Below are 68,578 nucleotides of genomic sequence, written 5' to 3'. Positions count from 1 at the left end.
ACCTAAATATCCCAGCCCCAGACTTCCATGGGGCAGAACCTACCCTGACCCTCCAGCCAAAAGCTCCGTCCCCAGAGGAAGGGAAGACAGAGGGATGTGCACAAGAGACAGGGATAAGGTCCTGTCAGGTCAGTGTGCCTGGCTGCAAGGATAATAATCAAAGCAACAGGAATCTCTGGAGGGAGGGAGCCCAGCAGGATCATCCCTTCTGCAGACACAGGCTGCAGGTAGTCACATCCCTGCCATGAGAACTGAACAAGCTCATCTGGCTTTTCCTCTGCTTCCCCCTGGGACCATCCTCTCCCTCCCCTCAAAAAAACCCAACAAAACCCCCCCAAAAAACCTAACAAAAGAGAGAACCAGAGGAGATTATACTTGATCTTGGGCAAGAAGAATAGGCTGGCCAGGAGACCAGCACATATCCTGCACTAATCACCCTCACCTAAGCAGTTCTGGATGTGTTCTCCAGTGTCTCGAGGCAGGGGTGCTGCTCAGACAACATCAGCACGTGCTGTGCTGTAAAGGCAGCTCAGGGTCCTCTTTCCAGCACCTTCTGGAGTTTATGTCTTCACAAAGCTGACAAGACAGCTGTTTCTGAATGGCCAGAGCACTGAGATAATTGTTGCTACAGACAGTGTGGACAGGTGAGGTGTGGGCTTGAGGGACTGTGCCCAGGGAAGGTCCAGAACAGCCCAGCTTTCCCCAGCCTGACACGATGGCCTGGGAACAGAAACATCCTCTCCGCCTGTACTGAGGCTTGGAAATGCTTATACTACTTGAAGAGCAACCCTTGCTGCTCTCCCAGCAGCAGTGACAGGTTCCAGTGCCCAGGTTCCAGCCCTGTGTGCTGCCCTGCAGGTTGCTGGGTGGAGAGAGGAGTCTGTGCTGTGCAGACAAGCTCAGGCTGGCCTGGGGAAGGGACATTGCTGGGACAGACTACAGCCCAGGCTATGGCTCATCCCAAAGCTTGGCCAGCCCAGTGAAAGCTGGAAAGAGCCCTGGCATGACAGAAGGAGCTCTCAACTCTTCCTCTGACTACAGCTTTTGTGAGTCAGGTTGTGTTTGCATAAACTGGACCTGGTTGCTAGCTGCAGGTTTTCCTGCCCATAACCACTGTGCCCTTAAAGACCTTCAGCTGTGCCATTATAGAAATTATTATGGTGACTCCATCTCTGCCTTACTGCAGACACATTCTGGATGGAGCAGTCAGAGTGTGGTAACACTAAGGGAATAAGATTATTTGGGCAATTTTTCTTCTTTTGACAGCTCTTGAACTATGAGAGATTCCATAGAGCAATTACTGGCAGAATGGACATGGAAAGGGTGATTTTTCTAAAGCAGATATTGGAGAAGGTGTTTGGAGTGAGGGATTGAGAAAGAAATTTGACCTGTGTCCCATCAGTGCAAGCAGTGCAGCTTTGTCACCACAGAGGTCCTGCAGTCCCCATCCTGGGGAGGGAAGGAGCTCAAGAACTCATTTTGAATAAACACACACTGTGCAGAAATCTGGGCTTTCTTCTCCAGCAGTGGGCAAGCAAAAAGGCAAAAGACTTCAGCAGCCCACAGGCTGACAGGTTTCTGCCCATTTTGACTGAGTGAAGGGAAGATATTGGCCAACACTCTCCAAACTGTGGGTGTGCCAGGATGTCCTCAAGCTCTGCCCACGTTCGCAGCCTGGCTCATCCTGCAGGAGCCTGTTGGGTGGAAAGTGCCCTGTCTGCAACCTCCATGGCTGGGCTGAGTGACAGGAGCCTTTGGGTAAGCCCTGGCAGGGACTTCATGGAAGAATCCTTCACCTTCAAAGCCGGCAGTTCGAGACAGAAAACCTCATTCCACCCTGCCTTACTCACATCTTTGACAGTGAAGGTCAGAAGATGTGCCATACTGACCCCCCTCCCCATCAGAGCTGCAGGACTTGCTTCAGGACATGCTGTGTCAGCTTCAGATTTTCTAACACAGCTCAGATTCACCTGCCACACCTTCCCTGGGACAAATGACAATCTCTCCAGAGCCCAGGAGTGGCTGGCACCACACCTGCTTACAATAGGAAAGCAAAACTGCCAGAGGACTGAGCACTGGGAAAGGCTGGACTGTCTTGGAGGGAAAAAAAATATAAAAGCCATGTTGGGCATTTATGGCTTTTGGAAAAGAAATGTCAGAGCAACAAAAGAAAATCCAGATGTGCTGCATTTGAATGGTAACAGGCTAACTGGAGGCAGCCCCACCTGAATTCTAGCAGCTTAGCATTTCTTTTGCAGTTTATTGACTCAGGATTTTCTCATTATTGGCTCGTCTTTAGGAGAAAATACTGTTCTTGCTTGGCACTCGATTTTCTTTCAGAAATACTGTTTTTATCACTATTCTTTCAGCAAGTTTTCCTAAGAAGAGACTGGAGATCTTCAAGCTGGGCTGGAGTTTTGCCATGGTCTTCTTCTCAATCTTGGTGTAACTTGTATCCTATCTAAAAAATCCTTTCTCCTGCCCTGCCGAGGTCCATCCAGCAGGACAGTTCCAGGCACTCTGCCTGCCCCCGGGGCGGTGTTATGTCTTTATACTAAAAACTACATGTACAATGTTTGCAATTACTTTCCAATACCCATCACCTATGTTAGACAGTGAGCTTCTACTCTAAACCAATCAGTAAGTGCCAACATCACAGCAGAAGATGGAGGCCAAGAAGAAGAAGGGGAAAGGCTGGACACACCCGGTTCCCTCCATCTTTCCTCCTGAACTCCCTATTCTAAAACCCCCAAAATCTACTTTTTCACCTTGTGATAAATTCACTATCATTACTTAATTTGTCATGGCTTGCAGATCTTTATCTATGGTTGGTAACTTGCTCCACGGGTCATAATCAAAACCACACAGGCATTTTGGGCTCTGTGCCAGGGTCTCTGAGCCCCCTGGCAGGGGTCCTGGCTGCTCAGGACAGACAGAGGGGTGTCCTGGGTGCTGACAGCCCTGGGCTGTCACACCAGGCAGGGCTTGGCCCCAAGGACACACCAGCCTGAGCTGAGCCACAGGCAGGCACATGCATGCCAAGCCTGGGATTGCTCCCATTCCTGAAGTTTGCTGTCCCCCACCAAGCATAACCCCAGCCCAGCTTCCTGCCCGAGCAAGGCTGAGGAAAGCTCATATCCAGCAGGACAAACCGGGAGTGGAGCGGGTTCCAGCAGCCCCAGCACAAGCTGAGGAAATGGAATGAATTTCAGACATTTCTGGAATTTCATCTGCTCCATCAGGCAGCTGTGGCCTGCCACAGGTGCTCAGGGCTGAGGGCTGGCAGGGAGGAAGCTGAGAGCTCAGCACAGGGAGAACACAGGTGGAAAGGCCAAGGGCAGGCTGGTCCCATCCCAGCGCCAGCTGCACTCCCGCCCATCTTACAGCCCCCAGGGCTCTGCCAGCTCCCTCTGAAACCCTGGAGGCACCAAGCAGGAAGAGACAAACTTTGCCCCTGGCTGATAACACAGCATTTCTCAGACACCTCCCCATAGCCAAGCTTTAAATTCTGCACTTGGGGCCACCTGAGCCCAAGGCAGGTGCTGGCTGAGACCCCCTGGCGCACTGTCCTGGGGCTGCAGCCACCTGTGTGTGACAGCAGGCACAAGAGCTTGGTGGCCCATCACAGGAGATATTTCTCTAAGGGGTGGAACAGGCTAAAAGAATTTAGATCAGTCCTCTTTGGGATTTTCAGTGGTGTAATAAAAGTCCCTGTGTCCTGGATGCCAGGGAGGTCTGGGGGAGGGGGAAGAGAGGGTGAAAGTGAATTAAATGGGCCTTTCAGAAGCAAAGAGAGCACTTAAATCTTCTCTAGCCCATTGAGTGCAGATGCTGCTGAAGCCTGCCTGCCATGATAGCCAGCAGAGCTCACCCATATTGTGTTTTGACAGTCCCAGGGGAGGGCTGAGCTGGCAGAGAGGAGCAGGGTGTGTGCTGGCTGCAGAAACAGGCTCCAGTTTATCCATGCAGGATGAAACCATGAGCACTGGGACAGCATGTTCCTCACCTGGGGATGAAACACAGAGTTTATTTCAGCTTCATCCTCCTGTGAGAGACATTATTTACAAGATGGGGTGCTGGGGAGAGCATGAAGTTGTGAATTGAAAGCATCTGAAAGTCACCCTCACATGTGCTCACCCATGATGCCAGAAGGGAACCAACATCTGGAAAGTGGAGCAGGGTACAACTGGGAAAAACAGGCAGATGTTCTGTCCCATGTTCAATAAAAACAGCACCAGAGGCAGCTCCAGCTTCCTGCAGACAGAGGACACAGGTGGGCAGAGCATCCCTCACCTGAGCCCTCACCTGAGCCCCTATCTCATCCCAGCACCAGGGCTCTGCAGGAACAGCCTCATCAGTGCCCCTTCCTTCTGTGTGAGATTTAGGTGACAGGGGAGGGAAGCGAATCTTTGTCAGGCTGCTGGTGTACAGCAGAACCTGTAGAGCCAGGGAACGTTGTCCTGAAGGAGATGAGGAGGGTAATAGGAATAACTAAAAATAAAAACCTTTTGGATTCTAAGAACTTAAAAGAAAGATAGTTTTTAAACACTTAGTAGCTGCAGCTGGGGGTCAGCAATGCTGCCTACCTGAGGCTGTGTGAACTAAGAACATTAATTGAGCCTCCTGGGTATGTAAGCCTCTTATCTACTTACACACAGTGCTTTATCTGGGCAGGAAAAAAATGAGATTATTAGCTAGTTTTAATGAACAGCAGTAGGATGTGCATGCACACTCTCTTTGCTGGAAGATCCTTTCCTCTCTCTCTCTGTTTTTCTTTATAACTATTAGCTTTCTAGCATATGAGCCAGGACTTCAAAAGGGGTGTAGGTGTCAGAGGAAGGGAGATGGCTCCTATTCATCTTTCCAGGGCTGAAGGTGTTCTCAAAGCTTCTGCTCTGCTCCTTAATCCTACAGGTGCTTCTCAGTTTCTCAGATCTGGTAACTCAAAGGTGTGGGGCTCTCCCTGCCTTGCTGAAGTGAGTCCCTGCTTGGCAGGGCAGCCTTTGAAGCTGCTGGCACCTCCTGGTGCACACCCAGGCACACTCAGGCACACTCGGGCACACTCAGACACACTCAGGCACGCCCAGGCACACTCAGACACACCCGGGCACACTCAGACACACTCGGGCACACCCGGGCACACTCAGACACACTCGGGCACACTCAGACACACCCGGGCACACTCTTGCACACCCGGGTGTGCTCTTGCACAACGCAGAGTTTCCCAAGGCAGACTGGCTGCAGCAGGGGCCTCCAGGGAGCCCTGCCTGTCCCCCTGCCCCTGCGGTGCCTCCTGGCACAGGGATCCCTGCTCTGGGTGTCCTTCTGATCTCAGGGTGACTTCCACCAGCTGCTGCCTTTTCTTTTAATGTCTCAGGGAACTGTGTTTGCTTTTCAGATTCCCTTTCCTGATTGTTTTGAAAGACAGATGCCCTCTGCTCCTGCTCCTGTTAAAAGCCATGGCTTTCCCTTTTTCTGGTGGGCTGTAAACATCTTTCCTGTTACAAACCTGCCCTTTCAGTTGCTCTCTGGCTCTAAGCAGTGCTGTTTTTTCCCTTTGTAAGCTGATTCTCATTTATTACCCTCTTATCCATAAGCTGCTAAGGCGGGCAAGCAGAGATGGGGTAATTTCCCCTCTTCTAAGCTCCCCTTCCTAACTAAATTACACCTGGATCTACCACTGACATTAAAGATGCTGTGCTTGAGACTGGATTCAGGCCAGGATGAGGGTTTGAGAGAGCTGCAGGGCTTTCTCCTGCCCTCTTGTTGTGTTTGTACCTGGGGCTATCGGGAACTTCAGCTGCGGGGAATCCACAGTGGTCTGTGGCTGAGCCCAAATGATTTCTCAGTAAGGCCAGGGTGAGAGGGAGGAGCAAAGCAGGTCCCAAAGCAGAGTTTTGTAACTCTCCCTCCTCATATCCAGACTGAATCCAGGGAGCTGGTTAGTCCCTTTCCCTGCAAGAGCCAAGCATGCCATAAAGATGGAGCTTGAGGCCAGGGCAGGCACCTTGCAGCTCTGATTCTTTGCCCTCATCCTGCCCTGAAAGGCTGATTCTCCTCCAAATGCTTCCACCAACTTCCAGCCCCATTCTCAGCTTGAGACTTCAAAACTGCCTCTCCCACTGCACGTGAGGGCTCATCTAACATCTTCCTTGCACATCTCACTTCTTGTCCCAGCTCAGCTACTGCTGCCCATAGGAAGGAGGGATAGGGGGGGAAAAAACCCTGTAATTGAGAACCTCAGAGTGGTTTGCAAAGCTCCTCTGTCCCCACTGTGATGCTGCTTGTTTTGGTGGTGGGAAAATGTGGGAATCTACAAAATGAGAAACTTTTGAGAAAGCTGCAAAAAGCAGGCCTCAGAGGCAGCAGAACTATGACTAGAGCTAAGCAGCAGCCATGAGATAGGTCAGGGAAAATTTATTTAAAAAGTAGAAAAGCAAGGACAAATAGAACAATGGTCTGTGTATTAACGCTTGTCTAGAATAACTCTCTAAGCTACAGAAAAGTTTGTCTAGCAAGATATTAAGAAGTTTGAAGCTTAATAATGGAGCTGTGTGCATTGTGTTTTAAGGCTTACAAGTAGGTATTGTATTCAAAATAAGCAAGCATTGCTTTAACCAAAGGTACCTCTGCTTATAGTGGTTGGATGGAACTACAGTCAATGTGCTTTTGCTTTGTGTGAATGGTCAAAAAACTTATAAAGTAAGTTATAACATTAAGTTCTTCATCTGCTGCCTGGGATGTGAGCTGGTGGCATCTTCCCATTGTCATAACCATGTAATGAGACTGATGCTGGAAAATAAACCAGCTCAAGGCACGTTCCACAGCAGCCCCATCCCGTTTGTGATTTATACAGAGACCCCAGCCAGCGACAGGAAAACTGAGCCAGGGATGGGGTCATGAGTGTTTCAGGCCTGGGAGCACCAGAGCAGAAGCAGTTTGCAGGACCCCCAGTGCACAGCCACTGCTCTGCTCAGCCCCTGCAGTACAAAACAGGCTGTGGCTGGCAGAGGTTGCTTTGTGCTGGAGTCCAGCAGTGCCAGCCCTGGGATGGTGACGATGGTTTGGGTGGGGGGGCCATGAATTGGAGAGGTGTGACCGTGTTCACAGGGGTCTGAGGATGAGGGAAGAGACAAGGATCTGACTCCATGTTTCAGAAAGCTTGATTTATTATTTTATTATATATCTTATATTAAAACTATACTAAAAGAATAGAAGAAAGGATTTCATCAGAAGGCTAGCTAAGAATAGAGAAAGAAGGAATGAGTAACAAAAGCTTGTGGCTTGGACTCTGTTGGAGCCAGCTGACTGTGATTGGCCATTAATTAGAAACAGCCACATGAGACCAATCACAGATGCACCTGTCGCATTCCACAGCAGCAGATAACCATTGTTTGCACTTTGTTCCTAAGCCCTCTCAGCTTCTCAGGAGGAAAAATCCTAAGGAAAGGATTTTTTTCATAAAATATCATGGCTACAGAGAGGGAACTTTTAAAACACTGCAGGGCTTGGCATGAGGCAAAGGAATACAGCAGGGAGAAGGCTCCCTTCCAAACTTATATATATTATTTAAAAAAAAAAAAAAGAGGAAAAAACCCCAAAAGCTGGAGCTAAAAAGGCAGCTTGAGGAACGGAGCTGCTGGAGTTTTCCGAGAAGGCTCCCAAGATGCACAATGGGAACATCTGTGCCTGGGCTGGCGCCTTGGAAGGGTCTCGGCCCGCAGAGCGGGGCTGGCGTCAGCCGGCTCAGCCCTGCCTCGGTGCCTCCCGTCCCCAGAGCCCTCCCCGGCTGCTCCCGCTGCCCTCCAGCCTCGCACCAGCCGTGAATCCCCGTTCCCACCTCCGCTCCTGCTCCGCCGCGCTGGGCTCTGCGGGCTCCGGGCAGCGCAGCATCCCGCAGCACGGGCAGGGATGCAGCAGGCTTGGCCCTGGAACAAGCGTGCTCTGTGCTGCCCGTGAAAGGCAGCTTCATACGGCTCCTCTCAAAACGTCCCCTTATTGGGACCTGCTCTGGGGACACAGGCACAGCCCAAGCCACGCAGGGCCTTGGCCTTGGCGGTGCTGTTCTGCTTTTGGGGCTCCCTGCAGGTCATTTCGGCTGCTGATGCTGAAGACAAACATCATTTCTTCTCCGTTATTTCCAGCTTGATCTATCCAAAGACCCCTAACCCCAAAAAACAACAATATAAAATTGTAATAAATGTAATGTATATATAATGTAATAATTGTATATGTAATGTATATGTAATGCAATATAATATAATATAATATAATATAATATAATATAATATAATATAATATAATATAATATAATATAATATAATATAACATAGAGATATAATAGATAGTATAATATATATATTATATATATATATATATATATATATATATATATATATATATATATATATATATATATATATATATATATAAAAATTATAAAATTGTAAAGTATAAAAGCTCCTGGCCTTTGTTGTCCCATCCCTGCATGGCTCTGCAGGACATGAAGCAGTGTGAGTCCCCGTGAATGGACAGCACACAGGGTTTGCCTGGGGCAGGACAGAGATGAACAGAGATGAGAAACCTTTTTTTTTGGAGAAAATTTTTCACCCTAAACTTCAGGTCAATGCCATCCTAAAATGACAACTGCTGCTCTGTGTAGCTCTGGCTTTGATGGTTTCCATCACTCTGCTGTTTTAGGAGACCAGAAGATTAACAGGGACTGCAGCATGTTCCACAGTGCCACCACAGAGTGGCCTTGTGTGCCTTGGCCCCTGCATGTTGCCACTCACAGCTGGGATCCCCATCTTATAAAGGCAGGAATGGTTTCCAATAAAAGGGAAAAAGGGGGTCTCCATCCTGGCCAGGTGAAGGCCAGATGCAACCAGACCCCAATGCTGCCCTGGAGCATCCCTGGCTGTCCCTGCCCTGGGTCCATGGATGCCCTGCATCCCTGTCCCAGCACATCCTCCTGCCCATGGCAGGGCTCTCTTCCCTGACAGACACAGCTAATGGTACTTTATGCCCCTGCTTTTACATTCCTAAATGAATTCCTACCCTCTGAGTAACACTAATGGGTGTCAGCTTGTCTTCCTCCTGTCTGGTGCTCAGGAACTACAGCTGAACATGTTTTTTGGTGACAGTTAATGGATGGTTAGTCGCTGTTTTACTCAAATGCATTCACGATGGAATTGCCTCTTTGTCCATTTCCTCCTCCTGTTTTGGGGCTGTCACCATAATAGCAGCAGAATTTTAAAATGCTAATGGATTCAGGAAGACCTGGACTATGGGAGAGAGGCCAGTGCTTGCAGAGTGTTATCAGACCTCAAAGACCCCAAAACATGCAAGGATTTAACTGAGTGATATAAGCGGCCTTCATGCTGCTTTTGTGCTTGTGAGCTTCCTAAATACATCCTGGGAACCCAGGGCAGAGCCGGATCCCATCCCATCCCAGCCTGTGAGGGGATAATTCAGGAACCAGCAGCCCGAGGGCACCATCTAGTGAACAGCCGGGACTGCAAAAACCTGAAATGGCCAGAAATTGAGTGAAAATTGGAGCTGGGGACTCGCCGGGGGTCAGTTCAGGGTATTGGGGAGTCATGCTTTGTGCTTTCCCCCTACTCCTGTTATTTTAATTTTATTTTTTTCCTTCAGGTTCCCCCAGAGAAGAGCGTTCACCACCCTGCACCCTTTGTGGCAGGGATATTGGAGCACACCGCACTTGCTCCTCTGCCCCGGCCAGTGGTGCTGGAAAGATGATGGCATTATGTTTTCTTGTTTGGTAGGGGAAAAAAAGGATTATTTCTAATGGTTTGTGAGGGGACACAGGTGTGCAGGAGTGGAGAGGAGGAGGCAGCTCTGTTGTGGGGCAGGTCTGAGCTGGAGGCATGGGCTGTTCTTTCACCCTTTAAGGTGAAAATTTAAAAAAGCTACAACATTGCCCCCCAAGGTGAGCTGAGAGGGCAAAATGAGAGGCTGAAACCCCACAGATTTGGTGCACAGCTTCAAGGTCCCTGAAATGATGCAGCAAACAGGAATGAAGGAATCACCACACCACTCCCCTGCTGTCCCCAGTGCCAGGGGGCTGAGCTGGTCCTCTCCCCACATTCCCTACACAAGGAATTGCAATTCCTTAGTGGGCATTGCACACCTTGCCAGGAGAAAGCTGTCCTATAACCTGCTGGAACCAAGGAAAATGGGTTTCTGCAGCCCAAGAGCAATTCCCTTCTTTGATGTCTATTGCCATTGTTGCCTGCAACGTGTCCCTGCTCCCTGATTCCAGCCAACCCCAGCGCCCCCATCCATAAGATCCGTGGTCATTTTGTGATCTGGCTTTCAGAGAGGCATGAGCTTATGCTCATGCATTCAAACTCCTTGGAGCTGCTGGAGGAGAGAATCCCAGGGCAGGAACAAGGAAAGGTGACATCCCCAAGCAAGACCACAGCAGTGACCAATTCCTCAGCTCCTCCCTTTCCTGGCAATGCTGGGGGACACCCCCCATTCCCCTCGTGCTGCACCCCACCAATCCCTCCTGATCTAAAGGTGGCACCTTCAGCAGCTTGTGGCCCCCATGTGTGACCGTGTTCACAGGGGTCCGAGGATGAGGGAAGAGACGAGGATCTGACTCCATGTTTCAGAAGGCTTGATTTATTATTTTATGATATATATTAAAACTGTACTAAAACAACAGAAGAAAAGATTTCATCAGAAGACTAGCTAAGAATAGAGAAAGAAGGAATGAATAACAAAGGTTTGTGGCTCAGACAGAGTCCGAGCCAGCTGACTGTGATTGGCCATTAATTAGAAACAAGCACATGAGACCAATCACAGACCCACCTGTTGCATTCCACAGCAGCAGATAATCAATGTTTACGTTTTGTTCCTGAGCCCTCTCAGCTTCTCAGGAGGAAAAATGTTAAGGAAAGGATTTTTCATAAAGGGTGTCTGTGACACCCATGAGCTGTTGGCATCCAGCCCCCAGGTGACCCCGTGAGTGCTGTGGGGTGCTTTGGTGGGCTGAGCCATTCTGTTGGGGCTGCTTGCACAGAGAATGGAGGGGGGTTATCCTTGGGAGTTTCTTTGTGTTTTGCTGCAGCAATCCTTGCCAAGCACCCTAGGGATTTGTGGAGCAGCACTGAGGGGTACAGGGGTGCTCACATCAGGCCACCCCACCTGTCCAGCTCACCCTTTGCAGCCCCCTTTGGGGCCAGCTCCCCGGGGAGGATGGAGCTGCTGGGAATGGTGCCTTTCCCTCCCGTATGCACACAGTCACGATGGTTAGTTAAGTGGCTTGTTTTTCATTAGGAAGAGACTGTTGCTAGGCCACCCTGCTCCCCGGCGTCGGTCGGGAAGGGGTTTCGCAGCCAATCCGGGCGGCTGTGCCGGGCTCTGCACACGCACACATCACGCACACCCCTCCTGCAGCCCAGGTGCTAAGCGGCTGCCAGATGTGCCTGCTCATTTCCACATCGCACCTATCCGCTTCTTCCGGCCAAGCCGCTTATTAAGGCTCCTGAGATTTTAATTTAGAGTTGGCCGCGAGTTTTCTGCCTTCTAATTTACCTCGGGAGTAGAGGGGTGGGTGGGGGTGCAGGGACATGGGTCCTCCCTCTGCTTTGGTCTCTGATAAAATACCCGAGTGAAGCCTCTGAAACAGGGTGACTCGTCCCTCTGTGTCCCCACAGCGAGGGGACACATTGCCCCAGCTTAGGGGCTTGCTCCAGGCTGTTATTAGGTACCAGCATTGCTCCACCCCAAGATATTAATGCTGTGGTTTTTGGGGATATCCTGTCCAACACCAGGTGTCGGTGAGCTCATTCCAACTCTGTGATTCTGTGATTTGGGCTTTACGTGGCGTTTCAGCCGTGTGTGCTGTGATGAGCAGAGCCAGCAGCAAAGCAGCCCAAGATATTCCTGCTGTGATTTTTGGGGATGTCCTGTCCAAAATCAGGTGTTGGTGAGATCATTCTAACTCTGTGATTCTGTGATTTGGGCTCTACGTGGCATTTCAGCTGTGTGTCCTGTGATGAGCAGAGCCAGCAGCAAAGCAAGCCAGGTGATTGATCGATCAGGGGATGCTGCTCCCAGCTGTGCTCCCCATGCAAACAGCCCCTGGCAGCTGGGAGAGGAGCTGGACTATGGTCAGGCACTGGGGATGCAGGGCAGGGGGGTCAGACACATCCCTGCCACAGCTGGAACAGCTGCTGCTCTGCCATGGTGCAGCTCCAAGCATCCTCTGGGTGTCCAGCACCCACCCAGCAGAATCGCTGGTGCATGGGCAAGGGAGGGAGCCAGCTGAGCCCAGGATATGAGCAGGGTGGAGCCTTTCACAGCTGCAAATCTCTCACCGTGGCAGGAAAGGAACGGACACCAAAACATGCAGGAAAAGGTGGACAATCCACTCAAGCCTCAGTTTTTGAGTGGCCCCCCATGAAAACCCCCATAGAGCAGGAGGAAAGCTCAATAAAAGCAGGAGAAAGCATTGAATTGTGCCTGCTGCTCAAGGAGAAGCTGTTGCTAGACAGAAGTAAAAGCTGTCGCCATCGGCTCCCATTGGCTCAGCCCCACTCCAATGACGGCCTTATCGGTTACCTGCACTCGCAGCTGCCTGGAAAAAGCTCATTTGACAATGTTTTCCCTCTGATAAAAAAGCCCAGTGCTGGATTCATGGGTTTGGGTTAATCATTGTTCAGGGCTTGTTGAGATAACAGCTGAGTTTTCTGCAGATTCTCCAATTATCACAAATTTTAGCGTAAATGGGGAGCCAGCCCAGCTCTGCCTCTCCCACCTAAAGATGCTCAGCCTCCCAACAGCAGCTCCAGCAGGCTGCCCATGAGATGAGCCCGAGCGTGTGATGAGCTGGAGTTTGCTCAGCCATGGCAACTGGAGCTGGCAGGGAGGTGAATATTCACAAACACCTGTGAAAATCCCCATTAGCTCTGAGAGGCTGGAAATGGGGCAAATGTCACCACTTAGATTATTCAGAGCAAACATTGTTGGCAGGGAGCAGATTGCCACCACATGTGTGAGGTCTGCTCAGCAGCAGCCCTATTTTGGGGGTCTGCAGTACACAGTGTTGGGGTTTTCCAAGCCCTTTAAGTCTGATGGAAATAGGGATTAACCCTCAAATTTGTTTCTCACCTTCCCCAAGAGGTGGAGATCATGGCGTAGAAGAAACGCTTGCAGACCATGACTGCACCAAAGGGCAGCTGCCTCCAAATTTGCCTCCAAAGCAGGGAGGGCTAAATCAGTGTATGGTCAATATTTTGGAAATGCTTTTTTTCCCTTAATTATGCCTTAGGCAGGCTGAGTCACAGGCTGGTAAAGCTTTCTCCAGGTTCACCCCAACACACCTGTGTCTCACATTGACCATCACAAGGTGTAGTGCAAGGCAGTGAGACAGGGGGCTGGAGGGGCAACAGGCTGGGGCTGAGGTGGAGAAGTAATTTGAGAGCCATGGAGTGTCCCATATAAGCTCATGTACACCCCAAAGGGATGTGGTTACACAGGCCAGGCTATGTGGCCATGAGCAAAGCTCTGCTCTGTCCTTCCTCCAGGTCTGCTTTTCCAGGAGCAAAGACAGCACCGCTGCATCACTTTTGGAATGCCACCATCTACTGACAGTGCGATGCAGAGCTTTCCTTTCCTGCAGCTTTGCCTCCCTCCTGCTGTCCTGGGGGAGGTGGGGATGGCAGGGAGGAGGAAACAGACCTGCGCCAGCTGTGCTCCTCTGTGTGCCCTGTGGGGTTTAGGTCCAGCTGACATTGCACAGCTCAGCTGAGCTGCACCCTGAGCTGGCACAGAGGGTGCTGCTGGCCCTGTTTTACACCCTGCTGCATCAGGAACACACCTGGGACAAACTGGAACAAGCAGGATTTAAAGGACCACATTTCCTTTCCTGTCAAGACCATGAGCTCACGGCAGAGCCCAGGTTATTATACCTGTTGAAGGATGGCTGTGTTTGGGCCGCTGTGAAGACAGAGATTTTTAGACGTGTCTGACACATTTCAAAGCATTTCTGAGCTGTTCCTGGCTCCCTCTGCCAGGCAGGGAGGAGTTAAGATGGGAAGTGCAAGATGTGTCTGGTAATGGCACTGATGTGTGTGTCAGGTGTGCCTGCGTCACCCGGCTGCCTTGGCCGCTTCCCAAGGCTGGGGCTCAGCTCTCCTTACCCTCCACTGTCTGCAGGGAAAAGCCTGGGATGGTCTAGCCTGGCTGGCAGGGTCATGGACTCCATGCCAGGGCTGGCTGTTGTAACCCCTGTGCTGCAGCAGGGTCCCCAAAGTCCCCAGGGTGCTGGCAGCCCTCCAGCCTGCTCTGCCACCTCCCTTTCACAGCCCAGGCACGGGGACTGTGCTCAGGGGATGTCCCCAAGGGCTGCCCTTAAGGCACATTGTGAAAAAAATATAAATTTTCTACAACCATGGCTGTTCAGTTCCCTGGTGAATCAGGTAATTCCCTGTGTCAAGCCCCAAACCCCTCCCTGGTGCTCACACACCCATCTGGGGCACATTTCTGCAGCCACAGATCATCTACATGTCACCTCCAGGCCGAGTCACTGCAGATGAGCAGTGCCCTGTCCCCACACTGACAGCAGCCCATGTCACAGCTCACAACATTCCCACTGTGATCTTGCTCCCAGACCCTGGCTGAGCCCATCCCTGCTCCTCCTGCTACACAGGGCTGTCCCCAGAGCAGAGGGGACAAGCCTGTAGCCCCAAGGAACTACCCACTCCAGCCTCTCAAAGCACCTCTTACAACTGCAGGTGGGTTTGAAGCCCTAAAACATGGGATGCTACTTGGGCACCTGTTTGCCAACCCCATCCCTGCCCTCTCACTCCTGGAGAACTGCCAGATCAAATAATGCAGAATATACACAAGGGGTTTAGCCAGAACAGTTTTTAATTCAGAATTGGACAATCATGTGAATAATTTATTTAAAATTAAGTGCATTCTGTGCTCTCTTCCAGGCTGGACATTGATTAGACCCAGACTTTCCTCTTGAACTTCATTGTGCAAGTGGATCCCTCTAAATCAATGGGGCCTGATGGGATTCATCCAAGAGCTGCTGATGTCATTACAGAGCTGCTCAACTATTTTTGAGCAGTCTTGGAATCCAGAGAGGTCCCAGCTGACTGAAAGGTGCCAAATGTTGCCCCAGTTTTGAAGGGCAAGGACACTGGAAGATACAGCCTGTCAGTCTCACTTCACTGACAGGTAAAAGGATGGGAAGTATTTTTCTGGGAGGATTTGAAAACCACCTGGAGCACAATGCAGTCATTGCTCACATCCAGCATGGCTTCACCAGGGCAAAGTCCTGCTCATGGAACCTGATTTCCTTCTAGAGCAGGCCTCCCACCTAGCTGATCAAGGGGCACCAGGTGATGAAATCTTTTTGGACTTCAGCAAAGCTTTTGATACCATACCACAGTATCCTTCTGGAGAAAATATTCAGCACACAGCTGGAGCTGAGCACTGAACAGGCTCCCCAGGGAAGTGCTCACAGCACTAAGCACGTCTAAGTTCAAGGAATGTTTGGATAAAGCTCTCAGGCACATTATGGGATTCTTTGGGTGTCCTGTGCAGGGCCAGGTGTTGGACTCAATGATCCTGATGGATCCCTTCCAACTCAGCATATTCTATGATTCTATGAAAGAAAGTGAGCAGCAAACTGGCTGTTTACTGGCCCAGAGGGTTCTCAGCCTTTGGACATCAGCAAAACACCTCAGTCCCTGCACAGGAAAGCTTGCCCCTTGTTTCTGGGAGGAGGACAACCCCATAGCAGGCATGGGGAGTGTTGGCAGCCCCCATTACACACCCACAGAGGCTCCTCCAGGCTGACACAGGACCCTGCTCATCCCCAAGTGACAGATGAACACAGCACAGTCTGTGTGACAGCTCAAGGCTGCAGACAGCATTTCTGGGAGATTGCTTGTGTCCAGGTGTCACCATGTCTCCATCCCTGAGCAGAGCAGTGCTGGGCACAAGCCCAGGGGAGGAGGCCAGCAGTCACCTCCACCTTCAACAGCTGAAGGCACCAGGATGGCCCAAACCACACAGAGGTGACTGTCCCCATCACAGGCTGCTTGCCATCAGCTCTGTGGGCCAGTACTGGTCATCCAGGTACTGGCTGCTGTCTGCACCAGGGTCTGTGATGGGGCTGGGGGGCCGGGGGGGCAGGCTGTGGGCCAGCTCCTTCTCCCACTGCACCTCCACCAGTCTGTACAGCTCCATGGCTGTCTGGGCGTCCTCCACCGATGAGTGTCCTTTGCGGCCCTCCTGAGAAAAGGGGAAAAAAGGAGAAAAGGGGGAAAAGCCTCATTAGCTAAAAGGGGCAGCAAAAATCTCAGAAGTCATGCCATCTGCTTGCTTGGAAGGACACAAGTGCTGTGGGTTTTGGACACAGCAAAAGTTTGATGTAGCCAAGGCCATACAGGTATCTCTTCCACCCTTTTTGGAGGGCACAGATCCTGTCCCCATTTTACTGAGATAATTAATGGTCAGCTTGGGAGGTCCTTGGCCCTCCCAGCTTATTTATAGTCAGGAGCACAGGGTGAACAATGTTCATCTCCACCTCACAGAGAACACACATGGAGGTGGGACAACCAAGCTGACCACAAAGGTCCAGAGCTAACCCAAGGCTGTTTCCCATCTCAGGGTTCCTGGTGCTTACCTGGATCTTTTTATGGAGCAGGTGCCTGGCCAAGTTCTTGAGGGAGACATTGGCTCTGATGGGCAGCCCTGCCCTCTTCTTCAGTGCAGGGCTCTGGCTGGTGTCTCGAGTCCTGTCTTTCGGGTGGAAGTACTTCAGGGCTTGGAAGTCATTGTGGATGGCGTGCCCTACCACAATCTTGTCTTTCAAGATCTTCAGGATCTGGAAGAGTCACAGAGGGTTAGACTGACACTGCAGTGAAAGAAATACCAAGCATAAAATAAGCCATTTTTTATTAAATTCAGCTCCTTAGCTTTTAGTTTTTAGGTTCCCAGAAGGAATAACAAGCAAGCAAACCAATCCACTGCACAGCTTGAGGCTCCCATTCCTATGCTGTGCCTCACAGCAGCCTAACACGGGCCACCAAGAATCCCAATTTATGCCTGACAGATAACACAGAAGCTTTTTTATTTTTTTAATTTTTTTTTTCCCCTGACCTCAGCCTGGGCAGCCTTGAAGGGAATCGCATTCTTCATGTGCTGCTTGGTGATGCCACTCCAGCGTGTCCGGTAGTCCACGATGGGGAGCTCGGGCCGGACGTACTTGTCATAGATGACATCCCCCTCGTAGTTCACCACAGAGCAGCGTGCCAGCTCGCTCAGCTTGCCCTGAGGGCCCGTGCCCACCATCTCACAGTCGATGGCCACGTACTTGCCCGGGCGCAGCACCAGGGAGGACGTCCTCACCCTCCCGGAGCTGCCGTTCCCCTGGGACAGCAGCACCGAGTGGTGCCTGGCTATGCTGTCTGGAGAGGCAGATGGAGACAGGGATGAGGACACGCTCTGCTTGGCCTTGGGGACCTTGTCACAGCTCTCGGTGAGTTCAGTGTGTGCCTCCAGCCCCGCCTCGGGGCTCTGACTGCCCGGGTGCCTGTGGGGGCTCAGCAGCCCCTTCTGCTCCAGCACTGCCCGGCGCGCCATGAACCGCTGGTGCCTTCGGCTCCTCTTCTTGCTGCGAGCCTGCGGTGAGCCGGGACCCCTCGGGGCCTGAGCGCAGCCCCCATGGGCGCCCTGCAGGGTGGGCACGGTGACCTTCGGGGCGGGCAGCAGCGGGGTCATCTGCCCTTTGCCTGGTGGCATTCCTGCGGGAGGGTGCACAGGGATCATGAGTGCCATGCAGACCCCTGTCAGAAAAGGACGCACAGAGCCCACGGCAAACCCACCCACAAACCCACATCGGGGACACCGGGGATGGCACAGGCAGGAGAAACGGGGCAGGGCGAGGGGAAGGAAGGGACACGGACACGCTGTCGCACCCTGTGACACACCACGCCTTTGCCCCCTCATTCCCGGTCCCCACCCCGCCCTATTCCCGGCCCCAGGGCCCTGCCCACCGCACTGTGCCCTCTGTCCCCCCGTTCCGTACTCCCCAAGGCCCTGTCTGCCCATTCCCGGCCCCAGGGCCCTGCCCACCGCACTGTCCCCTCTGTCCCCCCCGTTACCCTACTCCCTCAGGCCCTGTGTGCCCATTACCCGGGCCCTCTCCGCCTCGCTCCAGGCCCCAGCTCCCTGCCCGCCCCGTTACCCGTCCGCAGGCCGCTGCCGGCCCCCCTGGTGTCCCCTGTCCCCCCGGTGTCCCCTGTCCCCCCGGTGTCCCCGTACCCCCCGGTGTACCCCCGGCGTCCCGGTGCTGACCGCTCCCGGCGCCGCTCACACGTGTCCGGCCCGGAAGCCGCCCCGCGCACATGCCCGGGCAAGTCCCGCCGTGGCCACGCCTCCCTGCTTTCCCATTGGCTGCGCCCAAGGACTAATCTGCATACGGGGGCGGGGCTTCGTCCGCCCCCGGGGGCGGGGCCGTCGCGGTTTTGGGGCTTTTTTGGGGTTTTTTGGGGAGCTCCCATCCGGAGCTTCCAGCGCAGACTGGGTGATGCTCAGGCCCTCAAGCCTGTCCTCACCTCTGCCCCCGGTGGAGGGGACCTTCCGTGGGGCTGGGTTTGGGGTGGGATGCACACTGCGGTTCCTAGGAGTAAGCTAGTGATGAAGATTATATTTGCCTGGGTGTTCATTAGCAGGGGAAGGAGTTCGGGGTATGGGGCCCGATAGGTTGTTTAGCTGACCCTACTGGAAAGTATGGAGGGTTTTGATTCCTCTAGTGTAGGTTTGAGTCCTGCTTTTCTAAGTATTAGGAGATGAGAGGGCTGGTATTACCTCCATGTTCACTTTATCATAGTGACCCTTAGTGTTCGGGCACATTTCCAGTAGGGCCTTAGGTAAGGAGTAGGCCCGTGTAGCAAATTGACATGCTGGTATGTCAGAGGCACAGGGCTAGTGTGAGCGGCAGGAAGGTTTTTCATAGTAGGTGCATCAACTGGTCATATTGGAATAGTGGGTAAGAGGCATGAACTCATAGGAATCCTGCTGATAGGAGCAGGACTTCTGTGGCTAGTACAACAGGGAATAGTTCTTGAGGGAGGTTGACGAGGCTTGGGTTGAAGCCAAGTCCGTGCAGCCCCACACGGATACACGGCTGCGCTTTTCCCGTGTGTTCACTGTGTCCTGCAGCTGGGCTGGAGCACGGCAGCTTGGAGTGTGCATCCTCCAGGCTCTCCCTGGATGCTCCCTGGAGTTGTGGGGAGCAGCTCCGGCTGGGGCATGGTTGAAGGGGGGGCTTTCAGACCGGCCTCTCGTTGCTTCCCTCCCAAAGCTCACAAAAGCAATGTCCGAGGTGGTCAGAAGAGGAGAAGGGCAGCCCCAGCCAGTGGATTGTCCCCGTGCCTTCAGCATCGCTGCAGAGGCCATGTGCCCTAGGGCAGACTGTGACTTGTTGTGGTGGGATGAGCCATACAACAACAAAATCACTAGTCTTCCACAGGGAACCAGGCTCCGTGTCCATCCTCATCCCTCTGGGCCTTGCTGGGAGGGTTCCCTCTCCCTGCTACCGATGGGGCTCACAGGGATGCAGGACAAGTGTTTCACACTCCACTGTTCTCCCTTTCCACCACCCATTAGTTTCTGTAGCCTGGTAAGAAAGGAAAGATTTAGATTGCCCTCTGACTAATTTTTTCATATTTATTTTCTGTTCTTCTCTTGGTGAGTAAACCTCGTCCTTAAATCAGTTGCTCCATGCTTTGCATTTCTTGCTTCCATCCCTGCTGTTCAGCCAATTAATCTCCCTTTAATGAGAGCCATTCAAGTGTCTCTCAATATCTTGCGAGGGAATCCTGTCAGCTCTCTGTGTAGAAACTTACACTCTTTTCTGGTGTTTTTGGTGAAACTGTGCATTACAGCTCTTGGAGATAGTTCATTTCATATTCCTGGGCCTCTCCCTGGAGAGGTGTTTTTCCCCCTGTAAATGAGGTGTGAGCTCACTAACAGCATACAACTGGGAGTAAACTCAAGCCTTGCTGTGAGGGACATGGGCTTGCATTTCTCCTCCAGCTCTGGGTGGATAAGGAGGTGGTCACTGCCTGCTCTTCTTTCTCACACCCTGCATTACATGAAGAAAGACTCAAGTGCCTGGCTGAGAGTTTCTCCCTGGACACATTGGTGGGTCTGATCACTCTTGGCTTGTCCACAACAAACCCATCCATGTTCCTTCTGCTCTTCCCAGGATGTGTAGTTTGCATTCTCTTTGAGAGTGCAAAGTTTTAGCTGTACCCTCATGGCTGCAAAGAAACCTCAACAGAAGAAATTACGGCTGTGGGGAGGAAGGGAAAAGCTTTTCCCCATTTTGCTGGGTGACCAGGCTTAGGAAACCAGATAATCCAGAATGCAAGGGAACAGTGCTATCATTTTTTTCTCCCTACCCCATATACAAAGATGGAAGTGAAAAAAAGTCAAAATACCTTTGAAAGGTGAATCAAAATAACTTTGAAAATGTCCCGTGACCTCCTGTGATCCCACTGACCCCCAGATCCTCAGGAGATGTTCCCCCACAGTAGGAATTTCTCCCTTTGGTAAAAGCCTTGTGTTGAACAGGGATGCTACTCACCTCCCCAAGGTCCTGGGGCCATGCTGGGGGTGAAGGGTTGTGCACCAGATGGTAGAAATCACATTTCAGATGCGGCAGATGAGCTGAGATGAAGGCAGAGCGCGCCAGAGCCCAGGAGAGGTTTCTGCGGTGTTTGCACAATTTGAAATAATAACGAAATCTGTAAAACTCTGGGTAGAGCACGACTAGAATAACAGGCTAAATTTGTCAGATGAATAATTTACTAGAAGTGATTGGCTGTGCTCCAAGTGAGATGAGCACCAGGCTGGTTCCAGGCTGAGCAGCCTGGGTGTCTCTGTCCTCAGCTGGGAGCTGCTCCCTCTCCTGCTGCCTGGTCACTGCTCTGCCATCAAAGCTGGTCCCTAGACAGGATGCCTTTCCCCAGGTTATCCCCAGGGATTCCTGCAGAGCTCCTGGTGCCCTCCAGAAAGTGCCTGCTCTTTATTTTCAAGGTGCAGCTTTGCAGAGAGGAGGTGGGTGTCTGCCTCTGGCTCCAGGCTCGTGGATTCACCCATCCTCTGCCTCTCTTCCTCCTCCAGCCACTTCTCTGTCCTCAGCCGTGGTGCAGAGCGGATGGAAGAACAGACACATCTTGACATTTGGGGTGGGAAGGGAGCTGAAATCCCAGTGCTGAGAGGAGATGGTGACTGCAGCCTCAGCGAGCAATTAACGTGATCATGTTTATGAATGCGGATCAGTAATTCCAGGTAAACTCCCCAAGAGCGGTGCTGCAGGCAAACAAAGCCTCCTGCCCACCCAGGGGCCTGCCAGCAGGCCCTGCCAGTGCCAGCACATCCCTGCTGTGACTCTAAACTGCTTCATTTCCTCGTGCCAGCCTCAACATGCATCGTTTTGTCTCCTGTTACCTCGATGCCAGAGCTCCTCTTTGTGGTGTTGGTTGCACCATGTTCTCCTGGACTTCTCTGTTCCCTCCCTGCCAAGGGGGGTGATTGGTGGGAACGGGATAGGTTCACCCAGAGAAGGCAGCAAGCAGCAATCTTTGGCTCCAGGGGTGATAAGGGATCACTTCATCATCCTGGGCTCTGCAGGCTGCCTGGTGCCTCCCCATCACCCACCTGTGCTTGGGGAACCTCACCAGGGCTCCCTGAGCTGTTCCCATCACCCTGAGTAGGTTTGTGGCAGGGCTGGTTTGTGGCCAGCAGCATCCAGAAGATCAAACAGAAGCTGGGAAGCTCAGAAATAGGTTGGAGTAGTGACCAATTGATGGACCTTATTTCCTTTAGAGGAAGAAAGTCTCATCATGATGGAGCACCTCGAAATACCAGCACCATCCTCTGGTGCAAGGGACCAGCTGGGGAAGCCAGTGCTGTGTGGCTGAGCTGTCACCAGCTGAGGATGTCAGCACAGGCAGGCACCATGTCACCCCCTGGCCTTCGTTGTGATGGGATTTGGAGCACTGCAGCCCTCATGGTCCACAGCAGAGACCCAGAACAGGGATTCCTGCAGGACCCCTCCATTGCCATGCTGAGATCCCCATCCTGAGCCCACCTGTGCAGAACCTCCAGGAACTTAACCAGGAGACTCCCTCCTGGCTGAGGATGAGGATGGACTGTGTGTGAGAGCAGCTGCTCAGCCATGAAAACCATTCAGTGCTGGAAAGCTGTGCTTGGAAGGCAGAAATCCTTTCCCTCAGAGCACCAGAGTCTCCCTATTCCTCTGACACTCCTCCAACACTCCATGGGAATTGCCTGTATCCCTCCAGCATGGACAGATCTCTTCAGTCATGTTCAGGGGGGTGTCAGTGCTCCGGGGATGCTGCTGGGGATAAGGAGGGGTGGATGCTCCCAGAGCAGGAGGTGAGGGAGGATGATGCTGCCATCCATCTCCCCCCTCACTCCCCATTTTCTGGCTGGCCCCCAGGAGAGCAGTGAGCAATTATGGTCCGCGCGGAAGCTTCATTATTGCCCTGTCATGGCCTCGTTTGATGAGATGTTTTATTGCCAAACTTATTAAAAGTGAAACGTGCGCTTTCTGCGCAGCAATTTCCTGGCTGCAGCGATAAGCTGGGCTCTGCCTGCTGTGTAATAAACAGTTATTTTTATGTACAGCTCTGGCTGGGGTGACAAGGAAGGGAGAGGGCCTGGCTCGTGTTAATTGCGATGGTTAATGGGATCTGTGCTGGGAGCTGCATGTGAGGAGGTGCCTGCCCTTCCCCTGCCACAGTCTGTGACAGAGGTGCTCTGGGTGCTGGCAGTGGGGACTGGGCAGGATCTCCTTCCCACAGTGCGTGGGAACAAGAGGGATTAGTCTGAAAGCTCCTCACCTGCCTCCTCTCACTCCTTCATCACAGCCTGAGCAAATGAGGGACCTGCTCTGCACCCCCGTGGTGTGAGACTCCATCCCCTGCAAGGGCTGCCCCTCAGCTCCATTGATTGCACCCCTGCAGGAGGCTGGAGGGAGCTCCAAAACCTGGGAGCTTCACTTCATCTTCCCCAGATCCTGCCCAAAAACCTCTCTGTCTGCAGCAGTGTTTGCAGGTGATGCTGGTGGCCAAAGCATCACCATGGAGCATCCAGCATGTCACCTCCCTCTGTCCCTCCCTGGCAGCAGACAGGTGCTGGAGAGGAGACAGTAAATTCAACAGGCACACTAATGCCACAGAAAACATGTGTCACTGCTGAGCTTGGAGCAGCAAAACTCTGATAAATATCAGCAAAGCTGATAAATATCGTTCTATTTTGTCAGAAACAAAGTGTCCTCATTAGGTGTGAGGTCTGTTTTTTGGTTTAATTACATCTTTTAAATACATTTTGAAAGGAAGCAGCTTTTTAAAATGCAATGTGTCAGAACTGCATTTACAAAAATCCTGATTGCCTTTTTTTATTTTCCAGACCTGGCCAAAGCTATTAGTTCAACTCAAGCTGAAAGTGCATAACTTTCCCCAATAAACAATTTATCAGAAAAATTCCTCCTGGCTCTGGGAGATCTGCTTGTTATTTGTCAGCAGTCAAAACCCTATTGGGTATTTCCCATCTGACTTCTTTTCTTTATTGGTCTGGGAATTAACAGCTGAAGATGTGATACTTGCTATTCATTGCAGTCATCCCAAATGCCACTCATCCCATCAGGCCATGGCTCCACAAAGCAAAAACCCCTCTCCTTTTCTTCAATGCACCATTTCTGGGTAACCACGGGGCTTTTTATCCCAGATTTCCTCCCTTCATCCTCCTGATCCTGCAGTGTGCAATGGTATCCCCAGGCTTCGGCTCACATCCCTATCTCCCACATCCATCCCCATCCCTGCTGCCCACCTCAGCCTCTTGCTGGACAAACTGCCTGCACTGCCAGCTCAGCCCCTCATTAATTTGTATTGCAGCGTGTGTTGCGGGCTGACGTGTAATTAGAGCTCCTGAAGCCTGTCTCATGCTGTAATTGCCATGACAGGGGCCACAGCATATCCGCTTGTTAATTAGTAAACCACAATATCCCGGGGGCTCGTTGAGAGCCGCCTTAATTGTATTTCAGCTGGAACAGAGGGATAATTACCCTTTGCTAGCACTGCCACTTCTAAATTCTTAAAAAAAAAAAAAAAAAAAAAAAAAAAAAAAAAAAAAAAAAAAAAAAAAGAAAGAAAAGAAAGGAAAACCCAAATCGAGCTCCTCTGCTGCTTTCCCTCCTGCTTTCCCTCCTTTGGCTGCCCAGGGACCTGGTTTCATCCCCAGGCTGGAGGCGAAGGGCTATGGAGCTCAGCAGTGTGGGAACAGGATGCCAAGAGATTTGCTTGGGCACACACTCAAACTGGTGGTGACTGAGCTCTGAGGGCGTTTCTGTGTCCCTGCACTTAGGACTCTGCTGGGAACCCTATTTGTGGATGCAGGCTGGCTTGCTGGGCATCCTGTTTGATGGGAATCCCATCCTGGACAGTGAGCAGTGCCCTGGCATCACCACCAGGCACCTCCACTGGCTTCGAAGAACAGTGAGCCAAGGACTCTCTCCTAAAGTCCCATCAAACAGAGGGGGCTGGATTCCCCTTGGAATGGGAGTGGGAGTCTGTGGACCTTGCAGGGCTCAGTGTAACAAGTGCACATTGCTGCCAAGGGTGTGCTTGTATTCCACACCCCCAACACACTCAGGGTAGCAGCAGGACCTCAGCGTGCTCAGTGCTGGAAGTGTCTCCTCCTGCAAACCCTGCAGCAGTGTGGGATCAGCCTGCTTGGCTTTAATGGACCCCGGAGGTGAATAATCTCTCTTCTTGACTCCTTTCTTGTCAACTTCACCTCAGTGGGCAACTGGGAGGCTTCTGGGACCTGGTTAAAGCTTTCTGTTCCCCAGGAAGGATTTCCCTGCAAGGCACATGCGTGTCTGTGTCTCTTGTAGCAGTCATGGGGGGACCATGGAGCTCTGGTGAGAGATGGAGGAACTGAGGTGCAGCATCACCCTTCTGTGGGCACCACAGGGTCCAGAGCACCTCTTCAGAGGAGCTGTTGTCTGGTCAAAGACGTTTGGGGGAGGTTAACCTGGGCAGAGGGCCTGACCTGTGACATCCAGCACTTTTCCTGTGCTCCTCCCTGAACCGACACAAAGAGCTCAGCCACCATCAGCCCTGCTGGTGTTCCCTGCTGTTCCAAAAATCGTGTAATGGACAACTGGCCTTTGGTTTGTGAATTGGCATGAATAACAGTCCTGGCTCTCTCCTGGGAAACCGCATGGAGGTCAGCCTTGAAGAAAAGATCAGTGCAGCGGCTCCGAGCATTAGTAAAAAGACATAACCGAGGCAAAGAGCCTTGAACATAATTACAGCCTAAGAGCTGTGATGGGAACTCAATGACCTGGAGCCATCTCCTGGACTTGAGTGCAATCAACAGATTGACACTGCTGGGTCCTGAAGGCTGGTTTTTGGAAGCCATGCAGCAGGGTTGAATGCCAGAGCAGGCAGTGAAGCAGCACAGGTGCCCGTTCCAAAGAGCAGAGCTAGAAAAGGGTCTCAGATGCCATGGAAGAACCAGATGGAGGCAGCCACTGGAACGCTCTGCACGTAATTGAGGGCACCTTCAAGGGTGAGCACAGGGTGGCTGCCCACCTCCAGGATGCTCTCCACTGCTGCCATGCCAGTGACTGTCATTAGAGCTGGGCATGGAGTTTATAGTTGAGTAACCACAACAACTTTGCACAAATTAAACAACATACTATGGGTTAATTAGATTTCTTACCGCTGCTTCCATTAACCTAGCCCTGTCATCTGCTGTCAGAACCCCTTCAAAATTCATATTCCAGGCATTATCACTGGGAGATGTGGATGGCTAAGTCTCTCCCTGGGCAATCTTAGCAGTGTGAACATGGATGGCACATACCACCTTCTCTTCTTGGAAACCCCTTGGTGCAGCAGTTTGGACCAAGCAGCAGAGAGGTAGTTATCCTGCAGGAGTGCTGGATATCCCAGCTGCCATTTCCCACCTCAGATGATCCTTTAAGAAAAATAGGTGGTTTTGCAGCAGTCTGTCTCTTATTATCCACAGGGTGCCGTGTGAATGCAAATAAACAAATGAGACCCCTTCAACAACATCTGAGAATGTGGCTCCATATTTTTAAGCCAATTTCCTTAGACTGTGTCAGGGCCTGTTTTGTGTTTGCCAGACAATTATGTGGCTAATGAGGACAGGCACGGTTACATCAGGCAGGACTAGGAGGAATAAGGCATCAAATGTTGCAGTGCTTAAGACAACTGCTAACTAATGGGGGCTTGGAGGGCATGTCCTGTGGGCAGGTGGCTCCTCACAGGAACTCTGGTTCTGTTTGGAAGGAGGTGGAGCAGGCAGTGGGCAGGCTGGCTAGAAGGTGAGGAAGCTGCCTGGTCCCTGCAAGGTGGCTTGGGAAAGGAGAAAGTTGGAATATTTAGGGAAGTTAGGACCACACAGCTGACCCTCAGTTTGTCCCATATAGGCAGAGACAGATGTGAGTGTTCTGATGGAAAAGGAGGCATCAGCTAAGAACACCCCATAAGTGCAACAAAAGGAGATCAAAAGCAATGGGGAAGCTGAACCTCACCACTGAGATCACCTACAAATTGGTATTTTAGCTGAAACCTTTCCATCCTGACTTGCTGGTAATCAGCACAGGCTCTGTGCAGTATTTCTGCAGGGCTGTGGATGTATTGCACCCCTCTGAAGAGGATCAGGAAGGAAAGCAGGGATGATGCCTGGTGCTGCAGTGAGACCCCACTGTGAATGAGACCCCACTCTCTGAGTGACATGGGGACACGTGCACAGCCAGTTGTGGCTTTCAGGTGCCTCCTCCCAGCCACCTCTCTGCCAGCTCCTCTTCTGCCTGTCTGCCACCACAATCTCCCATCAATCCATGAACCAGATTTTCCCTTGAGTGCTGTCTGCCTGTGCCTCTGCTCCCAGCAGTGCCCTTAGTCATGTTCAGTGAATTCCTACAACTGCAGCACCCTGGGAGAGCAGCCAATGCTGCCCAAAGAGGTTTTGTTTATTCCTCTTTGGACCCTCCTCCCGCTGAACTTCCATCCCACATTTCAGCTGTGTTTTCTACAGAAACTTCTCAGCTGGAGTGGACACGGTCAGGCTCACTGCAGAGGGATGGATGCACAGCCACAACTGTGGCAGAGGTGCCTCCACACGTCCATCTGAAGACCTGAGCAGGAGACTGTCCAGACCCAGCAACCTCAAGATGTCAACCACCCTTGAGCCACATTTCTGTGCCAACCCTCTGTTGAATCCCATCACAGCACAGCACAGACCTGAGCACCTCATGCCCAGATTTGCCTCCTGCTCTTGTCAGAGACAACAGGGACCTCAGAGCCCTGTGGTCCACCAAGCCACCCTGAACTCCAGGGGCCTGGGAGAAGCACACACAGCTCATGGAGACACCATAAACCCTCTTGCTAACTGCTCCGTGGCCAGTCCCAAGCTGTTACCCCAAACTGCAGGCCCCAGCACCCCAAGGACCCTTTCCCTGTCCCCACCTGTGCTGCCACCTGCCTTCCTGGAAGAAGATGGCACATGTGCTCAAGAGCTTCCCTTGAGCACAGCCACTGGATTGCTCTCCAGGTGACTAATTTACACCCTAATTGGTATGGAAGCGAATGCCAGAAAGCGCTGGAATACCGAGAAGTGAAGTTCTCCATCTTGGTTTCCTTCAGGGAAATGGTCTTAATTAAGTGTCTAGCAAACAGAGATAATTCCCAGCTACGTGTTGGAACAGGAGCCAGGGTGGAGGGTGCAGATGAGACAGGCATCTTCTCCTTGCTGGGTCTGCTTGGCCATTGCAAAGCTGCGTGTTCCTCAGACCTCTGTGTCTCCTGGACCTGCAGGACATCTCCATGGCTTTTACACCTCCACTAGTGTCCCTTAGCCCCAAGAGCACCTTCCCATTTTACCAGCCCATCCTGTACTGACTCCAGGAGAGTTGACACCATCCCTATGATTTCCACCAGTATTTATATTATGATTGTTCAACCTTCATGTCTCTCATTAATCAGCCTTGAGCTTTCTGCTGGTCCTGATTCCATGTGAATTTACTCTGGACAGGCAATTCCATCCCCGCTCCCCATGGTGGGTGCTCCCAACCATCCCACACATCTGGCAGCCCTCCAAGCCCTGCCAATGGGAACATGCCAAGCAAACTGGAGTGGCCTGATGTTGCTTTGCTGGGCATGCTGGAGCCCATGGCAACGTGCCAGCACTATGGGAGACACCCAGCAAGCCCTGGCACAGGTGGGAAGGGGACCCTGGAGATGCAGTCTGCCATGGAGAGCTGCTGGACCTGGCACTGCTGCCTTCAGAGCATGGCTGGCATTGAGATGCCCCAGCCCCTTCCCCATGGCCTCGCTGTGCACAGCTGTTCCCTTAGAAATAGCTGTTGCCATGGTTTTCCCAAAGAAAACACATCTCCCCCCCTTCCCCACCACCACTCCCCACCGCCTTAACCTTGTGACAGCAGTGATGACGCGGCTCCCTAAGAAAGGCCACTTCACGTAGCTATGGTAACAATTAGCTTTCTCTTGGCTTTACCTCGGGGGTGACGCTGGGGAGAAGGGCCCAGAGCTGTTCCCCTGGAGCAGGTGCTTCCCCTGGCCTTGCACCCAGAGCCAGGGCTGGCAAGTGCCCGCTCTCTGCTGCAGCATCCCAGACAGGTGTGTCACTTGTAGGGGTGTCTGCAGCCTGCCTTTATCTCAGGTGCTGGGGACAATCCCCCTGAAGCTGGATGCACCTACAGAAGCCCTCAGCAAGGCTGTGCTGGCCTCCAGCAGTGGCTGGTGCAGGGAGATGCTGTGGAGCATCTCCCAAGGCACGGGGATGGTGGGAGCATCTGCATCGCCTGGGCTCACTCTGAAAGCGTGGGGGAAAGAAGAGTGGGAGGCAGCCGGTTGTGCTGGAGAAGGATTGGGAGCCAGCTGGGATTTTGGGGCTGGGAGCATGGCAGGGGCATCCACAGCCTGGATGGGAGGTCTGCAGTGGTGCCTGTGCTCCCGGCAGCGGGAGGGTAAACACGGTGCAAAGCCGCTCCTTAGGTACATACGAGTCACAGCTGTCGACTGCAGCAACTAAAATAAGCATTTTCCTGCTTTTTATTCCTCTGAGCCCAGCAGAGCCCACTCAGCACCAGGAGAGGAGCTGGAGTCTATTCTTAGCTCTGCAGGGAAGGCAGCAGGAGTCCCTGTACTGCTGTCATGCAGGGCTGGGGGCTGCCATGTCCCGTCCCCTCATGGTCCCCAGGTCCTGGCCTGACACCAGGGTGGCATCAAGGCAGGAAGGACCGCACCCCAACAGCGATAAAGTCCTACTTTTTTAGCCAAAGAGGAGTAGGGGAGGCAGTGGGAGGTAGGGAAGCCCCAGCACCTCCCTCAGCATCGCTGCAGGATTTGGCATCCCTGAAGGAGAGGCTGCAATGCAGGTGGCTCTGGAAGGAATCCCTGCACTTGCAAAGCTGCTCTTCTGCCTGGGCATGGGGAGAGTGGCAAGTCTCAGCTCCTGCTGCCTCCAGGGATGGGAGTTTGAGGGGAGTTGAGGAGTCTGAGCTGAGAGTCACCCATTGGCCTGTGCTGTGCCAAGGTCAGGCTTGCTTTGCCCAGCCCTAGCCATGAGATGCTGGCACTGCCCACCCCAACACTTCCCACCCCAATATTTCCCACTGTTTTCTGGCTGCAGATCATGGTGGCCAGGGGGTCAGGGAGCCTCTGGCCACCAGCAGTACACCATCCCCACATGGCACTGCAGGTCCTGCTTCAAAATGTGGGGAAATTTGGGGTTCCCTCCCAACAAACATGCAGGAGCAGCAGGCACAGGGCAGGGAGGAAATCCCCCATACTGTGGCCAGTGCAGCACTCAGCTCTGCCCTCCATCCAGCTCCATGAGGATCAGGGTGGGATGGGGGGCAGGCAGGGATCCAGCTGTGCATGGGGGGCCATGGGGAAGAAGCCCCAGCTCCATAGCAACAGGTACTCTCCACGTAATGGAGTCCTTTCCGCTCGGCCTCCGCAGCCGCCAGCCTTATTCACATGGCCATAAATAATTCAATTTTCTCATTCACACACATGAATGCTGCGGGCCGGGACTCCGGGTGTGCTCAGCCTCCATCTGTCTGGGGGGGAAGGGGGAGGCAGGGCCTGATAATAGACTCCAGCATTTGTTTAACATGGATGAGTGTGGCCAGATGGCCTGGGGACAGGAGGAGGGGATGGGGAGCTGGGAGGTGCTGCTGGCACCCTGGGCCTCCCCTGGATGAGAAGGGGAGGAGAGCAAGGGACTGTTGTGGGGATGAGCTGTGGCACCTCAAAATCAACTCTGGGACCTCCAAACCAGCCTTGGGTTTGTAGACTTTTGGGCTGAGAGTGGGTTAGGAAAGTCAGGCAGACCTTCCTCTCACTATGCCTTTGTTGCATTTCCAACAGGGAAGAAGGAATGGGAGATGCTCTGTGCTGTGCTGAGAATTGCCCTGATCCCTGGTGAGACTGGGAGCAGGGGCATCAACCCATGACTGAGATCATTTAGCTGAAGGGGAAGGGGCAAGGGATGCTGCCAGTCACCATCCTGTCCCACACTGCCAGACAAGGGCCAGCAGTCCCCAAAATAACAGCAGAGAATAAAGAACAACCCCAGTGATGGAGACACATGGCCGCTTGCTGGTGCAATTAGCAGGCTCCGGGCCATCCCCTGGCAGAGGGACAGCAGGCCTGGCAGGAGAACACAGGGGAATTAGCAGGGTTAAGAGGCTGTGCTGGAAAAGCCTCAGTGCCAAGGAGCCAGTGTCTGCTGCTGGCACAAGCTGAGCCAGGTTGGGAGGTGAGGGATGTTGGCGACTGTCTGGTGGCAGCAGCTCCTCACCTTTCCTCCCTGGGCTCGGGCAGAGTTCAGCCTAAAGCATGCCAAGGCTTTGATCAAAGCTGGCACCTTCATCCCCTCTCTGTGTTTGACCAGAGGGACACAGGCTGTGTTTGTCACTCTGGCACACAGCGACATCCTGAGCCTTGGGTGGGCTCAGACCGTGATGGGGAAACACAGACCAGCGAGAAACCTCGAGGCTGGAATTGGTCACTTCATCCCAACTCTCTCTCCCATGCCCAAAGGGCTGGGCTGAACAAGGTCCCAGCTTCATTCCCCACCCAGAGAAATCCCTGTTGGAGATCCCATCCTTGTTTAAGACCCTGGCAAACAGGCATTTAGCTCCAAGCTCCTGCACCATCTCCAGCTGAAGCTCACAGAGCTGGCAGAGGGGATTTGGGTGATGCCAGAAGGAGGGTCAGGAAAGGAGCCCGCGCTCCGGCAGCGATATCCATCAGCAGCAGCGTCGGAAGAGTTTTCCCCGAGGGGATGGGGGAGGTGGAAGCGCTTGCCGGGGGGGAGCTGGGAGCGTAACCAGCCCATGTGCTGGCATTCCCCGGCTCCGCGACGTATTGGGGTAGGACACGTGTGTGGATGTGTATATTTGGGTGCCCTCGCACACAGGCAAGGGTTCCCTGCCGGTTACACGCTGCTCTCGCAGGATTTGGAGGCAGTAAACGAACGATGGCTGCGCGGTACATCCCTGGATGATCGGGCACAGCCGGCAGCTACTCCACAACTCCTCCCGTGCATCGCACATCGTACAACCCCCGCCTGCTCCGTGTGATATCTGCACGAACCAGACCCCCACCCGAGCCTGTTCAGCTCTGCTTGCACCTTTTAGAGACACTGGAACAACAGGCAGCCCTCGCCGTACCCATCTGATATTAAATTAGCTCCAGCAGCCCCTGCCCTCACAACCTGCAGGGAGGGGGTGAGCCTGACCTTGGCAGCCAGCCCCCCAACAGCTCTCTGCTGCAGACCCTGCTCGGAGCATCCTCCGGGGACCTGCCCACAGAGCAGCAGCCTCGGGTTCCCCACAGCTCTCCAAAGGCAGGGGCTGCACCCGGGGCTGCCCTGGGCTGCTGAGCACAGACACAGCCCCCCAATTTCTCTGCTACACACCCTGCTCGGAGCATCTTCCAGGAGCTGCCCACAGAGCAGCAGCCTCAGCTCTCCAAAGGCAGGGGGTGCACCCAGGGCTGCCCAGCACAGTCACAGCTCCCCAGTTCTCTGGCTACACCCACAGCAGCAGGGGGGCCACAAGTGACAGAGCATCACAGGGGGCTGTGGGTGTCCCCCCAGATCTCCCAGGCCATGTGCCAAGGGGTCCAGGCTGTGTCCCTGCACTTCTGCTGCTGACAGGTGGGCAAATGCCAAGACCTCCCAGGCAGAAATTTCCACCTGTCAGACAATTCATATTTTGCTCCTTCCACCCAAAAACCAGGCCCAGCCCAAGCCCTCTGCATCTTTTGAGGGATGGATGGCAGAAACATGCTGCTGCTTAATCCTCCAGCTCCCAGCAGGAACAGGACACGGACAGCCCCAGCGAGATCCCAGGGGCAGCTGCATCTCTGGCTTTGCTCAGGTGCTCAAGGATGGACCACAGAGCCACTGGAGCATGGAGCACCTCCCCACCTGCCCCAGGCGCCCAGGAGGGTTGCAGAGGCAGCTGGCTGTGGGCTTTGTCCCGGTTGTTTTGCCACCCCTGTGGCACCACGGGCTCTGTGGCTGCTGGGGGTCCCTGCAGACTCCAGTGGATCTGGCTCTGCAGGCAGCTGTGGGCTCAGAGACACCTTCCAGGACTGCTTGGTGGGAGCTACCGAGGAGTTTGATGACTTGCACGGTCACCAGTGGAGCGTGTCTGGCGGGAAGGGACACAGCCTTCCCCTCACTGGGAATGCACACACCAATCCCTGCATGCACATCTCCACACTGCTCTTCTCCAAGCCTCTCACAGGTGCCAGACCCTTTTTCTACCTTGTTCACTGCCTGCACATCCAAGTGACACGGAACGGAGGCACTTACCTGCTGCGTGCCCCATTGGTGCTGGAAGGACAGTGGGATAAAGCCCTCAGGACAGGGCACAGCTGGTCCTTCTTCCCCCACCAGGTGAGGAGGGCAGCTCCTCTCCTCCTCTCACCTGCTCCCTCAGCATGCACCGTGGCTCCTGGCATCACCAGGGCTTGCCCATGGTGGGTTTGGGGCGCACGGCATGGCATCACTCTCAGGGTCCCCTCGATGAGGCAGGGACAAGGTTTATTCCAGGGAGCTGGCATAGAAGGCAGGCAGATACCCCGTGCTGGGCATATTCTGAGGTGGTCTGGGAATGCCAGGGATGAGGACGCTGCAGACCCCCACAGCTCCCCGGCAGGAGCATCCCAGCCCCTTCAGCAGGGAGGGACCCGCCACCTCCGGGGCTTTGCTGTCCCAGGGGCGGTTCTGCTGTTCTGCCCAAGCTGGGGGCACCCATCCAGGCTTTGCATTCCCAGGGGTCCCCTGAGGCTGCAGCCCTGCGTTTGCCCAGAGGCATTGGGGGCTGCAGCCCCCAGCGGGACGGGGGGCACGGAGCGCAGCCTTACCTTGGAGCAGGGAAGGGATAACGGGAGCCAGCTCGGGACCCCCGGCCCCGGGAGAGCTGCGGTGGTGGCGGCAGGGGATGCAGGGATGAGGTGACACGGACGGGATGGATGGATGGATGGATGGATGGATGGATGGATGGATGGATGGATGGATGGATGGATGGAGGGATGGATGGATGGTCTGGGGGCTGCAGGTTTCCCCGCTCTCAGGTGCGGAGACAATAGCCAGGGCTCCTGTTGCAGCTGCAGACTGTCTCTTTAAACCCCTCATCAGCCCACAGGTGGCCCTGTCACCACCGTGGTCATCCATGACGTCATCGGGAGGGAGGGAAGGGGAGGAGGAGGAGGAGGGGGGAGAAACGCGATCCCCCTCCACAGCAAAAGTCCCCGAGCGCCCATGGCAACAGATTGCAAATGTCACTGCGCATCAGCCGCGAGGAGCTGCCGGGCTGCCCCCCACGGGCGGCACGGGGGACACGGGGCTGTCACCCCCACGGGGGACACGGGGCACACGGGGCTGTCACCCCCATGGGGGGGACACGGGGCTGTCACCCCCAGGGATGGCACGGGGCACACGGGGCTGTCACCCCCACGAGTGGCACGGGGCACACGGGGCTGTCACGCCACGGGTGGCACGGGGCACACGGGGCTGTCACCCCCACGAGTGGCACGGGGCACACGGGGCTGTCACGCCACGGGTGGCACGGGGCACACGGGGCTGTCACCCCCACGGATGGCAAGGGGGACACAGGGCTGTCGCCCTCAGAGGTGGCACGGGGGTGGGCAGAGCCATCACCCTGTGCGGGGTGTGTTGTAGGGGACAGCGTTGTCACCCCACGGTGGCATGGGGGACATGGGACTGTCACCCCCAGGTATGGCACAGGGGACAGTGGTGGTGATTCCATCAACAGCCTCTAAAATTTGTCCAGTTCCACTCCAAAATGAGCCCCTGGCACCAGTTAAAACCAGAGCAAGGGATGTTTTGGTGACAAGGAAATATTTCCTTAGAGCTGTGAAGGTCCACCAGTGCTGCATCCTGCAAACTTGGCTTTGATGGAGCCTCATCCCAAAGAGACCTGCCCAGTGTGGGGAGAGGGGGCCTGGCTGTGCTGGATAGGACCTGTTCACCCCTCTATGATAATGTGTGAATGTGAACCTGAATCCCCCTGCAATGGGAGCCCCAAACTCTGCAAATGTGAATAAAGTCACTCCTCAGGATTGGGGAAGAATCAAATATTTCATTACACCCTTGTGTTTTTGGAGAGATGAGATACACCCAAGGACTCCCTCTGTTTCCTTTGGTCTTTTCTCACACCAACAAGGGTTTTTTCCCCCAGATGGTTTCTGTAATGACCTTTAGGATGCTTCACCCTAAAAAGGAACCCCATGGAAGCAGCCAGCTCCCACAGAACAGTCTCACTAATCCCTGCACACCCTGGGCTTTGGGGAGCACCTCAGGGCTGCAGCATTCCTTCCCCACACCAGGACCCTGTGCAAACTTCACCCTCTTATTTACCTATTAAGAAAAATAAAAAAATAGGGGCAATCTTCTTTTCCCCTGCCCTCAGCTTGATGAAGGAGTTGAAGCCACCAAGCTCAGTGGCCATGAGAGGGGCTTGGCTCAGGACCTGGAGGGTTTTCTTCCTCCACAAGCATCCCTGTGAGGAGATGGTCCAGGTTTTCCCCCAGGGATTTCATGCTGGGGGTTGTGTCTGGCTGGGCGCAGCCAGGATGGGAGCAGCCACCCCTGTGACCTGCCTAGAGCTGTTCTCCTCACACCCCCTCTCTAGGCCTGGGAAAGCAGACACGGGATCCAGGGATGGGAAGCTCTTGAGAAACAGCCAAAGCAACAACAGCAGAAGGGTCCTTGCTTGAGGAACAGGAAAAAACATCCAAAGCAGCCCAAATGAGCTGCATTATATTATTTTCTTTCTTTTTTTTTTTTTTTTTTTTTTTTTGGTTTAATTTTTAACCCATCTGCTGGCTCTGGATAAACCAGTTGGGGGTGGATGTGGCACTGGCAGGGTGCTGGTGATGCCACAAAGGCACGGAGCATCTCTTTCCTTGGCGCACAGTGACATCCAAAGCCAAGGACTCAGAGTGGCCCTGCAAGGCTGGAGGAGCCCTGCAGCCCCCTGGGCCAGCCAAGGACCCTCAAACCCCCAGGAGCATCCACACCAGCCCCAGGATCAGAGCTCTGGGTGTTAGCCTGGGCTTGCCCTGTTCTTCTGGCTGGGGATGTGCAAAGGGACTCCCCACCTGTGTGCCAGCACATAAGGACAGGGACAGGTGTGTGACCCCCATTGCTGGAGCCCAAAAGGTCCCACAAAATGCTGTGGGAGGTGGGAAATGTCCCAGGAGTCCTGAGCCCTCAGCAACCCCCTGGCTGGGGGTCTGGCACTATGACCCCACACCTGCTGCCTACCCTCATGCCGAGATAAACCAGGACTAACTTTGTCCCCAGCCTTGTGCCTGCTCTGGGATTTATTGCACAGGATCCCAATCCCTGCCACTGGCTGGAACGGGCCCATGGAGGGCTTCCAACCCCTTCCCAGAGCACAGAGGGGGCTGAGCTGTGAGCAGGCTGTGGGATGAAGTTCTCAGCTCTGGGAGCACCAATCGCTGCTGCATTAGCGGCTCTTTTGTCCGGCCAGGAGCTGCGGAGCTGCCCTTCGGTGGCGGTGCCGCTCGTTTTCCTGCCAGCTGCTGTGTGCTCGGATGTTCTGCGGTATTTAGCTTGATCCTATTACGGTGCATCTCAATTAATTAGGCAGGAGGCAGAGAGACAAAGAGGGAGGCCAGGGCCGTTCGTTGTAGCCTTGTCATCGTGCCCTGTGCCCCCGGCAGGGACAGGGACAGCAGGCAGGGACGGCTGAGGCTGCTGGGCACCAAACTGCTGTGGGATGGGAATGGGGCAGGCAGCTGGGGGGGCACTGGGGTCACCCCCCTGCTCAGGGGTGCCAGGCAGGCTGACATCCCACAGGAAGGCAGCTGGAGCCACTCAGCTCTTATCCAGTGGGGTGGTGGGGTCTGGCTCTGTCCCAGAGCTGCTGAGACCCTACAGCATCCCATAAACACACGGGGATCCAGCGGTGTGAGCTCTGCCCAGCACGGGCATCCCCCTTCCATGCAGGTGACACCGGCTGGGTGCTGCTGTCACAGCCCTGGGAGGGAGCACAGCCCTGGGATGCAGGGATGGGATCCTGTAGGAGCATAGTGGGGGGTAGGATGGAGACCAGAGATCTCTGAAGCCAGGTCGTGGGATTTGGGGTTCATTGCAAAGGGCCTGGGTGCAGGGCCCTGCTGGGATTTGGGGTTTATTGCCAAGGGCCTGGGTGCAGGGCCCTGCTGGGATTTGGGGTTCATTGCCAAGGGCCTGGGTGCAGGGCCCTGCTGGGATTTGGGGTTCATTGCAAAGGGCCTGGGTGCAGGGCCCTGCTGGGATTTGGGGTTCATTGCAAAGGGCCTGGGTGCAGGGCCCTGCTGGGATTTGGGGTTCATTGCACAGGGCCTGGGTGCAGGGCCCTGCTGGGATTTGGGGTTCATTGCAAAGGGCCTGGGTGCAGGGCCCTGCTGGGAGCTGCCAGCCACAGCTCAGAGCAGGCCTGAGAGAGGGAGAGAGGGGTACAGAGGATGAGAATGTAAGAGAGTAAGGGGGTAAAAGGGTAAGAGAGTAAGGTTCCCGTTACAAAATCTCCTTCTGTGCTGAATATTCTGATTCTCACTAACCAATCTAGTACAAGATACAAATCCTATAGCATTTCCATAGAGCCTATAAGAATCACTACATTACCATACTTGTTACATTTTAAACCCTAAAAACTCCTCTTTGGGCCCCTTCTGCCAAGCTGGCAGGGTCTGCTCTGACCTTTGGAGCTGTCTGCAAGCAGAGGGTGTTGTTCCATCAAAAGGAGATTACCTTCACTGGCCACACCATTGTTTTCCCTTTGTTCAGAAACTGAGGTATCTCAAAGCTTGCTTTCATTTCGATGTCGCTTACAGTTTCTATATTCTCAAAATCTTTTCCCAGGCAATCATATTTATAAGGATTTCCTGTTTCATCTTCCCGAACAAGGTCCCCTGGGCTCCCCAGCATCCCTGGGTCCAGCCACCCCACAGCAGAGGGAGCACAGCCCTGGGATGCAGGGATGGGATCCCCCCCAGGCTCCCCAGCCCCCCGGTCCGAGCACCCTGCCCCTCTCCAGCTCCCGCTCCCACGCCTGCCTCTGGAGTGGCTCTGAGAGCCTTGTGTGGGCTCAGCCCCGGCAAGAGGCCGGCAAATGGATCTCAAGGGCCGCCTGCTTGCCTGCCTTTGAAGGAGAAGAGCCCCTCAGAGCTGCCCTCGGCGCTAATGCACGGGGCGGAGGGGTGCTGCTAAAAGCCAAGGCAGGCAAAAGCTTTCAAACCCTTGGGGAGGCCTGAGAAGTGTCCGGGGGTGACCCCAGGCTCTGCTGTTGGTGTTGGGGTGTACCCCAAAATGCTGGAGGGAGGTGTGGTGGAGTCTCCTGTGGTGTCCCCATGCTGGGAGTGATGGGACTGTGCCAGACCCTTCCTGGGGATGGAGGAGATGCTCCAGGCATGGAGGGGTTCAGGGGGTTCAGGAGCAGGGAGGGGTGAAGGGCAATGTAGAGGACTTGGGGATGGTTGGATGGGGTTTGCAGAGTACTGGGATGAGGTGGCTGGGCTGGAGGAGGGTGCAGGATGGGTCTAGGGGAGTACAGGATGGCAGCAGAGGGGGCATGGTGGGTGCAGGATGGGTGAAGGCAGTGCTGGAGGTGCAGGGGGTGCAGTGTGGGTGCAGGGGAGGCAGGATGGGTTCTGGGGTGCAGAGGGATCAGGGTGGGTGCTGGGGCTCAGGAGAGATGCAGGATGGGTTCTGGGGTGGAAAATGGATGCTGGGGATCCAGGAGGGGTGCTGGGGTACAGAGTAGGTGCAGGATGGGTTCTGGGGTGCTGGGGTGGGAGGGTGGGTGGTGGGGGTTCAGGATGGGTTCAGGATGGGTGCAGGATGGGTTTTGGGGTGCTGTGGTCCAGGATGGGTTTTGAGATGCTGTGGCTCAGGGTGGACGCAGGATGGGTTTTGGGGTGCAGAGGGGTCAGGGTGGGTGCAGGATGGGTTTTGGGGTTCAGGATGGATGCAGGATGAGTTTTAGGGCGCTGTGGCTCAGGATAGGCGGCGGGTGCCCGGTGCAGGGTCCTCCCCGCCGCCAGGGGACGCTCCAGGCCGCTGGCGGCACTCTGGCCCGGCAGGCCCCCTCTCTCTGGTGCGGGGACCGGAAGCGGAAGTGCGGTGCCGCCCCCCGCTGCTGTGCCGTGGCGGAAAGATGGCGGCGGCCATGGCATGAACGGGACCCGGCGCGGCCCCAGCGGTGAGCGCGGCCGACACCTCTCCCCGGTCCCATACCGGCGCGGAGACCACCGCGGCCCCCAGTCCCCCGTGTCCCTTTACCCCTCGGGCCGGCGGGAGATCCCCAATACCCCTGGCGGGGGGGCCCTCAGCTGCCCCCGGGCTTCCCTGGAGCTCAGTCCCTCCTCAGCCCAGGGGACCGGAGCTCCTCGCTTCACTCTCGGCAGGTGGGCCCGGACACATCGCGGGTGATCCTTCCTGTGCCCCTTCGCCCCCAGCTTCCTCCGTTCTTCCCAAGCTGTGCCCTGTGCCTGCTGCTTGTCATGTCTGCATTTATCCCTGGCTTCCTGGTCTCCCTTCCCGGTGTATGGAGGCTCCCGCTATTCCTGTGGTGTCCAGCTGTGCCTGTGCCCTTTCCTGGCTCCCTCCTTGTTCCCCGTTGTGTCTGTTCAGCAGGCAGGACTGCCTTGGAGGCATCTCTGGACTGTTTTCCTGGTGCCTCGCACTGAGATCTTTCTCCCAGTCCCTCCCCTGCTCGCCGTGTCCCTCCTGTGTTATTCCCCCCGTCCCTCTGTCCTGTTTTACGAACCCCCTCTGTTGGGCGCTGTGGGTCCATGGGTTCCCCGTTCCCTGAATTCTATGCCGGTCCCAGGGCACGTGTGCTGTCCCCGCAGGATGAAGATGAAGATGAAGTAGAGCTCTGACCATGGACCATGAGGCGCCCACCATCAGGCCCCGGCGCATCCAGAACCAGAACGTCATCCACCGCCTGGAGCGGCGCCGCATCAGCTCGGGCAAGGCGGGCACCCACTGGCACCAGGTGCGCATCTTCCACCAGAACGTCTTCCCCAACTTCACCGTGGTCAACGTGGAGAAGCCGCCCTGCTTCCTGCGCAAGTTCTCCCCCGACGGCCGCTACTTCATCGCCTTCTCCTCGGACCAGACCTCGCTGGAGATCTACGAGTACCAGGGCTGCCAGGCGGCCGAGGACCTGCTGCAGGGCTACGAGGGGGAGATCCTGGCCAACGGCAACGACCAGAGGTCCGTCAACATCCGCGGGCGGCTCTTCGAGCGCTTCTTCGTGCTGCTGCACATCACCAACGTGGCCTCCAACGGGGAGCACCTGAACCGCGAGTGCAGCCTGTTCACGGACGACTGCCGCTACGTGATCGTGGGCTCGGCCGCCTACCTGCCCGAGGAGCCGCACCCGCCCTTCTTCGAGGTGTACCGCAACAGCGAGTCCGTGACGCCCAACCCGCGCTCCCCGCTCGAGGACTACTCCCTGCACATCATCGACCTGCACACGGGCCGGCTGTGCGACACGCGCGCCTTCAAGTGTGACAAGGTCATCCTGTCGCACAACCAGGGGCTCTACCTGTACAAGAACATCCTGGCCATCCTCTCCGTGCAGCAGCAGACCATCCACGTCTTCCAGGTGACGCCCGAGGGGACGTTCATCGACGTGAGGACCATCGGCCGCTTCTGCTACGAGGATGATCTGCTGACCCTGTCGGCCGTGTACCCCGAGGTGCAGCGGGACACGCAGACGGGAATGGCCAACCCCTACAAGGAGCCCTTCATCAACTCCCTGAAGCACAGGCTGCTGGTGTACCTGTGGAGAAGGGCCGAGCAGGATGGGAGTGCTATAGCAAAGAGAAGGTTCTTCCAGTACTTTGACCAGCTGAGGCAGCTCCGCATGTGGAAGATGCAGCTCTTGGATGAGAACCATCTGTTTATCAAATACACCAGTGAGGACGTGGTCACGCTGCGCGTGACAGATCCTTCCCAGGTACAGAATCACGCAGTGGTTTGGGGTTGGAAGGGGCCTTAAACATCATCTAATTCCCACTGCCTTGCTAGGGGTCCACTAGACCATGTGGCTCAGATACTGCCTCCCTCTTCGGGCTTCTCATTGCTTTGGGACAAGTGCTCAAGCATTACAATGCTGTGAGCTGTTCCTTAATGAGTCTGCAAATGTTATTTAGGATGCCTAGTACCTTTTTGAGTCTTTTTTGATGCCTCTGATATTGAATAACTTCTGTATCTTCTGTTTTCTTAATTTCTGCCTCCCTCTTCAGGCTGCTCTTTGCTTTGGGACAAGTGCTCAAGCATTACAATGCTGTGAGCTGTTCCTTAATGAGCCTGCAAAGGTTATTTAGGATCCCTAGTACCTGAGTCTTTTTTAATGCCTCTGGTGTTGAATAACTTCTGTATCTTCTGTTTTCTTAATTTCTTTGCTTCCTTCCTTCTCACCTGCAAAATGAGAAAGATCTGATGTGTTACCAAGTTCCTTTCTCCAAGGATTGTTCCCATGCTCACAGATGCTCAATCCTCTTTCCTTCCCCAAATCCCCAAATGAATTTAATTTTAGGTGATATTTTATATACTCCATTTATATTGTAGAGGTAGTCTCTCCTTTTTCTCATGTATCTTCAAGCATGTTTTTCAAATATAATAGTCTTCATTTTCCCTGGTACAATTACCATTTCTGTTCTGCCTACGTACTTAGTCTTTCAAGCTCCAGTAAGAGGTAGTATTTATGATCTCTCCAAATTGGAGTAGCAGCTTTTAGATCAGGCTAATGGGCCAATTGCTTCTCTTTTCAATTTATTACTAAAGAAGTGGAATTAGAGCAAATGTAGCTCAGTCAGTGCTGGGTCCCTCCAGATGTTTCACAACCCTGCATGTTGATCATCTCTTTTTACTGCTTTTAGAGTGGTTGGTCACGTTTTGAGCCCTGTGAAACTAAGGGATTTTATTTAGCTAATTTTTATTCCTTTAATCAGCTTGGTTTTATTCTGTTGAAAGTATTTAGCAAGAATTTGTGATAAATCTCCAATGCAGCATGAGGTCTGGTTGTTCCCCAGAGGTTTGTTTTCTCTCATACATTTCTCTTCCCCACATCTTTGCCAGGACTTCGGTCCTAGAAGAAATAAACAGTAGCTCTTCGTGTGTTGCCTTTGTCTGGTTATTCCTGGGAGATGTCTCTGTTTTGTTTTGTTTTATTTTCCTTTTCTGTGGTGTTTGTTTGGGGGAGTTGCTTTGGGTAAGGCTTTATCTAATCCATGTTGCCCATTGGTGTAAAGCTGAATGTCTGTCTCAGAAATACGAAGGCTCTGTGGAAGTGCCCTGCAGGGTTCTGCTCGTTGCTGGTGTCTGGAATGAGCTCCTGGCCCTGATGTAAATGTTTGTGGCTGACTCAGCTCTGCACTCTGCTGTGGTTAGTAGGGTTTAGTGCCTGGTTTGCTGCAGGGAGCTCTCCACTCTCTTCACCCCAGGGTTACTTTAAGATGCAGTTTGTGGTTTGTTTGCAGTGTGCCTCAGGCGCTGGGTTTGGTGCTGGGGGAAGAAAAGTGCCTCATTTCTCACTTCTTTCAGAGATAATTCCAGATGTGGAGCAGTCTCCACAGACCTGTCTGAAGGTAGGCATTGTGTTAGGGCTTCCTGAGTAAAACTTGGCTCACAAAATAACTACAGCTCCCATTTTTCTTCAGTCTGTCAGACAAGGAGCACAAGGTTTCATCCAATTTCAGGATCCTTTCTCCCCTCTGGCTTCTCTGCCAAGAAGGTTGAGGAGTTGCTGTTCATGGTTGTGGGTTGTGTGGTTTTTGTCTGGGTCTGCACTGTCCTTTGAGATCTTTAAGAGTGTGCTCTGCATAGGTAGCTTGGGGGTTTGTTGCTGTTGTAGGCTTGTGTTGGTAGGCTTGTCAGCATTGCTGTGTGGTTTTTGTGGCACTCAGCTGCTGCCTCCCATGCTGTGATGATGTTTTGGTGGTGTTACAGGTGCTGCAAAAGCAGTGAGGGTTTCCCTGCTCAGGGACATCCTGTAGATGTGTCTCTATGTTAACCTGGCAAAGAAACTTTAAATAAAAAAGTTGGAGGATACTCCCTGCAGTCTTTAGTGATTAAAATAGTTTTTCCTTCTGCTGTCTTCTCTTATTTTCTCTCTGCTCCAACCCTTTATTTCAGAAGGGCTTCCCTTTCCTCAGGCAGTAGTCTAGTGAGTAACCTCATCCTGTGTGTTTCGTTTGGACATGTGGAGGCTGGATTGTATTATCATAGTTTATTTTGGGGCTGTAAAACAAACAAACCTTGAGATATTTGCAGGTGGGTGGGGTGGGCAGAGTGCCTGCCATCATCCCTGAGCATTGTTTGGGAGCAGGAGGTGAAGCATTTAGGAATTGCCTCTATTGACAGAAGATTTTATCAGATGCCATGGGAATTAGTTCCCTTTGAAGTGGGGACAGGTTCTTACTTTGGGGTGCCAGCACTTTTGTCTCTAATGAAAGCTACTTTTAATGACCAAGAATTAAATATGCCCTTTCCCAATGGAATGGGAATGTCATCTCCCTTTGCTGTAGCTGTACTGACACAATATCACCTTTTTTCCCAATTTCTTGCTCATTCATGCCAGGATTCATTGCCATTGCCAGTCCACAGCATGGTACAAGGGCCATCTTGCAGGAGAATGTCAGCATTAAGAAATCATCAATATCTTTCAGATTTTCATTTCTGTGTTGGCAGGGTATCTGGAGGGCAGAGCTTTTTTTGGACAGTGATGTAGTGCACAGTAGATAAAAAGGCTCATCTCTGTGTGATGCAGATATTAAGAAGGGGAAGAAACTAATATATCTATGCAGAGGTAAAAATAATTTAAGGTCAGCTAGCATTGGATCTGAAGTAATTTTTTCAGCAGGAATGAAGATTAAATTTGGCACTTGAGTAAGTGTTTTGGGTTTGGTGGAGGACAGAGAAGTAGAGAAAACAATATGGTTTCATCTAGTTCGAGTTGAAAAATTGGAAGCCCATTAAGTTTTCTTAAATAATCACAGCTGAGAGGTGGATAATGGGGTACATGTTGAGGCATTCCAGGAGGAGAATGGATTAGTGTGAGGATGTAGGATTCTCCTGTGCTGTGGAGAAATTTGGATAGGGTCTGTGGTGTGATGTGGGGAGAAGGAAGGGACAGCTTCCCCAGCTGTGCTCTCCTGGATAACCTCTGCCTCTCTCGCCAGCCCTCGTTCTTCGTCGTGTACAACATGGTGACCACGGAGGTCATTGCCGTGTTTGAGAACACATCTGATGAGCTGCTGGAGCTGTTTGAGAACTTCTGTGACCTCTTCAGGAATGCCACCCTGCACAGTGAGGCTGTCCAGTTCCCCTGCTCAGCTTCCAGCAACAACTTTGCGAGGCAGATCCAGCGCCGGTGAGCCATTCGGAGCATGCTTTATTCCGTATAGACACTCGCTCAGCCCCGTCTGCTGAAGGCCAGTATCAAATACCAACCCTGAGAAAACCAGTTCCTTTGGCCCCCTTTGCCAGGTGGACTATACATGGTTCATTCTTGCAGCCTAATGCATCTGATTTTATATTCCACAGCATTTACCTTGTTAGGGGAAGGAGCAAAGCAGTTGCAAACTACTGCTTAGAAGAAAGGAAGGGAATTTTGAGAGAAAGATGTTTCTGTCTCTCCTTGAGCAGTAACTCTTTTGGAGGTTATTAAAGTGTTACTGCCCAGTAACTTTGGTCCCTGAAGATAGGATTTGTCAAGATGCTGGCATGATCCAGTTGTGTGTATTTTGCCAAGTGACATTCTCTGAATTTAGCATGTACCAAACTGTTTTCTGTAGCATTTCCTCAACATCAGTCACCAGCTCGTGGTTATCATCACTGTACTAGGAGAAGGGAAACTCATCTGCTTAGATCTGTTGTGAAAGCTGAACAAAATACCAAAATAACCTGGGTTTCTAGAATATGCCTTAACAGTCAGATGTGGTTTTAATGAGGCAGAGTGTGTTATTTCTCTAGGAAAATTTTGTTGTGACTCAGGTGTTTTTTTCTTCCAGTGGCTTGTTTCTCATAATCCAAAGTACTTGCCATCCACTTATGGGCATCAAGCTTCTGTTGACTTTAGGCTGATGTCACATAAGTATGACGAAATTGACTATGTCTGTAACTTTCTTGAGAAACCTGTCAGGAAATCCATAATGCTTAATGTGAGAGACAATGAGAGGACTCACTGAAGACTCACGAAGAACAACTTCAGCCTTTTGTTAGAGTAGATAGGAGAGTATTTTCCGCCCGTTGCTACAAGGGCCTGTAACAGGAGTGTTGTAAATTCTACAGCAAAGTACCATAGAGCATAGTCCACAGTGAGCTGGCTTCTGGCTGTTTACCCTCCTTATTGTCCCTGCAGATGATCTGACTGTTTTTGTACATGTAAAGTTTCAAATTTTTCTTGGAAAGAGAAATCCAGCCTGTGTTAATTTCTCCACCAGGAAGAACTTTCAGCTCACTGTAGTTTCTGGAGAGCTTTATGCTCCTCATCAAGGTTCTTCTTCATCTAAGGTTTCTCCCTTTATGCATTTAGAACAATGGGTGGAGAGAGGAGGATTGTCAAGTCAACATTAAGGGCTCAACTGTTACTGTGAAAGCCCCCTGGCTTTTGCTCATGCTGTTTCCAGGCTTTGTGGTAAAACTTGGATTGACTGATCAGCTGCTAATCCATCTCTCCCTGTTTCTGATCCTGTTCATTTCCTGTACTGCAGAGCAGCTGGGTCCAGACGTTGTGGGTAGGCACATTCTTCTCCTTCTGTCACTCTGGACATTGTGAGTGAGACAGTAGTGATAAGGGAGGATGAAAAGGTAAGCAGAACTGGTTGATGTTTGAATCACGGTGATACATCTTTGGAAACGAGCCGCTTTAGTTCCTACACCGCAGCTGTTTTCTCTCCCTGGCAGTTTTCCTGCTTGGTTTGTTTAAGATGTGCTGTTCAGCTGTGGCCTTTGTGAAAAGGAGGTGTCTCTTGCTTTGCTGCAGGTTCAAGGACACGATTGTGAACGCCAAGTACGGAGGGCACACGGAGGCCGTGCGGCGCCTGCTGGGGCAGCTCCCCATCAGCGCCCAGTCCTACAGCGGCAGCCCCTACCTCGACCTGTCCCTCTTCAGCTATGATGACAAGTGGGTGTCAGTCATGGAGCGGCCCAAGACCTGTGGTGATCACCCCATAAGGTAGGGGGAGCTGTATGTGAGGAGAGAGTCACTGTAAATCACGTCTGCCTTGTGGCATCAAGTGTGCAGAATAGGGAATAGATGGAAGCCTTTCTCTTAGGAAATCCTTTCACCAGGGGATTTATTTCACAAAACTTGGCCTCTCTCCTTTACAGAAATGGGGATGTGTGGGAGGGCTCTTCATGTTTCCTTGCTGAGCTGCTCTGCTCTGGGGAGGGTTTGGGTGGTGAAGTCTCAGCCTTTTCCATATGAATGGTCTTGTTCCTCCTCCTCTTCTTGCAGTGCTGCCGTTGTGTTTGGGTTGCAGAGTGATACAGCTCTGATGTTTGCTTTCCTATGCTGGAAAGATCCTCTCTGAGCATGTGGGTTTAGTTGGCAAGGATTGTCTGGTTTGTCCTGTGAATAAAATAGTATCTGGGCTAGGTGTTACTCAGAAAGCCTGTGGTATTGATTGAGCTGTTTTCAGACTTCCCTTGTTTACTGTTCTCACCATGGGAGCTGTACTCCTTGTCATACTCCCTTCTCTCCGTGATCTGTAGGGAATTTCTGTCTGTAGTAGGAATTTTAGCCAGGTGCCAGGGCCATTCTGTGCCTCTTCTGTCTGAGTCTCCAATGCTGGCAGAGGGAGTAAGTCTGAGCTTGAAAATAAGGAGGTTTGCAATGCTTCTTAAAGAAATATCAGGACTATTTATTTCTTTTTGTTGGCTGCAGCCATGGCTGCAAGAGGAAGTGGTTAAAAAATCCAACGTCTCCTGCTTGACAGGCTCAAAGAGCCTGAGTTACCCAGGCAGAATAGTATTTCTGCTCCTAGTACTGCAGAAGCAAACCTATGCTCTGAAAACAAAGAGAGCCTTCAGTGCCTGAGTGCTTTGTTTAGTGACTGCACACATGTTGGGGGCTCAGGCAGCCTAGGGAGATCATTCTGGACTGCTTCCCAACTTTATTTTCATCAATGCATTCTCAAAAAGTGGTTTCATATCTCCCCTGGCCCTGACTCAGGTGGCGGGGAACTTCTGATTATTCCTGCGCTCTCAATTCCCAAATTATGTATATTTAATTGATTCTTCTGCCTGTATGATTTGGTTTGATCTCCAGCTTCCATGTTATCTGCAAAGAAAGCCTGCCCTTTTCCCCCTTGTCATGCTTGATGTTGGGAAGACTTGCAGGGTGGCAGTTGTCTGCCAGCGCCAACCTGCGCAGGGCTCCCGCGGACAAAAGGCAGCAGAACCGCAGTCATGTGCTGCGGTGGAGTCTTTGTAGTAAACAAAGCCAAGTGCCACCTTCCCTCCCTCCCCTGAGCAAACCAGCGTTTCAGAGCCAGAGCTTTTAAAGCTCAAAGCTGTGCAGAGTCAATTAGGACTTGAATAGAGCCTCGGAGCAGTGGGGCTCCTGGTTTTTTGGAAAGTAAGCAGAAGATGAGGCGCTAACTTTAACCATTCAGTAGCTGAAATAGTGCTGCTGTGGTTCTCACGTGCAAAACAAAGGGATTAATAAAATAATGCCAGCTGCCTGTTGGGGTTAGAGGGCTTGGAAATGAGGGACCACAGGATTTGTAATGTAAGTCCTGTAATTGTCTGGAATGGAAAACCCTTCAGTAGCTAAGGTTGTTATAATCTGTGTGCAGTTTCCTGGCACGATGTGTGAGCTAGGAAAGCTTCCAGACCTTTTCCACATCAATTCAATATTTCTGTGCACTGCGTTCTTTTTTTAGTGCTTGTCTGCATCCCAGAAGGTTCAGTTCTGCCTCCTTAAGGGACCAGTGGTTGTTTGCTGTTAGGTGGGAAGGACTTTAGGTTCCCCATCACCACCGTCTTCCAGTCTCTTTTCAGGAGGCCTTAAGAGATATTCAATGGGTGAAATGATGGCACTTGAGGGAAGAGGCTCTAACACAGCTCTACCTATAGCAGGGGGTCCTTAAAATCCATCTAGATGGCTAATAAGGAGCCATTTAACCAAAGAATTGGTCTGCAGATAAATCTTCCATTTTCCTACAGTTTGAAAAGGCTGGTCTTGCTGTTTCTGTTGACATACAATTTTATATTGCAGTGCCTAATTTATCCCCAGAATGAGAGCCCATGGAAATGGCCTCTGATTGCAGAGCGCTTTTAAAAATACATTTAAAAATACCAAACTGAGCACATCTTTTAAGATTACAGGGAGCTTCATCTTGAGTAGTAAATTGTTGTGAATTGGGGGAGAGAGGAACAGATGGGGGACTGTGCTTTATTTAAAGAATGACCCTCTGCATACCCAGCCTTGTGTAGGAGGAAAAGGGCTTTTTGAAAAGCCAAATACCAAGATTGTGACTCTCTTACTGGGTTCTTGTGTGCAATTTTCAGGCAGGGCTGGCTGGCACTTTGATTCAGAGGAAGGGAGAGGAGAGTGGCCCTCCAGGAAGAACATGAGGTTCTCAATAGGCTGTGTTGTTAAAATGTGGAGTATGTCTGCTCCTGAAACAGCATCGCTGGTATCTGTCATCATCCATTCTTCCAGGCTGAGAGCTGAGTGCATCGTGTTGCTGGTGGGGGGGAGATGTGCTCAGACATTAAAAGCATTCTTGGAGTTAAAATCGGAGGAAAATGCAAAATACCCGCATGCACTAAGTGTTGGTGGAAAAGAAAACAGCTGGGAGGCATAATGGCAATTCTGTGCCTGAAGTTGGAAGAGGTCTAATGAAAATGGTGTGACAAACAGAGACCTTCAGGGGAAGGACTTGAGTTAGAGCCCAGCTACTTGGTGAAGGTACCACATCCAGCATCCTCCACCACTACATCCCAGAAGCCTTCTCCAAAATCTTGGGGAGGGTTGGATCCCCACAGAGAGTCCTGTGTTCTGACAGCAGCAGTGGACAGTGGTGTTATCTGGGCTTATGTCAGTTACACAGAGTGTGCAGGGGAGGGTCAAGAAGCAAAGACTCTGGATTCACCTGTCTTTTCAGAGCTGTTTGTCTCATCCCCCTGAAAATGTTCCCTCTGTGCTGGAGCTGTGTTCCAGAGCTCACCTGGAGAGCATATGTGCTTGACCCACAGGCAGGAGATGCATATGTGCTTGATCCACAGGCAGGTGTGTGGGTGACAGCAGCAGGTCATAAAGTTTTCCTTGACCTCTGTCCTTGCAGTAGTTATTGAATCCGATTCATCAGGTCCCTCCTGCACAGCCTGTCTCATTAATGCTTTATTGGTGGCAATCTAAAAGGAATTGCAAAACCTTGCTTGAGCTATACACTACAACATGGCACCCTTGAGCAGGATTGCAGCGACTTCCTTCACTGAACAGGCACAAGGACAGCAGTGTAAAGCCTTCACTGGCAGTACCACGGGGAGGAAAGGGTGGTCTGACACTCTGAAGGGCATTGCTAAGGGAAGGGAGTTCAGTTCTGTACAGTGTATCTGCCTGGGGGATCAAGGGAGCAGCTTGCATTAAGAGAGGATGGAGAGCCAGCACAGGTGGGGCCCGAACCAAACTGACTCCCTCTTGTGAAGTCAGCTTTGTCCACCAAAGTGACAGGCAGAGTTCTCTCATTGCTAATAATAAATCAGAAGTGATGTTTTTCTAGACAGTGGAAAACAACTGCCCTGAGAGGGACTTCCCTGCGAAGCCAAGAGCCAGGCACCCAGCTAAGGACCTTCTGCTCCTCAGGGAGCACCAGCGCTCCGACTTGTCTCTGCATGCAAAGAGCCCAGATGGCAAAGTCAATAGCGGGGAACAGCCCTAATTGACTTTCTCTTGCTTTCAGATTTTACGCCCGTGACTCTGGCCTGCTGAAGTTCGAGATCCAGGCGGGGCTCCTGGGGCGCCCCATCAATCACACGGTGCGGCGCCTGGTGGCCTTCACCTTCCACCCCTTCGAGCCCTTTGCCATCTCGGTGCAGCGCACCAACGCCGAGTACGTGGTCAACTTCCACATGAGGCACAGCTGCACCTAGAGGGACTCAGGGTGCTCTCCTTGCTGCTGGGCCTCTGCCACTGGTGCACCAAAGGCAGGCACTCACACCTTCTGGGAAACCAAACCATCGCTCATGGAAAGAAACCTCAACTGGGAGCTCCCACCAGGGCTCTCAGCCGTGGATCAGCTGATGCACCCCAGTTATGGGAGTGGGGGGGCTTCTTCTGACCCTCTTTGTGCTGCAGAGATCCCCCCGCTGTCCTTCCCTGCTCCTGTTGATGAACAAAGTGTAGCTGAGGTTCCTTTCCTCTATTTTCTGTCCTGCTGTGGGTCTTATGATGGCAGAGATGGAGCTTTGCATCACACTTGTGGAGCGCTCCCTTCTGCACTGGTGCTCTCCTATCGTGTTGGACAGGTGACCTGTCACAGAGGGAAGGGATGGGAGCCATGGGGAGGGCTTGGATACAGCTACCCCTGTTTGTATCTTCAGAATTGCTTGGGAAATGAGATCCTGCTCTCATCCACACAATCTGCTCATGTCATTTTAATATGCAAGAGGTCAGGAAAAAAAAGGTGTGAGAAATCACTACAGTTGAAAGACATGAGGTGTGTTCCTGACCCTTATACAAGTCACTTAATCTTTGTGCCTTAGTAAAAGCTCCTAAGTGAGAGATAGTGTTACACCAGCAGGCCAGGGCAGCTGGTTCTGTCTGCAAAGCATGAGAAAGTGGGTGCAAGAGGAAGATGGGTGTCTGGGAAGGGTGTGGGGAGCAACAGCAGCTCCTTGGTCATGTCAGAAGGACTCTTCTGCAGCATGGGGGTTAATCCTCATGGCCATCTGCAAGTTCTGCTGCTGAGAAGAGGGACACCCAGCTGCTGGCACCATCCTGTGTGTTGGGAGTACCAGCATAGAAAATGAGTGGGGTTTTCCCAGGAAGAAGGATGGAGGCCTGAATTCATGTTCACTGCTGTGGGTGGGCAGTGTGGAGATTAACTTGTTGACTTAAGGTTGCTTACCTCTGTCTGGTTGATACACTGTTCTCTGTGAGAATCCAGATGCTGTTTCCAGGCTTCAGAGCACAGCTGGCCAGTGTGGCAGTGTTGGCTGGACCATGGCAGTGTTTGTGCTGCTGATAAATTAGGCTCCTGTGTGTAATTACTTGCCACTGTGGGCTGGTGAGGATGCTGGCCTACCCTTGTCTCTTAAAAATGGAGTTTTTGGTTGTAGGCCAGCATTTGGGGGGTTTTTACATGAGGGTTGGTTTATGACTGCTGCCAGGCAGCACAACCATCCCAGCATCACCATGTGCTCCATCAGAAGCTGGAGCCTGTTCTTGTCCCATTCCTTTAGGAGGTACAGTGGGGACAATAGAAAATTGGTGCTAATACACAGGAGACCCTCTCCGTTAAAGGACCCTGTGGGTGTCTCAATTGGACCAAAATGAGCTGTGGGCGATGTGTTGTGGCCACATGCCTGTGAAGAGGAGTGTTGGAGTCATGCATTAATTTTTGCTGGTGATGCACTGGAGAAGAGCTGTGTGGGTGCCCGCTCATGGTATAAGTGGTGGGCCTCAAAGTTAAGGGTGTCCCGAGGTCCTTGAATCAGCCTTCGCTCTCTGCCTCTCACTGTACTTCTCTCCTGGCCTTGCTAAACATTATTTCTAGGCAAGACATTGCATTTCACTGCTCTTTTCCTGGTGTTTGCACTGTTGGTGTCTCAGGTCTGTCAGGAGTGCCGGCGGGTCAGGAGACTGCTAACAGAGGAGGTGTCAGTGCTTTAGCTGCAGGTTCCTCTCATCTAATGACACTATTTGTCAAGGTTTTAGGGTTTTATCCTGTGATCTATTTCTCAAACATTCAATTAAAGCTCCAAGTGGAGAATGGTTTGCACACTGTAGATCATGGATTTGCCTCCCTCTGCACCACTCTCACAGCTGTTCGCACTTCAGTGTGAGACTTTTTTCCCCCCTAAGCTTCCAGCTGCTCCATCTGAGACTCTGTTTACTCCTTGGTGTCACAGCCTCAGGAAGTCAGTGCTTACTAAATCACCTGTCAGATCTCCATTGAGACTCTTTTTTCAGTGGCAAAAAATATAAACTTCAGCATTTCTGTAGTAGGGGCTTTTGCCAAATGCAGGCTTCCCTGTGTGAAGCAGAGAGTGTGGCATGGATTGTTGGACTTGGGGCTGAGAAAGAGATCTGTTCTTAGCTCTGCTATTAAATTCTGAGGCTGGGGGCAAATCTCTTCCTTCTCCAGCTGGTGTTTTCTTCTCCGTAAATGAGGCCAAAAACATATTTTCAGCTTTTATAAAACACTTAGAGATTCATGGATAAAAAGTGCTGGATAAGTGCTAAGTATTTTCTTATTATGTTTGCAGACAAACTGATCATACTGGGTACTAATTGCCTTGGAGTAGCATAGCAGATCCTGTGGTCTTGGCTGCTGCATTTTATATCAACAACAGAGTTAATTTTGTTACATAAATGTATGGAAAGAAAAGTCTCTCATGCTTGAAATTTTGATGCTTTTATTTAAGAAACAAAAAGTGTGTGTGGTGGGGAGGGTGGGAGAAAAGGGGAGATATTTTCTATCTGATATTTTTCCTAGGTTAGGGCAAAGATTTGTTAGCAACACAAGACAAAACCAGAATAAACAGAATTTGCTTTAAAAGTCTGATTTATTGTCTTTGTCTTCCAAAAATTAGAATGATATAGATGGGAATTCCTTTGCTAAGAAGAGATGGCAGGGCCTTGGACTGTGCAGACATATCCCATGGGAGCTTGCTGCCTCTTCCTGGCACTTAGAGTACAAGTTTCCTTAAGAATGTTCCCCCCTGAGGCATTTCTGTAGTTCCTGCAGATTTCTCAAATTCTTGTCTACATGAACTAATGCTGGGAGAGGAATTCTTGGTTACATTTTTCCCTTTGCATATTATTACTAGCCCAGCTGGTACTCAGGGACTCTCCCTTTATTCCATTTTCAGCATTTATCTAATCTTTTGGACATTTTCTGCATGATCAAGGGATGAAAGCTTGTTGTGGTTTAACCCCAGCTGGCAGCTCAGCCCCACAGAGCCACTTGCTCACTCCCTCAATGGTGAGAAAAGTGAGAAGACTTGTGGGTTGAGATAAACACTGATTAATGGGTAAAGCAAAAGCCACATGCAAGCAAAGCAAAACAAGGAATAAATTCCCACTTTACATGGTCTGGCAGGTGTTTAGCCAAGTCCAGGAAAGCAGGGCTCCATCCTCTGTAGCTGTCCCAGCCAAACCAGCACAAAGCTGAACACACCTTGCTTGGCAGAACAGCCTGGCCGCTGCTTTTGGATTGTGCTGAGGCACTCCGATTTTGGTGTGCTGCTCCCTGCCTCTTTGCAATCTGGCTGAGAACTCTGCAGCATCCCTGTTTGTGTTAGTTCTCCTAACCATCTGCATCTTGAGCATGAAAGTGATTTTCCTTTGAACCTTTCCTCCATTTCTCCGATGCTTTCCTGTGCAGACCTTGAGCACACCAGAAAGCTCTTGAGCCTGTGGCTTTTCAGATAGGCACTAAGTGAGGAGGAGATGCTTGAGCTGGAAACTGTGTTTGACCGGCAGCAAAATCCCATCTTTTGTTACTACTTCTGCTGCCTTTGCTTTAAGAAAATAAAAGTAGTGAAAGCAGGACAGCTGCATTATTTCTTGTATAAAATACATTAGACAGCAAGGCACAGAAATCCCATTAGAATCAAATGTATGGGTAGGTTTAAGATGTGTCCCTACTAAAGACTCCTATCAATTAACCTTCCACTGCTTATGGCCCTGATTTAGCTGCCTGTGTGTACTGAAAGGACCTTCCTTTTGCTCAGGTGCTGCATCTATTAAGCTCTTCCCTTGGTCATTTTGACCCAGCTAGAAGAATCAGATTTCTGATGCTTTAAGAAATCCCTTTGTTTTTCTTCTTTATGATCTGTCTTGCTGCTTTTCTGCCAGCTTTTCCTGCAAGGATCTCTCAGGGCTGTGGGCAGAGAGATGGTGAAGGCATAGCAATGAGATATGTGGCTCTCTCACAGCTGTTGTCCTTCTGGGAGCCTTTATCAGATAGGTACTGATGCTGCAGAGAAAATGGATGTCCTATGGACAATTGAACAGGATTTTTTGGGTTTGCTTCATCCTTGCTATGCAAGTTTCAGAGCCTGTGTCCTTGATGTGCCTGAATCTTGTGCTTTCTTGAATTATTACATGGTTATAAAATAATCCATAAAAAATGGATTATTTTACCAGAAAAAAAATAGTTTTAAACTAGCAATGTGGAAACTGGTATTTCATGGCCAACTGCTGTGTTCTTGTATGTGAGGAGAACTGGAAAGTGACACATTGTCCTTGGTTCCTGCTACTCAGGGCTGTGCTGCAGCATCTGGGTAACATGTGGGTCCTCACTTGACTAATGAGTTTAAGACAGTTATGGAGGAGTGTGCTGGGATGCCTCATGGATGCCCAGGGCCCTTAGATAACACTACCAGTGCCCTAGCATTTGCTGCATTCTTCTTTGTCCAGGTATGAATTGGACAACTCCTCCTTTGGAAGAGTTTATTTTTTGTGGATGACAAAACTAGTTTGAGTTCCATCTTTTTAAAGCCAGGAACATGCTATTTCTACTTTCCATGGCTGTCTTCTTCCCTTCTACCCAGCAGCTTTGCAAAATGCCAAATGTAGTCCAGAGCAGCCCTGGCTTTGCCCGGAGGACTCCCTAAGCCCCTTTTTGGCAGTGAATTGTCCCTCTGAAAGCTACTCTCGCACAAGTTCATCCTTCCTTCTGCCAGTATCCTTCCTCTATTCAGGTGTGTTGCAACAGCATCAGGTATGGAGGCAGAAGGGTAGAGAGAGAGTTGGGTGGCTGAGCACTGTCACTGTCCCAGTGTCTGACTGGTGACCCTGGATGGGGCAGCTGAGGGTGCACTGGCAATGCTGACATCAGCCCTGGGGCTGCTGGAGCTGGGATGTGTGGGACCACTTGCTCAAGGGGCTTGGAGGGGTGAGAACCAGGCAGGTGGCAGGGAAGCCCTGCCAGGGCCATCCGGCTGCTGTTGGATGTGATTTTCGGGTGTTTTTAATCGCGGTGTGCAGCATCCCTGCGGGTGCCTGCTCGCTGCGCTGAGCTGGTCATTTGATACCTCCCCGGTGCTCCTGGGAGGCCTAAAATGGAGCAGCGCCGGATTAGATGTACCCAGTGCCCTTGGTGAGCTCCGCCGAGATACGATCCTCGATCCTCGCCCTCCCGCCTCCGACCTGCTGGCGCCCAGCGCCGTCGCCACAGCAACGGGGAGCAGCAGCCCATCCGCATGGAAACGGCCTTGCCGTGCCCGCCAGCGCTGGGGGACAGCGCTTCCAACGCCAGATCCGAAAGGTGAGGGGCACCAGCACCTCTGTGCCGAGCAGCAGGCAGCCTTGGCCCGAGCTGCAGGGCTGAGCACACATCCTGTGTGTTACTGCAGTGCTGGCACTGTCCCTGTGCGTGGGACTTCATCCCTAAGCGCTGGCACTGCCCCACGTGCTCTGTTGGCTCAGCCCGTGCTGGATAATTTTCATTGCTGCTGCCCTATTTTTATGGGGCTGGTCCTGAAGTCAGGGTAAGGTCCAGATTATCTGTGCTGATACCTGCAGCAGCGTAGGTAGGTCACTGGTTCACCCCTGACTGGTTAGTACTTAATGCTTGTAAAATCCCTCTTTGTAAGGAAAAAGGAGCAACTGGCAGCTAAGCAGGGTCTCCTGTAACATAGGACAGACAAATGTCATCTCGACAGCACGATTGTGCAGTGCAGCCTGTCTGGCTTTGGGCAGCAAAGTCTGAGTTAATCTCTCCTCATCCTGCCTCCTACCCCTTAAATCCCCCCTCGGCTGCTTCTCCAGAGAGGGCTCAGGTTTGAAGGTGATGTTGGTGCTGATCTGCTGGCTCTGATAAGGGCTGGGGAGAGCAGCTCTGCTGTGCAGCTGCTTGTGGCCAAGCAGGGTTTGTTCCAGTTTTACACTGGCCCTTTGGTGACTGTGTCTCTTGGCTGCAGGATCACTTGGAAAGGGATCTCCCCAGGCAGCATCACTTCTTTGGATGGATTTTGGTAAACAGGGTGGTTTTACAGCCATGTCCAGGGACAGATTGTCCCAGAGCATCTCCCAGTGCTGGAGAAAGCTGCTTTCCAGCCATCAGCCTTACTAAGAAGTCCACAGGGCTGACCAGTCTTCAGTAATTTGCATTTCTTGGTCAGTTTGACCCTGGCAGATCAGGAAATTACTATTTCTGTGGATTTGGCAGGAGTGAAATGAAAGGCAGCACCCAGATCTTGCCAAGGGTCTGTGTGAGAGCCTGGCTAGCAATTAGGAGAGCAAGGTCTGTGCCTGCAGGCTGGTGCATGAAGAGATAAGTCTTACTTCCCCTCATCTTGGGACCTGCAGAGGGGGCAGAGGATGGGAGACTGGTGGGTGAAATATGTAATTCTGCCTGGGACCCCAAGTTTTATTTGCTACCTGGAGCCCTGTGTGCGTGGGAAGCCAGTCCTGCTGCTGTGCAGAGGAGCCCCTTGTGCCCAATCCTTTCTCCCTTCTGCTTACTTTTTTTCAGAAAAACAAGCAGTGAGGCTGCTGCTGGAAGCAGCTTTCCCAAACAATGGCTGTTGGGGCTCCAGAGCTGCAGAGATGTTTGGGTCCAGGTGCACAGCCTCCATTCTCTGTAGATGTGGGCACAGGAGGAGGGTTATGGACTCTGGAGAAATTAAGGACCCTGCACTAGTGCCACTTGGCAGGGAAGCTTGGAGAACTCAGCAGAGGAGGTGTGAGTGGTTTCAAACAAACAAATATCATCGAGGCTTGGCTCCCCTCTACATCTCCCCAAGAGGACTCTGCAGTTCCGCTTCACCTTCCTGTGGGGGCTTGGATGCTCTTATGCTGTTCATTAGTAAAACCTCTGAGCAGTTCCTACTGCCATGAGTACCCATTAATGCCTCTTCAGGGAGAGGAGAACATTGGGAAAGCAGAAATCCAATCCGAGGGCCCTTTATCTCCTTCTGGTCTGAGAGGTCATGGGCTGAGGTTGGAGGGGAAGAGGGGCCAGGTGGGGATGCTAGGCATGAAAGTAGCACCGTGAGTATCTGCTGAAGTCTGAGTGCAAAAACATAACCTGATTTGAACTGTTACTTCTTCAAAACTCCCAGGGGTGCTTTAGGGTTATGAACACCTACTCAGTGACCTTCTTTGTGCACATCTCGAGCCAGGTATTCCCACAGCAGAGGGAAAGCCAGCAAAACCTGCACAGATGTCTCTAGCAGCTGTAGCCAGGCTGCCTTAAGCCACCCCTGCTGCTACAGTTTATTAGCACTGCAGGGTCTGTCCCCTTCTCCCCCTTCTCCTTGCCTGCTTGTGTGTACAGTCAGCTGTTAAAGGACACTGACATCACTTTATGGTTTAATTGAATCTCACAAAGGGATCCAAATTGGCTGCCTGAATCTTGTCACTGAGATGCTCATGGAAGAAATAGTAAATCACCAATTCAGCAGATAAAGCTGCAGCTCTGGGCAGAAGGTCCTTGTTGCTGGGGATAGGGAAGTAATTCCTCTTTGCAGAATAATACACTATTAGGGAGATGGCTGAGGGCTATTTTTCCAGGCCACCAGGTGCCATCCCAGGTCCAAAGGAAGGGTAACTAAGTTAGACTAACTCCCCAAGGTGGTGTGGCACTCAATAAGGGGTAAACAGACCTGAGGCAGACCTGTAAGTCAGGAGAGCGTTCTGTGTTTTACACAGGGATTTACAGGGATACAACACAGAGAGGTCCATGTGACTGTTTATTTAGAACGGAAGGCAGAATCCCAGGAAAGGCCAGGGATGAACCAGGATGAAGCTTTGCGCTCAGCAGCAATTTCTGAGATTGTTTCTCAGAAAAACGTAATCTTTGAATGTAGGGAATCAAAAGTTAGGAGGGAATGGAGAGCAAAATGTCCAAAAGCAACAGGGAAGCCCAGAGGGAGAGGATATGACCCTAATGAGAGTGCTAATGCTGTGGCCATGCTACTGACAAATAAAGTAATTGCTGCTCAGGAGGAATGTGAGCCAGTAGAAAACAGCTTTCCACCCAGATGCCAAGAAAAGCAATTAGAACTCGTAAACACCAGTGGCTGACTAAAACCAGGCTCTTAATTAATAGTTTCACTTGAAGGGTAAGGAAATCGTTAAGCACTATCGGTGTCTATTAATTCCCTGCAACACAAACCACAATGGAGTTTTAAGCCTTCTTCCACTGTACAGTGTGCAGGAAGGAGCATCCAGCCTTTGCTTTGTGCAGCTGTGCTCCCTCACCTCACTGACTGCCCCAGAGCCCCAGGATGTGTTGAGGATAAACAGCTGAGACTGTGCACTAAGTTAGGACATGGTTTTGGGAGTGCTCCATCAGGGCAGGAGAGAAGGTGGATGGGAAATGTGATTTCAGTAAAAAGCTGTACCAAGTACAGGGAGCTGGGGGTCTGGAAGATTTGCATCATATTGTACAGATCCCAACCATGAGCCATGGAGAACAGCATCAGCCTCTTCTGTCCAGCACAGAGGGTGCTATGGGACTGTCAGTCGAAATAGGCAGGGCAGGGAGGGACATAAAGCTTCCCACTCTATAAGCAGTGATGATGCACTGGCAGACCTCCTAAAACCTTCACAAACACCCAGAAACCAAGTGTCCAGGAGTGGCCTTTACAGAGGACACAGCCTTGATTTCAAGTGTGGGTAAGATTTTAAGATATGAAGATCTATTTTTGTTGTTTTCTGACTCTCAATTCACTTTTTTCACATACTCTTTCCTGAATTCCAGGAGGACCACAGATCTCTGCACAATTTTACTTTTCAATTTGTTCTACCATCTTCGTGTGACTTGGACACCTCTGCATTGATGCAATGAACAGGCTGTAGTAGAGAACAGCAGTGTTTGGTCTTACGTGCGTTGGACAAACCTGCTAGCACAGCCTGGTGCCCTTCCTTTGTCAGGCTGGTTGCTGTGCTGGGCACAGACACCAGCCCAGCCTTGCTGTAAACACATCACACATCCCTTCCCCAGCCAGCTGACTGCATACTGAGAGAGTTCAGCTTGGCAGTTCATGGCTGACCGGCTATCTTCTTCTTAAAAAGCAGAATATTAAGTGACTAGTGCAGCTGTATTTCTGGAGTGAGGGGGAAACTCTCCTAGTGTGGCAAACATCTATGGTGGAGCCTCTCTTCCTCACTGTCAAATCTGTGACAGCTCAAGGAACTTCCCTCTAAGATCACCTACCCTCCCTTCAAATTCAGAGAGTTGGACTAAAGTAGATTTGTCTGAATCTTGTTTTCTCCTGTCAAATGCAACTCAACAGGCTTTTCTAAGCAGAGTGATTTCTTTCAAAACCTGCTGTATGCCATTCAGCCCCATGAAGGAGGTTCACTGCCTTGTTGCTATGGTACCCTTTCTCTAAAGATGAAGAAAATAGTTAACTATGCAATTTAAGAAACTACAGAGGAATGACAGAATGAGAAATAATAGAAAGGAGGATTCTGCATTTGCAACAGAACTGCTGGTTGCTCTGAAATATACCACGTTTACAGGTGAAATACTTGCCCAGAGCACGCTGTATAGTGCCAGGGCTTCTCTGGCAGCAGGGATTTCAGTGAGGTGCCCTTTGCTAGGCACTGTGCCTCTGCCATCCAGCAAATCCATCCTGTAGTCAGTTACTGCTTTTACCTTCCCTGCTTAATGCTCCTGACAGATTTCCTTGGCAGAAATTCTGGATGGAGCTGGGACAGCGATAATACATCACAGACCCACAAGCTCCTGCTGCTTGTGGATACACAGAGATACAGTTCAAGACTTAAGTGCTTTGTATCTCCTTGGCAGCATTTCATTATTCCTTGGGCCTACTAACCCCTGCTTGCTTTCCCCAGGACCCTGGAAAATCCAGTTTGTGGTGCACAAGGCAGGGCCAAAGAGATTGCAAGCATCAAACCTGGCAAGATCCCAACAGCCCCTTTAGAAAGTGAGGTGCTTTCCTTTGCCAAGAGCAGTGGCAGGTCAGTACAGCTTGGGTGAAACAAAGCACTGCAACAGATCTGTGCCAGGAACCAGGAATGGATCCAGGCTGGTGCTCTGTGAACAGGGAGAGCTGCCTCTCCTAGGGCACACGTACCTCTGTGAGCCAGGGGGAAGGAAAGAGTTACCCCATACCTTGTTTCCCAATGTGAGCAGTGAGACAAAGAGGGAAGGAACATGACCTGACCCTGTGCAGTTGTTTACTACAGATGACTACAAGGAGATTGAAATCTCAGGCTCTCCTTCTGTCTGACAAGGACACTAATGGCATGGAGGGCTAGACAAGAGCCACATATGGTGGTAAGAGGAAGAGAGCAGTTGAAAGGAAGTAATAAGCCAAAATACTTCTAGGAACACAGCAGGAATGGCTGTCAGAAGAGCAACATTTTAATCAACAAACTTTGTAGACAAGAGGCTTCCCACTAAGGGAACACACGGATTCCTGCTTTCACCAGCAGCTTCTACCTCCTGCATTTTCAAGGCTCAGCATGGTCTCTCCAAGCTTCCCTCAACAAGTATTTCCAGGGAGGGTGGCCTTCCAGAATCAGTCACAGAAGCAACATTCAAGTCAGTCCCTGGTGAACTGACACTGAAAGCTGTGTGTCCCTTGCCCTGCCCCTCACACTCTCCTGGCTTTCCGTGGGCGGCAGCCGTTGTGGGGGACCGGGCTGTTGTCGGTGATGGAGATGATCTCCAAACCTCCCATTGTCAGCCCCTTGATGGCAGCCTGCAATGAAAGCAGATGACAGCTATCAACACACAGAACAGCAGAGAAGGGGAAAAGCTCAGGGCAAACCAATTTCGTCCCCCATCTAAAAATCAACTTGTTCCAATGCTTCTCACTTCTTAATTCTTAAAAATAAGTAACTCATTCAGAAAACCCAGTTTAAACTTATCTGCTCTAGTCCTTTCTTGAGCATTCCTACTGATTTTCCTACTTTAGCCATAAGAAGTCCCAAATACAGCTTTTATTCTACCTCCAACATGGTATTACTGCAAAATTATAATGACTCTAAAAATTCATTACTGGGCACTTGGGTGAGGAATCCTTTACATCAGCTTCAGAAAAACAAAGTTAATTGAAACCAGCCTGAGTTTAGAAAACATCCATGATAGCTGAGAAAATAAAGTATGGAAAAGAAACTCCAACACCTACTTTGCGTCCTGGTCCCAGTCCTTTGACCATGACTCGCACGTGCAATACACCCTTCCCACGTGCTTTCTGTGAAAAGAACAACTAGTTAGTGTTCTCTCTGACAAACTCTGGCTCCCCTGGTGTCTTTCATTTTCATAGTAGTATTTAAATAAAATTAAAGATTAGGTAATATGGAGATTATGGAGAGAGAAGACATACATGAGGATTACTGCAGAGACACTAAGAGCAAACGAGGCTGGGCCATGGCAGTTCAAGAGAACTTCTGTGCTAAACTGTGAGCTCTGCACACAGAGAAAGCTCTCAAATCAAACTATCTGTGACCTAAAGCCAGAGCAAAAAAGGACATATCCATGGATACGTGACTGAAGTGGCAAGGGACTAACAATGACTAATTCTAAGTTGTTTTCCCTTCTCTAATGTGGCGACTTCTCCCCTGTGAGCGGTGGATTCTTTCTGGAGGGTAAATGAGAGAGCAGGCAAGCTTTAGATTTGCTGTGCAGGAGTCCACACCTTCAGGGCAAAAATTCTAGGGGTTTTCAAATTGGAAATGAAGAACTGCTGTACAGCACAGCCCTGCTGCCACCACGTGGAGGGAGCCACCTCTGGCTCTCCTTCTCATTGTGCTCTGGTGCAATTAACGTACTAACTACTTCAACAGTGACAGAATCAATCTGTCCAAGCACAGCTACACAGCTATTATCAGGCTCCAATGAGCACAGATTAATAGTGAAGATGTTCTTATATCCCTCTGAGTCAACCACAATAAGCTGTTGGCCAGCAGTGGCACCAAACTCCTCTGGCATGAAAGGCTGAAGTGAGTTCCACCTAATTTAGGGTAAGGATTTTCAGTTTAACCTTGCCTTGTTCTGCTGTAATGAGGACTATGACACAGCCAGCCTCAGCTCCTCCACCTGGACACCCACGTTTTTTTTTCAGAAAGAGTTACAATAAAGGACATGCAGCTGGAATGAACAGGTGCAAGAACATCACTTCCTCTGACTGGAACTGCTGGCTGGAGCTCACTTCTGTGGCAGAGAGCAGATATAAAATATCCAGACAATAACTACAGCTACTTCTCAGCCCCCTAAGGTGCAAAACTTGAACTGCTGCTGATTCAGGGTCTACTACATTCCCCAAATGACTGAGAAATGTTCACTTAGGAAAAGAGGAGGCTGTGCAGACCGGTGCTAGGGAAGGACAGGCTCCAAGTTACAATCACACATTTCCAATCAGCTCAGCTTCAACTTGGGGCATTTCTAACAGCTCTTTCAAACACACTTTGTGTGCAAATGAAACTCCAGCACCACAGCGAGCCAGGGCTGTGCCCAGGGGCAGGGCAGGCAGGCAGAGCCCCTCTGGAGGTGGGGATCACAGTGGGCACTCACCACTGCTGCTGCCATGGCTGCAGTCTGTGCGGCGATGGCTGTGCCCTTCTTGGCGTTCTGGAAGCCCTCTGTGCCGCAGGACGTGCGGGAGAACGGCTGGTTGTCAAAGCTCACCACCTGGATGTGTGTGCTGCAGAGGGACAGGGCAGAGGGAAGAAGCAAGCTGGAACAAAGCTTTATTCTCCAGTTTCTCACTCACCTTACTGGCATAACTGATTTCTGTCTCTCTTTTAAAGTATCCCACTCAAACCCACTGCAGAGACCACCCAGCAGTGACCTGGTCATCTTACAGACCCTGGCAGAACCTTTCTGGAGAAGGTGTGCTTTATCTCACTCAGTCCTTTCAGATCCACCTCTCACTGCATTTTATCTCTTCTATTAAAAAATATGCACAAGACACTTTTAGAACTTGAAAGAGCCTTAAGCAGTAACATATCACAGGAGCAATCACTGATGAAACACAGCTGTCTCATGGAGAATATGATAATTTTTTTAACACCTGCACACAAATAATGCTATAGCATGGGCTGGAAGTAACCTGCTGGTAAAACTATCAGCATCTGATTATTCATATCAGAATGTAATCAAAACATATAAAAACAATCTCACTGCTTTTAAGACACTCCAAGAACAGGTATGCTCCCCGAACACCACTGAGGTTTAAATCAGTATCATCTTCCCAGCTATGAACACAACTCCCTTGGCTGTTTTCCTCTGAGCCTTTAGATCGCAATGATGACAGGCCAAACCCCGGGTTCGAAGCTTTGATTTCACACGAGAGCAGGAATGGAGCAGCTCATTTGCTTACTTGTTGTACGTTGCTTTGATGTGAGCTACCGGGACCTCTTCATAAACCTTGCCATCCCACCTCATGGAGTTCCTCTGCAGGATTAAAGAGCTGAGAAGCGAAGTAAGAGTTGTCAGGTCTCGTTCTTTAAATATTACAAAGTTTCATTTCATATCGGAAAATAAAGAAAGAAGGGAGCAAACCTCCGAAAAACACAAGCTGCGTTTCTGATTGAGTCAAGCGGCTCCCTCCCCTTCCTCGGCTGAAAACCCACCGAAGGCGATAAAACCTCGCAGCAAGAGGCAGATGGCAGCGCCCTCCCGGCGCGGCCTGGCCTCGGCTCTCACCTCTGCTCGGTCGCGCTCTGCTTCTCCGTCTCCTTGGCAGCCGCCCCCGCCGCGTCCTGCAGCCTCGGGGGGCCGGAGCGGAGCCCGCGGCACAGGGCGGCGGCGCGGCCCCTGAGGAGACAACCGCGGTGAGCGCTGGGCGACAGCGGGCAGCCCCCAGCGGCCACCCCACAGCGAGGGGGGCCCTCCCCGCTGTCCCCTCGCTGTCCCCCCGCTCCCCACTGCCCGTCCCGCCCGCTCCGCTCACCCCCAGCCCAGCACGCGTAACCCGGCCAGCGCCATGGCCGCGCTCATGGCGGCGCTCGGCCCGCGCCGGGGAGCGGCCGCGCGGAGCACGCCGGGAGCGAGGAGGAGACATGGCGGGGCATTGTGGGGCGCGGGCCATGGCGGCGGCGACCCTGGGGCTGCGGGCGGCGGGCAGCGCTCGCTGGGTTTGTAGCGCTGCCGCGCCGCGCCCCTGGAAGCTTTTTGGGGCGATGTGCTTGTTGAGGCTTCCCCGAATCACGCAGCCTCTGGAAAAGGAGGAGGAAGAGGTGGCGGCGCTCATGGAGCAGGTAGAGGGGGATGTGGGGGTGTTGATGGGGAAATGGCGCCCTCAGTCTGAGGCATGAGGGGAGAGGGACGTCAGGGGCTGGTGGCCTCGCACACACCGTCTGTGATGTTGCTCCCCGAGTGCTCTGCGTGCGATTTGCCCCACATCTCGTGGGTGTTGGAGGTGTCCCTGTTGCCCGATTGATAAATGACACAAAACTCGGATAAGTTTTGTGGGTGCTTTATTAAGGGCCCGGGGAACTGGGGGACTCACGTCCCAAAGTCCAAGCCCCCGAATTCGCGTATGGGTGCTTCCCTCTTATACATGCGATTCACAACAAAGTCTCTAAGGAACAGTTTCCCCGTTCCCCTTGCCTGGTCACAGACCCCTTGTGATACATTCCTTGGTTCACAAATAAGGTCATTAATCCTCTGCTTATCTTATTCTAAGAGCATTGTATGCTGCCTCTAGACAGTTTAGCATTCTTACCTTCTTGCACTACTTTAATTATTTATTAAATCTCTAAGACTACCTGCTAGGTAACACACAAAACCCAACACACACTTTCAACGGCTACAAAACTACTTTTTAACAAACCAGTTCACACACAACTCACTATAATTAAATATTTTGCTAAATTTCATTTCTTTTCCAACATCCCCATGGTCACCTCCATGGTGCTGGTGTCTCTCTCACGCTCCTGCTGCAAGCAGGGAAGCCCTGCTCAACCTCAGGAGATTCCTATTGCCTTATTTTCCTGAGTTGGAAATAATTTAATTCTGCCTATAGTGCTTGTGGTTTAAGAATTCTTTATGTTGCTCTTCTAGATAGAGCTGGAGAGGAGCCACTATTCAGATCATGAAATGCGTAAGCTGGAGGAGGAGGAGCAGCTGAAGAAGAAGATGGAAAGCTTGTATGACGAGGACGAAGCTCGTGGCAAGACGGTCATCATGGCTCAGGACCTGGAGGAGAAGTGGGAGCAGAAGTTTCTGCGGTTCAAAGCTGCCCCACGGATAACAGGTACAGCCTGGAGTTTGTGGAGGGTGATAACAGCCAGATTGTTTGCCAGAGTGCAATTCAATAGAAGGAAGGCATTTTTGCGTCTCTTTTTTTGTTTGTTTTAAAGAGAGTCTTGACTCTGTGGCAGCACATGTGCAATTAACTGTTTGACAGGGAAATCAGCGTTCCCATGCTGCAAAAAATGTGTATTTTCCTGAAGGTAAAATGATGAACATACATGTGGTTTCCAGACAAGAGAAATGTTTGGTCATTTGGTTCCCAAGCTCTACTTGGTGCTCTTGATTTTTGTGAAGATGGAGATCCAGGCTACTTATTATAGAGTCCTTCTGGATAGGAAAACAGCAGCTGAATCTTGCAATGACTTCTAGAGTGACTGAGAGCATTCTTGTCTAGATTTCTGTCATATTCCATGTACCCACATTTGTGCATTGTTTCTGGGTATGAGGCACACAGGGTTGATAACCAAGGGGCTCAGAGCATGCTGCAGGAGACTTTGTTTCCAGCATGTGTTGATTTTTGGCAGATGCTGACAAAAGCAACGATCGAACGTCGTTGAACAGGAAGCTGGACCGCAACCTGATGCTTCTGGTGAAACAGAAAATTGGTAACCAGGAGCTGTGGCTCCTGCCTCAAGTGGAGTGGCAGCCTGGAGAGACGCTACGGAGCACGGCTGAGCGAGCCATGGCTATGTTTTTGGGTGTGTAGCTTGACCCTCCCTCTTGTTTGTCCCAGTGGTTTCCTTCCACTTCTCTCCCACTCTAAGAGGACTCTCTGGTCTCCAAATGAGCTGTTTTTTCATGAGAAAAAACAACATTTTTTCACAGTATTTCTGCCAAAGAGGGAACACTGGCTTATGCAGTGTTGTTGTTATACAGGGAGCAGTTATTGTTGTTCTGTGTTCTTATGTCTTACTTTCTTTCTCTTGCATTGCTGGCTTCTTGCAGGAGATCACATTCAAGCCAAAGTCCTGGGGAATGCACCATTTGGGATTTACAAGTATAAATTCCCCAAGGCCATCAGAACTGAGAATAACGTGGGAGCCAAAGTCTTCTTCTTCAAAGCCTTCCTCCAAAGCAGTGATTTGTCCCAGGCAAAGCTGAAGGCAGATCACCTGTGGGTCACAAAGAAGGAGTTGGGAGATTACCTGCAGTCAGAATACCTGAAAAAAGTCAATAGATTCCTCCTGGACTTGTGAGCAATGGCCTGTGCTCCAGCAGATGGGGAAAGTGTGGGACATGGCTCCAGGGAGGAGCATGGCTGGTGCTTTGCATGGTCTGGGTGTGTGAGATGTTCACTTGGGTTCTGGAGGATAATTTGCCTTTGCCTTATTTCCCAATTCTCTTCACTGGCCCTGTACTGAATAAATATTAAAATTTATACTCGGAAGTGAAGCTTTCCTGAGGGAGTTCTTTGCTCTTGTTGAATTCTCCTCCTCCACCTCTTCTGGAAATGCATGATCCTTTCCTCTCCCAGGAGTGTGATTCCCTGGGGCTGTGCTACCCAGAAGGTTTGCTTTCCTCTCCAGACTCCTGCCACAGCTCAGCCTCAAAGGGTTTCTCCTTGCTGTAGCTAATGCTTATCACTGGCACCTGCTCTCTGATAAGAGCAGCACTGGAGGGTTATCTGTGTGTCCAGGTGGGAACAGACTCTCCTGAACGCCAGCCAGGACAGGAAGGGTTTCTGGGGGGATGTAACAGGGATATTCACACCTTACTAACTTCTGCCTCAGGTAGCCTGACCCTATTACCCCAGTTTCTTTATTAGAAGATCTATCCTGGGCTTGTGTGATGCTGTCTTGGCCCTCTGGGGCTGGTTCTGTTGTTGGAGTTTTTTTCTGGTTGTAAATGTTGCTGTTCAGTAGTCAAGAGTGCTGCTGGACCTCTCAGGGAATGAGCTTGCTCCAGCAGCAGGGAGAGAGGGAGGAAATAACTGTCATAAATCATTCAGAGAGAGTTTGGACTCCAGGGGTGGAACTGGAGATTGCTGTGTGTACTTTATCAATCCTCTGGGAGCTGTTGAGCTCCAGGCTCAACAAATTAAAGTTATCCTTAATCACTCTGCAAGACACTGGGGTGGAGGGTAGCACAGCAGCCTTCTATTTTCCAATGCTGGACAGTCTGGGAGCTGCAGGTTTGCCATAAATTACCAACAAATATTGGCTCCTGGAAGCATCCTCACAGGCCTGGCAAGGAGGCTGAGACTGCAGCAGGGAGCAGTGGCAAGGAGGAAATACATGTGGAGCAGAACATGTGCCTGAAAGGCTGCAGATTTTTGGTTGCTCTCTGAGGTCAGCACTGCTGAAGGGAGCCCTATTGCCTTCTCCAGGACCTGAAGCTGCTGAAGCAGAGGGAGGTGAGTCCTTTTCTCAGGCTGTGCCCCTCCTGTGGGGTGCATGGGTGCAGTCAGTACAGATTTTCTCTGCCACTCTTGTTTCAGGCTGTCCCTGGCTCCAGAAGATGCAGCTGAGACCTTGTGGCCACAGGTTTAAGACATGCCCTTAGCTAAAGAGCCTGCCCTGTTTCCCACACCAAGGCAGGTTTTGTATTGCTGGGACAAAACTTTGAAAGCATAGAAAATGCTGTTTAATCTGTGTTGGCTCCCAAAAGACAGAGCACAAATGAAAGAAAAGGCTGCACTGAAACCTTGCTGATCTTCAGACACAGGCAGTTCCTATTTCTGGATTACTCAGGCTGCAAGTCTTTGGGCATTGTCTGTGCTGAGAGATGTGTACCTCCTTCAGCAGTGGAAAGGTCAGAATCAACAGCAACCTTCATTTTAAATGCTTTTCCCTTGTCCTCAGACCTTCTCACAGGTAGCACGTGTGTGAGAAGCTTGGTCTTTTCTGAAAGCTGAAAGTGTTTTTTCATCACCTGAAATAAAAATTCCTGCTTGCAACCTGTGTGGGAACAGCACCATCTATTTATTTATTTAAATTATTTTCATTTTTCCTGTAGTTGATTTTATTTAAAGCCACTCAGCCAGTTGCTGCAAACAATCACAGATCCTGTAACTCAGAGGCTTTTGCTCAGTTCTCCTTTGTGATCTCTTTTCTTCCCAGTCTTGGGGAGAGGGAAGCTGGAGGATCCTAGAGGATGGTTTGCATCTTCTCATTTCCTCTACTCCCAAACTCCTGCAGCAGGTCACTGAGGCTGTTCTTTTCCTTTGGGAACTTGGCGGCTGCAGGCTGCCTTTCCACTCAGCATGAACCTGTTCCCATACTCGGAGCTGCAGAAGTCTGAGCAGGCTGGTGGTAAGTGCTGAAAAGGCAGCACAAAGCCTGAGAGCCTTTCCTGAGAGAGCAGAAGGAACCTGTGGAGTTGTGGCTGTGTGAGAGCTTCTGCAGTCCAGCACAAAGAGCAGGGGGAGCATTTTACTTTGTTGAAACACAAAAACCCCCTTGCAAATGTGATGGAGAACCACCAGAGTTTGTCTGGGTATTGAGGGAGGCTGGAGCTTGTTTGCACTCAAACCCTGGAGGGTTTTTCTCACCTTGACAAAGTCCCCTCACATG

General features: G+C 51.6%; 4 protein-coding genes across 6 annotated transcripts; 2 read left to right on the top strand and 2 right to left on the bottom strand.

The window, feature by feature from the left end:
• Positions 1-14,883: 14,883 nt before the first annotated feature.
• Positions 14,884-18,412, bottom strand: AEN (apoptosis enhancing nuclease). Of its 3 annotated transcripts, none has more exons than XM_059482125.1 (4): positions 18,346-18,412; positions 17,149-17,792; positions 16,673-16,873; positions 14,884-16,278 (listed from the first exon to the last, which is right to left on the bottom strand). In XM_059482125.1, the coding sequence occupies exons 1-4, from the start codon at positions 18,395-18,397 to the stop codon at positions 16,075-16,077; spliced, it is 1,101 nt and encodes a 366-aa protein (XP_059338108.1). In that variant the 5' UTR covers positions 18,398-18,412; the 3' UTR covers positions 14,884-16,074. The 3 variants fall into 3 exon arrangements, with proteins under 3 accessions (XP_059338108.1, XP_059338106.1, XP_059338107.1); XM_059482123.1 differs by having other exon boundaries at positions 18,325-18,397; XM_059482124.1 differs by having other exon boundaries at positions 18,313-18,376.
• A 20,434-nt stretch (positions 18,413-38,846) lies between these two features.
• On the top strand, positions 38,847-52,323 carry DET1 (DET1 partner of COP1 E3 ubiquitin ligase). Its single transcript, XM_059482560.1, has 5 exons — positions 38,847-39,098; positions 39,546-40,660; positions 43,887-44,077; positions 45,692-45,883; positions 49,620-52,323. Exons 2-5 carry the CDS (start codon positions 39,578-39,580, stop codon positions 49,807-49,809), a joined length of 1,656 nt encoding a protein of 551 aa, XP_059338543.1. The 5' UTR covers positions 38,847-39,098; positions 39,546-39,577; the 3' UTR covers positions 49,810-52,323.
• Positions 52,324-60,205: 7,882 nt separating this feature from the next.
• Positions 60,206-63,830, bottom strand: MRPS11 (mitochondrial ribosomal protein S11). The gene is made up of 6 exons (XM_059482103.1): positions 63,763-63,830; positions 63,516-63,626; positions 63,190-63,279; positions 62,382-62,511; positions 60,997-61,062; positions 60,206-60,567 (listed from the first exon to the last, which is right to left on the bottom strand). Exons 1-6 carry the CDS (start codon positions 63,807-63,809, stop codon positions 60,460-60,462), a joined length of 552 nt encoding a protein of 183 aa, XP_059338086.1. The 5' UTR covers positions 63,810-63,830; the 3' UTR covers positions 60,206-60,459.
• Positions 63,831-63,870: 40 nt separating this feature from the next.
• MRPL46 (mitochondrial ribosomal protein L46) lies at positions 63,871-66,453 on the top strand. Its single transcript, XM_059482215.1, has 4 exons — positions 63,871-64,069; positions 64,875-65,067; positions 65,591-65,764; positions 66,012-66,453. The coding sequence occupies exons 1-4, from the start codon at positions 63,872-63,874 to the stop codon at positions 66,260-66,262; spliced, it is 816 nt and encodes a 271-aa protein (XP_059338198.1). The 5' UTR covers position 63,871; the 3' UTR covers positions 66,263-66,453.
• The last annotated feature ends 2,125 nt before the right edge of the window (positions 66,454-68,578 follow it).

Source organism: Ammospiza nelsoni, chromosome 14, assembly GCF_027579445.1.
Source record: "Ammospiza nelsoni isolate bAmmNel1 chromosome 14, bAmmNel1.pri, whole genome shotgun sequence".
Lineage (NCBI taxonomy): Eukaryota > Metazoa > Chordata > Aves > Passeriformes > Passerellidae > Ammospiza > Ammospiza nelsoni.
The sequence above is the reverse complement of the archived record's forward strand: the minus strand, read 5'-3'. Positions and strand labels throughout refer to the sequence as shown.

Bases quoted from the DNA above. Each gene is read 5' to 3' on its own strand.
- AEN (XM_059482123.1), bottom strand. From the start codon at position 18,397: ATGTGCGCGGGGCGGCTTCCGGGCCGGACACGTGTGAGCGGCGCCGGG. The intron at 17,793-18,324 runs GTACACCGGGGG...ACCCTCCCGCAG, and splicing joins TCAGCACCGGGACGCCGGGG to GAATGCCACCAGGCAAAGGG. The intron at 16,279-16,672 runs GTAAGCACCAGG...CCCTTTTCTCAG, and splicing joins TGCTCCATAAAAAGATCCAG to GAGGGCCGCAAAGGACACTC.
- MRPL46 (XM_059482215.1), top strand. From the start codon at position 63,872: ATGGCGGGGCATTGTGGGGCGCGGGCCATGGCGGCGGCGACCCTGGGG. The intron at 64,070-64,874 runs GTAGAGGGGGAT...TTGCTCTTCTAG, and splicing joins TGGCGGCGCTCATGGAGCAG to ATAGAGCTGGAGAGGAGCCA. The intron at 65,068-65,590 runs GTACAGCCTGGA...GATTTTTGGCAG, and splicing joins AGCTGCCCCACGGATAACAG to ATGCTGACAAAAGCAACGAT.
- DET1 (XM_059482560.1), top strand. From the start codon at position 39,578: ATGGACCATGAGGCGCCCACCATCAGGCCCCGGCGCATCCAGAACCAG. The intron at 40,661-43,886 runs GTACAGAATCAC...CTCTCTCGCCAG, and splicing joins GCGTGACAGATCCTTCCCAG to CCCTCGTTCTTCGTCGTGTA. The intron at 45,884-49,619 runs GTAGGGGGAGCT...TCTTGCTTTCAG, and splicing joins TGTGGTGATCACCCCATAAG to ATTTTACGCCCGTGACTCTG.
- MRPS11 (XM_059482103.1), bottom strand. From the start codon at position 63,809: ATGAGCGCGGCCATGGCGCTGGCCGGGTTACGCGTGCTGGGCTGGGG. The intron at 63,280-63,515 runs GTGAGAGCCGAG...TTCGCTTCTCAG, and splicing joins CAGAGCGCGACCGAGCAGAG to CTCTTTAATCCTGCAGAGGA. The intron at 60,568-60,996 runs GTAGGTGTTGGA...CTTTCATTGCAG, and splicing joins GACTGGGACCAGGACGCAAA to GCTGCCATCAAGGGGCTGAC.